A 72,089-nucleotide genomic window follows, 5' to 3' on the forward strand; every position below is an offset into this window, starting at 1 on the left:
AACAAAAGTTGAATAAAGAAACTATAGAACTCAATACAATAAATAACTTAGACTTAATTGATATATATATATATATATATATATATATATATATATATATATATATATATATATATAAAATATATTAACCAACATCAAGCAGATACCCTTTCTTCTCAGAAGCACATGGATCCTTCTTAAAAAATACAGCATATATTTTGCCCTAGGTCAACTATTAGCAAATACAGAGGAGTAGAGATACTACCATGCATTTTATCTGATCATAATGCAATAAAATTGGAAATCAATGATAAAATAAAGAAGAAAAATTCTTACATCACATGGAGAATGAAGAATATGCTACTGAATGAACAATGGGTTACAGAAGACATCAAGGAGGAAATTTAAAAATTTTTAGAGGTAAATGAGAATACAGACATAAAATATCGAAATATCTGGGACACTATGAAAACAGTTCTAAGAGGAAAATTCATTGCATGGAGTTAATTCTTTAAGAGAAGAAAAAGCCAACAAATAAATGGCATCACACTACATCTCAAAGCCTTAAAAAAAAAAAGAAACAAGCGAGCAGCAAAAACAGTAGAAGGCAAGAAATAATTAAAATAAGAGCTGAAATCAATGAAATCCAAACAAAAGAAACAATTGAAAAAATTGACAAAAATAAAAGTTGGTTCTTTGAAAAAATAAATAAGATTGACAGACCCTTAGCCATGCTAAGGAAGAGAAGAAGAGGACCCAAATTAGTAGCATATGTGATGAAACCGGCAATATCAAAACAGACACTACAGAAATACAGAATATAATTAGAAGTTATTTTGAAAACTTATACTCTAATAAAGTAGAAAATAGTGAAGGCATTGATAAATTCCTAAAGTCATATGACCTTCCCAGACTGAGTCAGGAAGATATACAAAACTTAAACAGACCAATATCAAGTGAGAAAACAGAAGAAACCATCAAAAGATTACCAGCCAAGAAAAATCCCAGGACCGGATGGATATACCGCCGAGTTTTACAAGACCTTTAAAGAAGAACTAATACTAATACTCTTCAATCTATTTTAGGAAATAGAAAAAGAGGGAGTACTTCCAAATTCATTCTACGAGGCCAATATCACCCCGATTCCAAAATCAGACAAAGACACGTCAAAGAAAAAACTTCAGGCCGATATCGCTAATAAATATAGATGCAAAAATCCTCAATAAAATTCTGGAAAATAGGATACAAAAACATATAAAAAAGATGGTGCACCATGATCAAGTGGGATTCATCCCCAGGATGCAAGGTTGGTTCAACATACAGACATCAATAAATGTAATTCATCACATCGATAGACTTAAAGATAAGAACGATATATATGATCATCTCAATAGTTGTAGAAAAATCATTTGACAAAATAGAGCACTCTTTTATGTTCAAAACACTAGAAAAACTAGGAATAACAGGAACTTATCTCAACATTATAAAGGCTATCTATGCTAAGCCTCAGATCAACATCATTCTAAACAGGAAAACTGAAAGCATTCCCTCTAAATCTGGAACAAGGCAGGGATGCCCTCTCTCACCACTTCTATTCAAAATAGTTCTTGAAACACTGGCCAGAGCAATAAGAGAGAGAAGAGAAATTAAAGGAATAACTATAGGAAAAGTAGAACTTAAACTAGAATGATTTGCCTACGATATGATTCTATACTTAGAAGAGCCAAAAAAGTCCACCAGGAAACTTCTAGAAATAGTAAATAAATTCAGCAAAGTGGCAGGATATAAAATCAAAACCCATAAATCAAAGGCATTTCTGTATATCAATGACAAATCCTCTGAAAAGGAAATGAGAAAAACTAGACCAATTAATAATATCCTCAAAATAAATAAATAAATAAATTAAATACTTGGGAATCAACAAAAGAGGTGAAAGATCTATACAATGAAAACTACAGAACCTTAAAGAGAGAAATAGAAGAAGACCTTAGAAGATGGAAAGTTCTACCTTGCTCATGGATAGGCAGAATTGGTATTATTAAAATGATCTTACTACCAAAAGTACTATACAAGTTCAATGCAATTCCAATCAAAATCCCAATGGCATTCTTATAGTAATAGAAAAAGCAATCATGAAAGTCATCTGGAAAAATAAGAGACTCAGAATAGCTAAAGCAATTCTAAGCAGGAAGAGTGAAACAGGTGGTATTACTATACCAGACCTTAAACTATATTACAGAGCAATAGTAACAAAAACAGCATGGTATTGCCACCAAAACAGATTGGTAGATCAATTGTACAGAATAGAGGACACAGAGACTAACCCACGAAATTACAACTATCTTATATTAGACAAAGGTTCCAAAAGGATGCACTGGAGAAAGGATAGCATCTTCAACACATGGTGATGGGAGAACTGGAAATCCATATGCAAAAAAATGAAATTGAATCCCTATCTCTCACCATGCACAAAAGTTAACTCAAAATGGATCAAGGATCTAGGAATTAAACCAGAGACTCTGCATCTAATAGAAGAAAGAGTAAGTCCTATTCTTCATCACATGGGGCTAGGCCCCAACTTTCTTAATAAGACACTTATAGCACAAGAATTAAAACCACGTATCAACAAATAGGATGGATTCAAACTGAAAAGTTTTTTCCTCAGCAAAAGAAATAATCTGTGAGGTGATCACAGCGTCTACATCCTGGGAACAAATATTTACCCCTCACACATCAGATGCAGCTCTAATCTCTAGGGTATATAAAGAGCTCAATGAGATGAGCACCAAAGAAACCCAAATAATCCAATCAATACATGGGCCAAGGACGTGAACAGACACTTCTCAGAAGAGGATATACAATCAATCAACAAATATACGAAAAAATGTTCATCATCTCTAGCAACCAGAGAAATGCAAATCAAAACTACTCTAAGATACCATCTCACTCCAGTAAGGATGACAGCCATTATGAAGACAAAGAATAACAAGTGTTGGCGAGGATGTGGGGAAAAAGGTACACTCATATACTGCTGGTGGGACTGAAAATTAGTACAGCCAGTTTGGAAAGTAGTATGAAGATTCCTCGGAAACCTGGGAATGGAACCACCATTTGATGCAGCTATTCCTCTTCTTGGACTATACCCAAAGGACCTAAAAGCAGCATACGACAGGGACACAGCCACATCAATGTTTATAGCAGCACAATTCACAATAGCTTAACTGTGGAGCCAACCTAGATATCCTTCAGTGGATGAATGGATAAAAACTGTGGCATTATACATAATGGAACTCACCACTAAAAAGAATAAGATCATGGCATTTGCAGAAAAATGGATGGCATTAGAGAAGATTATGCTAAGTGAAGTTAGCCAATAACCAAAAAACAAATGCTGAATGTTTTTTTTTTTTCTGATACAAGGGGGATGACTCAAAGTGGGGTAGGGAGGGAGAAATGGGAGGAAGATTACCTCTAGATAAGGAATAGGGGTGGGAGGGAAAGAGAGGGAGAAGGGGAAAAGCAAGGATGGTGAAAGGAAATGGTCATCATTATACAAAGTACATGTATGAAGATGTGAATTTGGTGTCAACATACTTTACATACAGAGATGATAAATTGTGGTATAAAGGTGTATTAAGAATTGTAATCCAAAAAAAGAGGAGAGTTCATTTATAATGGCATAATTTGGTGTGAACACACTTTATATACAGTTATGAAAAATTGTGCTCTGAATGGATAATTATAAATGTAATGCATTCCACTATTGTCATGTAAGAAAAAAATCTAAGATTCCATCTCACTCCAGTCAGAATGACAATTAACAAGAATACAAGCAACAATTAGTGCTGAGGAGGATGTAGGGGGATAGGTACTCTCATAAGTTGCTGGTGGCATTGCAAATTGGTGCAACCACTCTGGAAAGCAGTATGGGGTTTCCTTTAAAAACGTGGAATGGAACCACCATTTCACCCAGCTATCCCACTCCTCAGTCTATACCCAAAGTACTTAAAATCAGCATACTATAGTGATGCAGCCACATCAATGTTTATAGGAGCTCAATTCACAATAGCTAAATTGTGGAATTAACCAGATGCCTTTCAGTACATGGATGAAGAAACTGTAGTATATGTAAACAATGGAATATTAGTCAGCTTTAAAAGAGAATAAAATTATGGCACTTGCATGTAAATGTATGGAGCTGGAGAATGATAAGCAAAGTCAGCCTATTCCAAAAAAACAACAGGCTGTTTTCCCTGATAAGTGGATGCTGATCCATAATGGAGAGAGGCATAGGAAGAATGGAGGAACTTTTGGCAAAGGGGAAGAAGGGGAGGGAGGGGACATGGGATAGAAAAGAGGGTGGAATGAGACAATATCATTACCCTAGGTACATGTATGACTGCACTTATGGTGCAACTCTGAATCCTACACTACCAGAGGAATGAAAAGCTGTGCTCCATTTGTGTACGATGAACCAACTGCAAAGTGTTATGTATAGCTAATTAGAGCGAATTAACTAATTTTTTAAAAGCAACATTTCTGCGACTGAGGGCGGCAGAAGACCAAGACCAAGGGTGCCACGTCTTAGGGTTTCCTCTGCCACCTATGATCCCACCCTTGTCCTGCCCCATGGATGCTCTTTGAGGGTGAGGATTTGTGGCCCCACTGCCACCGCCTGTGTTCTCTGCTGCCACAGCCCAGGGGAGATGCTGCTTGGGAGGGTGGGTGACCTCTCCAAAGGCTGCCCCAGCTGGCAGTGGGCCTACTTCCCCTGCAGAGGCCACAACTCAGGGAGGGGCAGGGCCAACCCAGGGTGGGGCAAGCAGCTGCCCAATGGGCTCATGGCCTGTGCCAGGCGCCGCCTGCATGGGCAGCATAAGGTCCTCAGAGGCTGTCTGGGTACCGCCACCTGCTTCGTCCTGCTTCCTGAGCAGGCAGGCTCTGCCAGGAGTAAGACAAGTGGCCTGGAGCAGCCATTGAACAGGCCACCTCAGCCTCCAGTTGACCTCTGACTCTGAGGCTCGCTGCCCCATGCTGTTGCTGTCACCGCAGCCAGAGCTCCACGCTGCAGCCACTGTAGTCCCAACCTGGCCACCATCAATGTCACCACCACGTCCACTGCACTGGAGCCAGACTCCCGCCACTGCCAATGGATGAGGATGCTCCTACCTGAACGCCTTGCCTGCCGCTGTCGCCTCCAGACTCCTAAGTTGCCTTTGCCACTGCTGCCATAACCGAACTCCCGACACCGGTGCCTCCACAGGTGCCCAACGCCAAGGCTGGACTGCCCCATAGCTGCGGCCCGTGGCTGTCCTCCCAGCTGAGGCCAATTTCCATGCAGCTACCAGTACAACTGGACTCCCCAAACTGCCTTAGGGCTGATGAATGCCCTGCCCGCAGATGGATGCCCCTGCTTTCGGATCCTGACACAGTCCCTGGTTGCTGGGAACCTCCAATGTGGAACCATAATGTGGAACATTGAGGATGGCTACTGTTCACTTCCGACCCTGCCACTGGACATCTTTCACAGCCACTGGACTCCTCCACAAGTGCGGCCTACACCTCCAGGCTTGGAGAGGGTGTGGGCATCCCCTTTTATGTGTGACACCTGTTCATCCTGCTGGGGCGGATTAATTCACTGATTGGGTTTTAAGGCTCTCCTAACAGGACCATTTCCCCTCTAAACCTTATTGCATTGTCTCGCCCATGAGCTTTGGGGGGACACCTAGAAACTCAAACTTATCACATCTTCATCAGATAGCTTAGCAAGATCTTCTTCATGACTTGCTGTGGCTTCTGCATCAGCACTTGCTGCTTTACCTTGCACTTGTCTTATATGGAGATGGGACTCTTGCCTTAAACCTTCAAACTACTTCTTCGTCTTTTTTTTTTTTACTTTTTTTTTAAATTTATTTTTTAGTTTTAGGTGGACACAACATCTTTATTTTTATGTGGTGCTAAGGATAGAACCCAGTGCCTCACACGTGTGAGGCGAGCACTCTACCAATGAGCTACAGCTCCAGCCCGCACCTTCAAACTTCTGGAGTTTCCTCACTTCTCTTGGCATTAGAACAATCTAATGTTATGGCCTTATCTGAATTTGGCTTTGGCTTAAGGGAACGTGGCTTGTTTCATCTGTTCTCCAGACTATGAAAAACTTTATAATTATTAGCTCTTTTGCTTTCTTATCATTCACATAGGCCCTGGAACAGCAATTTTATTTCATTCATGAACATTTCCTTTGCATTCTCTTTGGGACTAACTAGTTCAAGAGGCACAGTTTTTTTTTTTTAATAGTTGTCGATGGACAGCATGCCTTTACTTGTTTTTCTTTTTAATGCAATGCTAAGGATTGAATTCAGTGCCTCACACATGCTAGGCAAGCACTCTGCCACTGAGCTACAGCCCCAGCCTAAGGCACTGCCTTCTATTTAGATCGCAAAACATGGGACTCTTCCTTTTATTTTGACAGTCCAGCCCATTACAGAATTATTAACTGGTTGGACTTCAATACTGTATCTTAGGGAATAAGAGGACGGCGAGACATGATCTGTGGAGCAATAAGAACACACATATTAAATTTGCTGTCTTATATGAACAGGGTTTGTAGTATCACATGACATCAAATATAGTTAACATCACAGATCACAGTAAGAGATATAATATCCTGAAATCCTCACTACCCTTTAGGCAGTCATCTCTGCTCCATGCACAGCAGACTCTATCTCACCTCCTCTAAGATGGCCTTGGTGTGTCCTCCCCAACAGGACCCATGTGATCTAAGGGGGCTCCATCTTCAGCTACACAGTGCTGGGGGTGGCACAGCCTGGTGAATGGACCCAACACTTTTGAGTCAATATAAATGTTTTTTACTTAAAATACTTACAATGCCATTCCAAACATTAAAAGAAAACTACCATCACAAAAAAAGAAAATAGTTTCAGGGGGAGGAGGAGGATCACTGTGGTGGGGGATCTGGCACAATGCTCAGGTACTCACATGTGGAGGTGCCCTCAAGGACTTTGGAACTAGGGCAATGGGAAAACACTTTCTAGGAGAAGTGGAGGGCTTCTGGTCTCATAGTTTCTTGACCCCCTGCCTCTGGCATCTGGGTGCCTGAATTTTATGCAGCTACCAGGGAAGGTGGCTCTCTTTGAAAGAATGGGAAGATAATGTTGTAAAGGGCCTCTCTCCTTTAGCTGGAACCTCCCATGGCCTCCTGCATGGTGGGCTTCCCAAAGAGTGTCCAAGCAGGACACATGTAGCAGAGCAAAGGGGGCAAAACTGTGAAACACATGTGTGGGTAGGGGTCTCATCTCACTTGCTGTCCAGTCTCTATACAAAAAAGTGTTGGCAATCCAGGCTGGGATTGGCTGTGCTGGAGAGGGATCCTCACAGGGCCTGGCTCTGAGGCTCCAGCCATGCCTCTCTTCCTTGGGTACCCAGAATCCCACCACAGCTTGCTTTGTTTCTTCTACAGAATACACCCCAGACCTCAGTCCTCTGCTGAGAATCAACAGAGTAGAACCTGGGGTTTTCCCCAGCCATCCTCTTCAACAGCCCCCCAAGTGACCACCCTTGAGACAGGAGCCCTCCCTCTTGGCCCAAAGACCACTCACTTCTTGCCTTGAAGGTACTCCTCCTCAACATCTGGCTGGAGGCGTCCATACCTAGAGAAGACCAGGAGGCTGTGACCTCTAATATCCTGTGCCCCTCATCTGTGGAGATGCCTGGTGGGCTTGACTAACTTCCTGACAATAAAGGGAGCTCAGGAGGGCTGGGAGGTTTGTCTTCACTGCTTCCTGAATGATAGGCCAAGTGCCTGCCAATGGTAGGTGCTTCACATACATTTGAGCAATGAATGAACCCAAGCACCTGCTGCCTGGCTATCTCAGGGCCAGGGCCCTCTCAGTTGACCCCAGGGGTCCCTGTTCTGTCTACATGCAGGTTGGAACCCTCCCAGATGCAACTCACAGATTCTTTCTCAAGTGTGGAAACTGCTTTTCCTGAGGCCTCAGAGTAGTGAGGTCTAAGGCAGAGAACTTCCTCACAGCGAGGGGACAGGCCCCCAGGGGAAGGCCAGAGCCATTGCCAGCCTGTTATCCAGGACCAGGCCTGAGGCAAACACTTGTAGGCCTGATCTTACTTGGAATTCTACACACCCAGGCAGGGTTCTCCTCCGAAAAACCCTACTTTCCACAGAGCTGACTGAGGTTCAGAGTGATGCCCAGCATTCCCATCACCAGGCCAGGAGATGGCCATGGGACAGGGCTTGGAGGTGATACACACCTTTTACACAGCAGCTCCAGAGCCTTGTGAGTACTGGCCAAATCTTGGTATAAACACAAAAATGTCTGGACTTAGCAGATGTTTGGCTTCAATGGGGCAGGCCCCAGTCCATCCTCGAGCTCCTGGAGAAGTACTGTGAGGGTTTCCACGAGACAGGACACATCCACTGATGAACCTGGGTCATCTTCTCCCTAGGATGGGGGATCAAAGAGGGACATTTTAACAGGGAAACAGTAGTCATCTGCAAAGTGAATCACTGCCATACAGTCAAGGGAAAACAAAACAAAAGATTTTCCCTCCATATTCTCAGGAGATCTCTCTCTCTCTCTCTCTCTCTCTCTCTCTCTCTCTCTCTCTCTCTCTCTCTTACACACACACACACACACACACACACACACACACACACACAGACATCTGGTGAGGCCTGGCACTATTGAGAGGGGAGTCTGAGTGGTGGGTTAGACTATGGTCACCTGCAGTGGCCTGTCCTGTCTCACCTCTGATCTCCTTGGGAAGAATTTTCAGTGTTGTTGGGACCCAGCACTGACCCAGCACCTACACACTCAGGAAAAGCCTTGAGACTTGAGCATTCTCAGATGGGTAGACAACAAGAGCTCATGGCTCTGGGCTTACTGTCTCAACACCAGTGAGCAGACTGGGACTGTTTGTGGACTATGGGTGCCTAGCTACCAGGGTTCCAAGTTCTGCATGTTCTAAGGCCAAGGAAGTGAGGTCACTATTTCGGAAACTCCTTTCCTGAGTCCATTTCTCATACAAGATGGTTCCAACGGCCCACTGGGCGGCAGTCCACCCATGACATATGCACATATGGACCCAGTTATACCAACACACACTGGATAAGGTCCTCAGACAGGCCCAAGTGTAGCCAGCTCCCTTGGTTTGGGGAGACAGAGCTTGGTTCAGACCCATCCTCTTCTTGTGGTTATGTGTGTGGACGTGAGGAAGTCATTGTATCTTGCAGGGCCTCCATAGCTTCTCCAAAAGTTCCCCAGGGGTCATTCTAGCATCTGCTTTAGAGGTTGTCATCAGGCACATGTGACCATACATACATGGACTTCCTGAGAAACCCTAATGTTGGAGTCATGCAACTGTAATGCACAAACATACAGAGGACATGACATAGTCATGACCTGAGTCCCCCAGTGACAGAGGGAAAGTTAGCTCCTCCCTTGGCCATGGTTCCCACTCTGTACCACTGGAGGGTTGTAGTCACTTGTTTTCAGCCATGGCCTCTCCTTTACCATAGAATGGCCAAAGGCTTCCTGTGAGAATAAGAATTGTCCCAATATCTCTTCTGATTGTATGATGGGGGTACACTCCAGGGAATTTCAAACACAGCATCCTGGTGCCCAGCGCCTGTAACTCCCTCCCTTCTAAATGGATCCACATCATCATCAGGTTTCTAAGAAACAGAAATCCACCAAGGGTCATGGGGCATCAATTCCAAGTTTGAGTCATGGGAAATCTAATTTAGTCTGGCTCCACAGACAAACAGCAGAGGGCACTGCTGAAATCCCAGAGGTTTGTAGGAAAAGTTAGTGTGGCAGCAGGCAGAGACCTGAGGACCCCATGAAATGGCAAGCAGCTGGCATTTCTGTGCTTCCATTTCTAAGTGCCTCCCATAGGAAAAATGCTTGGGTTAAAAAATTCACTGATGCACAAAATATATAAGAAGCAAGGATGGTGTGAAGTGGCTAAGAATTTGTTCAATGCCATGATCATAATCACAGGAATGAACTTCACTTTCTCCATGTTTTTAGAGAAAGGCAAGTCACTTTCTTTTGTTTCATGTGTAGTTTAAAGCAAAAATTTCCTCCTATTTTTCAATTAAAATTTGGAGACAAGATCCCAGTAGTATGAACAAAGAAGCATCTCAGGAGGCAACATGGACTCAATAGCTGAGGCTGCTGGAGCAGAGAGAAGAACAGACAATTCAGGTTTGAGGTCTGGAGTGGACACTCACTAACCTAATGCAAGTTCACTGAGCACCCTGTGCTCACTGTTGAATGGAACACAAGGAGCTGATGTCTTTCCATTTCCTAAGGAACTTCAAGATTTAGCTAACCATCCCAGGAGACTCAGGACCATCATCCTTGTGCACATAGAGCTAAATAGCTGCTCATTACCTTCCCACCAAAGGCGAGAGACAGATGATGCTAAGTTCTTTGAACTGATACAGAATTTAAATATATTTAATTGTTTATGCTCTCCTGAAAATACCAGTAAATTTATCAGCTTCAAATTACCATAAGAAAGAATTAAAGGGGAGAAAGATAAGTTAAGCAAAGTAAAGACATAACAAGAATTCAACTTCCAAATGACCTAAATGCACTTGGAGCTTCTGAGCATTTTCCAGAATCTGGATTGGGCCTGGGAATGCTCAGTGACTCTCAAAGAGGGGAGCGGGCACACTGGGGAAACCAATCCTGGGTTTTGGCATCAAAAAGAAAGGAAAGGAAGAATGCTAAGACGGGTGAGTGAGAAATGAAGGACAGAGACCAGGCAGTGATCCATCCACACAAAGGTTTATTTGTCAAAGCTTCCTTAGAATGGAGAGAGAGCAATGTTCATTGCTTCCAAGGAACAGCAGATTTCATATGCACTGATTGTGCTAACAGGCTACTGGCCTAATAGGAAAGGCTTTCCTTACACCCCAGCATCTAGATTTACACAGCCACAAATTTTGAAAAGTAGCTCTAGGGTCTTGATTTAACATTTGAACAGTCATCTTAAATGTTAACCACCATCTTATGAGATAAGTTTTGCTTTCTTATATTTTCTCTTACCCGAAATCCCACCACCCCCTTTAGTGACCTACCCCATGGTACCATGATCTAAGCCAATCCCATGCTCTTCCCTATCCACCTGGCTCTGATGCAAGCACCCCTGAGCTATTCCAAAGTGACACAGCTAATATTCCAAACCCCTACCCCACAAAAGCTGAACACCCACACATCTCAGGGCCTCTCTCTCCATTCTATAGGAAGATAGCCTTTATTTGTCAGCTTTGAAAAATAAACCTTTGTGTGGTTCTCTGCCTGATCTCTGTCCTTTATTTCTCACTCATCCCTCTCTAGCTTTCTCACTTTCCTTCCTTTTTGGTGCCAAAACCCAGGATCAGTTTCCCCAGTGCATCCACTCCCCTCTTTGAGAGTCACTGAGCATCCCCAGGCCCCAATCCATATTCCATTGTGGGACCCGTCCCTGCATTCTGCTGAACGTCCTCTCTACCACTGAACATTTCAGGTAAGACCCCTATCTCCCGTGGAATTAAAAAACCTATGGGTCCTGGGAAGTGACCATTGATTGTCCGGCACTCCCAGGGTTACTGTGTAGTTGGGGGCACCCTATAGTCGACTGGGTCTATAGGTGGTTTTTTATCTTGGTCTTGGGTTTTGAGAAAAGAACACCAAGGATGATTGGGAGTTGTTCCTCTCAGCCTTGGGTTAATCTCTATGAGCTTCTGCCCCTACTATGTGGTCCTTGCTGGGCACCCAAGGGCCTCTACGGGCTCCTGCCCAGATGCTTACGCAGTGGTGGTGATGACACCTGAGCATAACCGTCCTCTCAACTAAGTGATATTAGAGACTGGGGGACACGCCACCTCCAAACTCATCTCCTACCTCTCACCATAGGTGGCTCTTTGTCCATTCCCTCCCAAAGCCCCTTAGGCTGCCTCCTGGCTAACTTGGGTCTCTCTCTCTCTCTCACCCTGGACCTAAATCCCCAAAGCTTATCAGCTTGTGCAATCAGATCTGGCCTCAATATCCCTTGGATAATGACTCTAAATGGCTGCTTAATGGCACTCCAGATCCCAAAATTATCAGGGATATTTTCAACTATTGTGAGTATTTGGGAAAGTGATCCCTCTATCCTTCTGTCCATCCTTCCATATTGTCCTTGTGTTCTTCCTGTTGCCGGGTCATAGTTCTGCTGGCTCTTAAACCTTCTCTTCTTGACCTCAGGACCCACCCGAAGCCCCAGACTTCAACCCCGCTGATGAACCCCCTCTCTACCATTCTCCACCTTCTGCTTCAACTCTTCTGGGACCTCCCTCACCTACTTTCAGTCCACCTGCGACTCTCTTTCTCTCTCACATGGCCCCTTCTACCCAACCCGCACCTCTGCTTCCCTTTTGTGAAGTAGCAAGGTTGGAGGGAGTTGTGTGGGTACACATGTCCCTTTCTCCCTTAGTGACATCTTCCAAATTGAAAGAAGGCTAGGATTCTTCACCTCTAATCCTTTGGGGTACATTAAGGAATTCCAATACCTAACCCAATAATATGATTCAGCCTCCCATGATCCTATCCAACACTCTCCTACCTGAGGAACACAGGCAAGTTTGGGAGCAGGGTTAGGGAACAGCAGTTTTCCCCAGCTCCTTCCAGACCTGTGTCAGGACTTACACTGAACGGTAAATGGAAGAAGCCTCATATCATACTAAACCAAAAAGTAAATTGTATGGTTTTACTAGTTATCAGTTGGTCATTTTTTCTAGGACTCTTGTTTTTGTTTCTTAAATTCCATATATTTTTTTTTGAGCTCATGATTTTGGTCCTAGGTTAATGTTTTTTCTGATCTGTTCTGTTTTTTATTTTTTATTCAACTTTGGAGTTTTTAAACATCTGTAACTTTGCAATGGAGATTCACCTCTGAAATGCTACAAGGCCTTTACTCTTGTATGTGTCTACAATGTGTGTTGTGTTGTCTGTCCATATGTGTGTGCGTGTGTCCATTTGTCATCTACATGATATCAAGATTGGCAGAATTAAAATGAGTGCTCATAATGGGTTGTTAATAAAAGTCTAAGACTATGGGACAGTGAAAAACTTTCCTAGTTTCTTGGAAAATTAGGTCAAATAAGAATGTTTGGAGATAAGATTAGAGATAGATTGACACCAAGTAATAGTAGGCCTTGTATGCCAGGGTAAAGAATAAGTTTTGAAGGAAGAGGTTCATCTTTTTAATTTGGAAAGATTTCAAAAAACAAAATGTCTGAAAAGACTTGTTATTCATTATAGTTACAGTTAGGAGATTTCCCCAAAGCCTAAACATCAAGGAAGCTGATTTTGACCTGATATATACATACATAGATACACATATGTATAACACCCACTCCATCAAAAAAAATTTCTCATTAAAATAACAACATTAAGACCAGGAGGAACCATATCCTGTGTTACATCTGTAAGGAATTTAGGCATGAGCAATATGGAAACTTTGCTAACAATTCTGGGTTTGGGGTTTTGTGTGTTTGGTTTTTTGGGTACCAGGGGTTGAACTCAGTGGCACTTAACCCCTGAACCATATCCCTAGCCCTCTTTTGAAACAGAGGTCTCACTGAGTAGCTTAGGGCCTCAGTAAATTGCTGAGGAAGGCTTTGAACTGGCGATTCTCCTGCCTCAGCCTCCAAAAGCGCTGGGATTATAGGTGTGCACTACCATGCACAGCTTTTTCTAGAAGTTTCTAAACTTATCTGTTCTATATATCTTTCTAGTCATCATTCATTTATTTCCAATTGAAAAGTTAATCAGAATGGGTGATAGCAATAGGAAAACACTAAAGTAGTAAGAGTAGTTTGATGGCATGACTCTTGGACAGCCATATTATATGAGACACTTCATAATATGGAACAGAAAACCTTCCTTATCTCCCAATTATACCAATTAGAAAACAAACCTACATAAATTTGTCTCCTACAAAATTTCTAACATTGATCTATCAGATTGGCATAACCAGGAAGTAAATATTGCTGTTCTTTTGTTTTAAACTACATTATTTTGTTAACAAATGAGTCACCTCCATTGGCACACAACATTTGTAGTGCTGGAAGTCATGATACACCTACTTCAAGACATTAAATATTCAACTTAATAGGGAGATAGTGACAACTAGAAAAGGTTTCACCTTAAACTCTTAGTTCTCTAAACTCTCAAAAAAGAATTTATAAAACTGCATAGTTTTTGCAAGGATCCAAACTCAAGTGTGATTTGGGACACAGAGAGTTAAAAATATTTTGGAGGTTAAGTTGGTATAAGAGTCTAAAAAGCCTCTGTTGCTCTAGTTCTAAGGAATTGCTCTCCTTTTTTCTAATAAAGCTTTCCACAGAAGACAAACTGTACACAATAAACAAGGTAAGTATAAGGAAGAATTACAGCAGTTCATTAACTTTCAAATAAGTTATTCACTTGGACAAGTAACAGAAACTTTATGAATGTGAAGTGTGCTTCAAAATGCTGATCTGTTAAAATTCCATAAAACAAGCCTCAAAATGCAAGACATTTGTGCCAGCTAAAGTAAATAACTAAAGTAGCATTTCCAGAGGGACTAGGGCAAAGGACAGAACAAATTACAAATCAGCAAGGAAAGAAAAACAAAACATAGCAGTGTTAATAATTTACCATAGTTACTGCTCTTGAAACCAAAGTATGGTTACAGTTATTATCTCTTTACATTTACGTGTGTTTTCATCATCTCTACAATGAGGTGTTTGGCGTACACTCATGTGTGCAGAAAATCAAAGGCTGCAGGGATTTGTCTTAGAACAGTAATTTTAACTTGTAAATTTATATTTCCTTATTTTGCATTATCTCTGCATTATGGTTTCTTAAAGGAAAAACATGGAAATTGGTTTATTAAATATCATGAAGCATTCATATTTCACATTTCTATCTTCTATCTTATTAGTAAGCTTGTTTGTTTCCTGAGCACACTGTAGTGCTTGTTCATGTGAATTATGAAAGAAAAAAGTAGAACTTCAGAGGAAACCAAAAATAACAAAGAGGCACACTGTTGCCCTTTGAAAAAACACTGGACTTAAGTCAAACACATAGGCCCCAGGCCTAGTTTTCTCTGATGTAGCTGTGGAAACTTATTCGGGTGGTTTAACCTTTGTTGTATGCGGGCAATGGGGATGTCAATAGCTACCCTGTCCTATCTTACAAAGAGGATATATGAACAAATTGAACTAATGTATTTGGAAGAATATGATAAATTTAAGTACTCTGCAATTGTAATGAATTATTCTTGTACTCCTATGAAACACCTTGGTATTACTAATACAGAGAATTTTCATACTAAACATATTTGACATTCTGGGTGATTGAACATGAAATCAAATCAGATCTGACTCAGAGTAATTTCTCCAAAGGCAGGTAATCATCTTGGTATTCTGGGTAATTTCCTCTAATATGACCCTCCCAGTAGTTTATGGTGTTGGGAAACCATGTAGTTCAGCACAAACACCCCTCTTGGCTTAAACCAATGAGTTCAAATAAATCCCCCTCTTGTAGTAACCAATCACCCCTTTCCAACTTGTTCCCACCAGTGAATTTGCTAATCATGTTTTATAGTTGTTATTTGATTTTCCAGCTGTGTGTGATGATTTGCTAAGAGATGCTATGATGTATGTGGGGGTCCCTGCCTTCTCCAAAGAATGTATAAAACTGCTGCAAACTTTGGGCTCGGGGCCTCTCAGCATCACCAGTTGCTGTGTGTCGCATGGAGGACTGAGCTAGCTCGCAATAAACATCTCTTTGCTATTTACATCGATCCTGGTTTCTGGTGGTCTTTGGGGGTCCCGAATTCGAGCATAACAACGGGAAAGGGGTCCTGGGAAGTTGGACAGTGGACTGCAGCCAGGGAACCTGGAGTCTGGGGCTAGGCAGGAGGGCAGATGCTGACCTGGGACCTTCCTCCACTGCAAGCCCACTCTGGTGGTGAGCCTGGCAGGACCCAGGCAGGTGCTTCAAGACTCCAGGTCAAAACTTACATGGGGAACCACTCTTTCTAAGCCTGTTTTGTTGCTCAAATTTGCCTTAAAAGGGATCTTTTGACCCTGACTCTTAACAGTCTATTGCTTCCCCTCTGAGGAGGGATCAGATCAGACCAAAGCACAGAACAAGTCCATCCCAGTGACATGGGCCCAGCCACTTGATGGACAATCAGTGATGTCTTCAGAAAAAGTTACTCAGGTATGGGGGAATTGTCAGAATGAAGATGGCCACATGCCAACCCTACCCAAAACAGGCCTTGCCTAGGCTTTAGAGCAGGGTTCCCACATTCTCCACTAGGTGGAGCGAGCGGGAATCTTTGCCAGTTGGCTTTGCCCTCACCAGCTCTGGGTATCTTTGAGGGGATCTCAGCTCCACAATAAAGGGCCAGATGACTGCGAGCCCCACATCCCTCAAGACTGCAGGATGGACAAGACAGGGGGACTGTGACAGGGCTCAATTAAACTTAGAAAATTTTAAAGAAGTTCCAAATTGCTTTTTTCTCAGTCTCAGCCATTTCCTGTCAAGGTCCCAGCTCCCTGCAGGCACCCATCCCATGCCCAGGATGGAAGCTTTGACTAGGCCAAAGCCCTGGCCCAGGAAGAAATGCAGGGCTTGAGGGAAGTGACCATGATCCCAGCTTCGTTCCTGTGGATGGCAGTACTTCTGTGGGAGAGCAGAGGCAGATCAGCTTCTTCCTCTATTTTGGCCAATTTGTGATTAAATTCATTTTTCCTTGCTATATTGTGTCCTCTTATTTCTGATGCTGGAGAACCCCCCCACACCCATACACACACACACACACACACACACACACACACACACACACAATGCAGTCAGCAAGGACTCCAGATTCTTGGTCCCAGAAATACAAAGCTCCTCACCTGTGCCTGCTCACCTGCTGGTACTCCAAAGGGTTTCAATCCCACTGACCATGAGCTCCTCACTGAAGTGCTAACCATGTCCCCAGCGAAACCGGTGGCCATGAGCAGCCTGGGCCTGTGGTGTCTCAGCTTTCAGGGTCTCCTTAATCCCCTCCTGGACTTCTCACCTTTCTTCCCCTCTCCTCTGTATCAGATTGCTACTGCAAGTCCTCCTAAGGGCATGGATCCCCCCACCTGCGTGGACTACCCCAAGCTGCTCCTGGGCTTTGGGGTGGGTTGCTGGGGCACAGTCAGGGCTGGAAGGAGAGTTCAGAGAGGATGGCCTCTGAGCCCCACCCTGGAGGCCTTCCCCATGGTCAATATCCCCTTCTTCAGTTCTGCATTGAGGCAACATCTGGAGTCCAGTCCACTGGAGAAATGTAAAGGACATGCGACAAAATTCTTGGGAGGGAAAACCCTGGCATCTGGGTGGGCAGATGGAAAGGCCTTTGGGGGAAGGGGTGAAGAGAGCCCATAGCTCTAGGGCATGGGGATGCTGAGTTGTGCAGTATGCCTGCTCTCTTGTGGGCAACCAGGTGTACCCTGCATGACAGGCAGAACAAGAGCTGGGATCCTGATCCCTTGGTGAATCACCAGAGGGAGCTGGGGCAGGAGGGTCTCAACAGGGCCCAGGAGGATGAGACCCAGGGCAGCATGAGCCCCTCCTCCAGGACCCAAGGCCCCCCATGGCCATCCCACACAGCACAGGTACCATGATTGACAGCCACAGGACACAGAGACACATGTGCACAGAACTTTCCATATACTGACCATATAATGAGCCACAAAAAGCTTCAATAACATTCAAAGTATGGTGTGGGTATGTAGTATAATGTGTATGTACGTGGTATGTGTGAAGTATGTGTGTGATATGTGCATGTCGTGTGTGTGCTGTGTTTGTGGATAGTTGGGTGCTGTGCATGCTGTGTGTTGTTTCTACAGCACATTTTGGACAGGATGGTGGGTTTCTCGTCATGTGAGTTGTAGTACTTGGTATTGAGTGGGTGCATGTGACGTGTATGTCTTGGGTTGTGTCATGTGTAAGGAGGTGTGTGTGCACATGGTATGTGCATGTGTGTTTTGTTCCTCAATTTCAATTCCAGGGTGACTGTGCCTTTGCAGAGCCAGACCCTCAGGATCAAGGCCAGCAGAGCTGGTGCCACCCTTCCCTCTGGTGGCGAATGGCAGTTATGGTGATAACAGTGATCCCTATGTCCACAGGACAGCCTGTGGCAGACAAGGAACCCCTGAAAATGACATATAAGTCAAGGCCCAAGTGTCCACCCCAGAATTCTAGTGTCAAGATAGCAGTTGGCTGCTGGGGACAGTGCCCAGCAAGAGCGTAACTTCCAGTGGCCTCATGGAGGAGAAATTCAAAGCCCTACTGCCTTCCCTGTGGCCATCCGGGGAAAGCCTCCCACAGCTCTGCTCATGCTCATGCTCACAGACCCCAGGAGCAGACTCATGTGTTTCTGGAAAGGCCACAGGGATGAAAAGCCACTGAAACCAAGACGTGTTCAGTGGCCATGTTTATAATAACTGGGATTCTGTAGCTGCAGCCTCCAGTGCTCACACCTAGTAGAGACGGGTGAAGTAGGAAGCCAGGGCGTGCTCGCCTCTGGACAGTGACTCTGACAAAGGCTCTGGGGAGACAAGAGGTCACTCTCCATACCTTCCCCACTCTTATTCCACTGCTCAAAGCTTCAAAGTCTGAGATGGGGGAGGGGCGGCCCCAGTTGAGATCACAGGAGAGTAAAACATGGGGTCCCTTTCCAGCCTGGGAGCTTCCTCCTCTGCATCTGGGGTGACACCTACTAAAGGGAAGGGTCTTGATCAGGATGGGTCCCTATTCGGAGGCTCCTGTACCAGGGTGCTGTCTATGAAAGGAATGCCATCTTTCTTGATGGATATTTTTGGTGTCCCCCTGCACACCCTCCCAAAACACCTACAGTGCTATGATTGCCCATGTGGATTTGTAAAACATACATGGGGTCATGAGTCACAAACAGCCCCAACAGCACCCCATCTGCTATGAATCCTTCTCTGTCCCCTTTCCTGCTGTTTCCAAGGATTCGAGTCATCATGTGGCCTTGGCAGGGGTGGGTATGGTGTGGCTGAGGAAAGGAGGCCATGCAACTGCCAGGAGAAGATAAGCCCCCTCCAGGTGGCAGGGCAGGCTCTGCTGAGACAGCAGGGTCCCAGCCACCAGGGCAGCCATGGGATGGCAGATGAAGCAGGAGAAGTCAAAGGCTTGGGCCACTTCCCAGATACCTCTTTCCTGCCTATTAGGTCCAACTGACCCCTGAAGAGTCATGCTTTCCCTACAGGATGAAGACAGGGCAGTCCCTGGGTCTTCCCTGGCAGACAGATTGCTGGTCAGATCTGGGTTTCAGAGAAACAGAAATAATTGTTTAGTGTAGGTGTGTCTCATGCAGCATGAGGAGTGAATCCCTGCAGGACTGCCTGGAGGACAGAGTGCCCCACAGGCCCCATGTTAAAGGCCAGTCCCCTGATGGTGTTCCTGGGAGGTGGTGGAACGAAGGAGGTGAGGCCTAGTGGGAGGTTTCATTCAGGTCACTGAGCTATGTACTTGAAGGGACCCTGTTTCTTCTTATTGCCCTCTTGCATCCCAGACATGAGTTGTGAGGATTGCTCTGCCACAGGCTCCTCCATGATGTGCTGGCTCATCACAGGCCCCAAAGCAACCCTTGATGGAAACCTTTAAAACTGTGAGACAAAATAAACCCTTCCTCTTCCTAGGTCTCAGGCATGGTGTCACAGCAATGGAAAGCTGACTCTCACATCCACATCAGCCTCCCTGTGCCCCAGCACTTGCTTTCCCAGCCACACGGCCAGGAGGCATGAAAGTCAACATCCCCAGGGACTTGTGTGTGTTCATTCCCAGTCTGTCCATCAACAGAAGAAAGATGGACCCAGTGTGACACACTCGTCAACAGCACATCAGTCAGCAGCACAGAGCAGAGGGGAATAGACTATGGCGCAAAGGCACAGCATCGAGCAGCCTCACCACCGCATTCTACTTGAGGATATTTCCAAAATAGAAAAAACTGTGAGCTGGCAACAGAAATCAGAGCAGTGGTTATGGGGCAGGGGTAGCACAGGGATTTCAGGAGAGTGGTTGCAGGTGTGTATCCCTGTGTAAAAGTTCATGAAAGAGCTTTTGTGTGTTTTTCTGTTCGTGTTTATTCTTTATTTTCAGTGGTGAGAAACACAACAACAACAGCAAAGCACACAGGGTAAAAAATCCCTGTATGAGTGCAGGGCATTGACCAGTAGAGCTGCACTGCAGCCAGGACAGGAGGACAGAGGGCAGGACAGAGGGGCAATGGCAGGGCCTTGTCCAGGCAGCTGGGATGGAGGGCTGGACAGGTGGGAGGCAGTAGGGTGCTGTTGGACCAGCCCACCAGTGGCAGCTTGTGGGGCTGGGGCACCAGAAGGCTGCTGCAGATGCCAGGTGCATAGTTAAGTGACTGGGAGGATGAGAAGGAGCAGGCTTGGAACAGGAAAAATTCACAACCGTTTGGTAGAGGTGATTGGGCAACATCCAGGAGGGGATGATCCCAGGACAGAGCTTGGGAGGGACAGTGGAGGAAAAGAGGGCACAGGAAGGGGCAAGATGGAGTGGGGAGAGAGGAGAGACTCTGTAGGGCCAAGTCTAGCAGGGACAGTGGTAAGAGAGAGGGAGAGGTGGTGAGGAGGGAAGAGCTAGAGGAGGAGGTGGGAGAAGTGAAGACCGGGAGAGCCCACGTGGGCAGCTCTTGGCATCTGGGAAATAACCACAGCAAGGACAGCACACATGTCCAGGGCTCGAGCCAGCCACACTCCACACGTTACTCCATGCTTCTCAAGGCTTCCTGGCCTCGTAGGTGTTGCTGTTACCTCCAATTTGCAGATGAGAAGACAGGTATCGAGCACACAGAAAGCAGGTGTGTGGCCAGGAAGGGGACATGGATTGGCTCCACACTGTGCTCCCAGGCTCTGAGCTGTCCTCCTACCTCCAGGTGGTGGGGCTGGGCTGTGAGGGGCAGGCAGAGGGCTGCGGTGGGTACCTGAGGGGCCTTCAGTTTTGGTGGGAATTGAGGTGTGGGCTGTGCAGTTGCAGCTTCAGGGTCTTTTGTAGTCAGGTGGCTGCTTCTCAGGCCTTATGCCTCATCCACAGGGAGAGGGCAGATTCCCCCAGGCACAGGGAAAGCCCCACTGCCTGACGTTCCTAGGCAGACACAGGTGTCCTGAGTATCCTATAGCCATTGCCAGGGATTAGAGTCCCCTGGTTGTGTGCTCACACAGTGGGGGTGGGAGGAATGGCCAGGAGCCAGAGAAATGGAGAGGGTGCCTGCGGGCTGCTGACCTGGAGTCCTGCCTCTGGAGCTATGGAGAGGCCAAGACTCACTGGAACATCAGAGGGACTCAGGGGACCAAAGCTGCACGTGGCCATCACTGCCATGGAACTCTGATGCTGCTTGGCATGCAGTTGGCTGGCTATGGTGTAGCATGCTGCAGGTGCTCCCTCCAGCCCTGGAGAGGGCTGGCTGGGCCTGAGCCTGATGTGGCCCTGGAGCCTCAGGTGGGCCAGTGCAACACCTGTGTTCATCACAGTGCTCTAAGCTAATTGTCAGGGCCACAGCAGAGCCCCTGGTCTTCACAGCCTGGAAAGTAAGTGGTCTAGGAAGACACTCCCATCCCTATCTAGAGGGTCAGTCTGGAGAGAGAGATCCAAAATGACAGAAAAGAGGTCACTTTCCTGTTATAAAATCAACACCAATATATAAAAGGATATAAAATCAACACCAATATATAAAAGGAATTTCTGCATATAAGCCTCTGAGACTGAAATGTATGAAACTGCCCCATTCACAATAACCTGAAAAAAATAAGACACTTGGAAATGAATTTAAAGAAAGAGGTGACAGATCTATAAAACAAAACCTACAAAACCCTAATAAGAGTCATAGAAGAAGACCTTAGAAGGTAGAAATGTCTACCTTGCTCTTTGCTAGGCAGAATTAATTTTATCAAATTGGCCATACTACCAAAAACACTAAAAGATTTAATGCAGTTACGATCAAAATCAATGAGGATCAATGGTATTCCTCTTAGAAAGTGAAAACCAGATGAGATTTTCAGGGAGAGAACTAAGATGTCAGAGTAGAGGAGATACTGTGTCTGGGGGCTCTGCACATGGACCCGAGAAAACAGTCAAAATGCTTCTCCACCAGGTCCTGCCATGATGGAAAAACTACATTTCAGAGCATGTGACAGGACACCATACAGTGAACCTCTCACAGATTCTACCAGAGTGAGAAGCACAACGCAGAACCCAGAGGCTTTGCTTGCCAGTAAGATTCCAGACACCAGCCCCAAACCCGCAATCTGCAGGATTCACCCCTTCCTGCTGCTACAATTCCCTTTGAAGAGTGGGGTGTTGTGTGAAAAAATAAGTAATACATTTACCAACACATGTTCTGGGAAACTGGGATCAGTGTTTGATGATACAACATCAGGATCCCTGCAGGCTGGTGTGGTGTGTGGATGCAAATTTGCCCATGACATGATCCTATACCTAGCAGACCCAAAAAATTCAACCAAGAAACTTCTAGAACTAGTAAATTAATCCAGCAAAGTGCAGGATATAAAATCAATACCAATAAATCAAAGGCATTCCTGTATATCAGTGACAAATTCTCTGAAATGGAAATGAGGACAACTACTCCATTCACAATATCCTCAAAAAAAAAAAAAACCTGGGAATCAACTTAACAAAAGAGGTGAAAGAGCTATACAATGAAAACTACAGAACCCTGAAGAAAGAAATAGAAGAAGACCTTAGAAGATGGAAGGATTTACCTTGCTCATGAATTGGTAGAATTAATATTATTAAGAAGGCCATATTACCAAAAGCACTTTACAGATTCAATGCAATTCCCATCAAAATCCCAATGACATTCTTGCAGAAATGGGAAAAGCAATCATGAAATTCATCTGGAAAAACAAGAGACCCAGATTAGCTAAAGTAATTCTAAGCAGGAAGAGTGAAATTGGCGGTATCACGATTCCAGATTTTAAACTATACTATAGAGCAATAGTAACAAAAACTGCACGGTACTGGCACCAAACCAGGCTGGTAGACCAAGGGTACAAAATAGAGGACACAGAGACAAATCCACAAAATTACAACTACCTTATATTAGACAAAGGTGCTAATACCATGCAATGGAGAAAGAATAGCATTTTCAACAATGGTGCTGGGAGAACTGGAAATCCATATGCAACAAAATGAAATTGAATCCCTTTCTCTCACCATGCACAAAAGTCAACTCAAAATGGATCAAGGAGCTAGGAATCAGACCAGAGACTCTGCATGTAAAAGAAGATAAAGTTGGCCCTAATCTTCATCATGTGGGGGCAGGCCCCAAACTTCTTAATAAGACACCTATAGCACAAGAGTTAAAACCAAGAATCAACAAATGGGACAAATTCAAACTAAAAAGTTTTTTCTCAGCAAGAGAAATAATATCTGAGGTGAAGAGGGAGCCTACATCCTGGGAACAATTTTTTACCCCTCAAACATCAGATAGAGCTCAATCTCTAGAGTATACAAAGAATTCAATAAGTTAAACAACAACAACAAAATAACCCAATGAACAAATGGGCCAAGGACTTGGGCAGAAACTTCTCAGAAGAGGATATACAATCAATCAACAAATATATGAAAAAATGCTCACCATCTCTAGCAATCAGAGAAATTCAAATTAAAACTACTCTAAGATACCATCTCACTCCAATAAGAATGGCAGCCATTATGAAGTCAAACAACAATAAGTGCTGGTGAGGTTTCGGGGAAAAAAGTACACTCATACTTTGCTGGTGGGACTGAAAATTGGTGCAGCCAATTTGGAAAGCAGTATGGAGATTCCTTAGAAAGCTGGGAATGGAACCACCGTTTGACCCAGCTATTCCCCTTCTCAGGCTAGAGCAAAAAGACCTAAAAAGAGCATACTACAGGACACAGCCACATCAATGTTTATAGCAGCACAATTCACAATAGCTAGAATGTGGAACCAACCTTGATGCCCTTCAATAGACGAATGGATTAAACAAATATGGCATTTATACACAATGGAATATTACTCAGCACTAAAAAATAACAAGATCATGGCATTTGCAGGCAAATGGATGGCATTAGAGCAGACTATGCTAAGTGAAGTGAGCCAATCCCTGAAAAACAAATGCCAAATGTCTTCTCTGATATAAGGGGGTGACTCAAAATGGGATAGGGAGGAAGAGCATGAGAAGAAGACTACCACTAAATAGGAAAGAAAGGTGGGAGGGAAAAAGAGGGAGAAGGAAAGTTGCACAGAATATGGAAGGAGAAGCACATTGTTATACAGAATTCATATATGATGTTCTAATGAGAAAAAAAGTGTGTCACATTAGATTGGATAGATAGAAAGGATGGGAGAGGAGGGGAGGAGTAAGGAGGATAGGAAGGGCAGCAGAATAGAATAGACAATATGATTGATGTATGTACAATCCATGTATGTATTATGTGTAAAAATACATTCTGCTGTCATGTGTGACTAAAAAAATTTTAAAATAAAGTAAAAACAAAAAGACAGTACAATGATCAAAATAACAGTTCTTATTTAACCAGTTGTTTAATTTTTATGGTTGCTTGCTCTATAAAAAATAAAATTTAATAAAAACAATGTTATGGGTAAACTTAAAAAAAAAAGTCATTAACCCAGCTTTAAAAAGAAAGAAAGAACGAAAGAAAGTAGTGTATTAAGAGAGTTTTCTCCTTTAGAAATAATTCAAATGACCTTCCTAGAAAGAGTCAGCAGGTCTGGGGATAGAGCTGAGTGGTAGTGGGCTGGCCTAGCATGCAGAAGGCCTTGGAGTTTAAAGCCCAATACTGCAAGAAAAGAAAAGGGAGGGAAGGGAGAAAAAAGAAGGAAGGGAGGGAGGAAGGGAGGAAGTAAAGAAGGAAGAAAAAAAGGAAAAAATGAAGAAAGGGAGGGAGAAAAAAAGGAAGGAAGAAAAAAGGGAGAGAACAAAAGTGGGGAAAGCAATGGGTCATTAAAGCAAAAGGGCAAGCAGTACAAATATAAATATATGACATAAAATCTGTTGAGACAGTTTAGAAAGCTTTAGAATTTGTATGACATCAAACTGAGTGGCATTATGACTGTATAGAAACTTAAGAGGCTCCACCTTCCTTGGCCTGGCCTAAACCAAACTCAGGGGTGGGAGGCATAGAGAGGACTCCTGTCTGGCTGGAGTGGAAGGGACTTGAACCCGTGACACTTCAGGATGCACTGGTTAGGGAAGGAGGGAGCCAAGACTCCCCTGATGGGCACTTGAGCACCACAAGGCTCCTGGGAGTCCTTCACCCCAGCTCCCCACCATCACAACCCACCCCTTGCAGGGGTTCTCAGTGGTCTGTTCCGTTGCCTGGTGCAGGTTTGAGTTCCTCACCAAACACCTGAGTGTTCACAGCCTACGTTGGCCTGCCTGGGCAGGCTGTGGTTGTGGTGGCAAGAGCCAAAGCCAACTTAGCTTGATGGAGGCACCAAGGACTGCCCTACAGCCATATTAGCGGGTGGTCCTGGAAGAAGTAGGCAGGGTTGTGGTAGCATTGTCTGAAGACATGAAGCCAGGCCCTAATCCTTATGGTGTTCCTTGGGAGTTGGTGATGTGTAGAGCTATTGGATGTTTTGCTCTTCTCTTGTTTTTGTGGAGAAGTTTTCATTGTGTTAGAAGCAGGCTTTATGTGGGAAGAGAAAAACAGCTGGCTTTAAAACTTTCTAGAAGAATTGAAGAAAAATGTGAACTACTTGAAAAAGTCAGCCTTGTTCAAAAAGAGCTTGAAGGCTTAGAGTCAACTTTAAAGGGCAGCAGTTCTGAGAAGGGTCCAAGAGACGTCCCAAATTTGGAGGCAACCTATGAAAAGCTGCATAGGTCCAAACCTAGCCATGGGGATGAAAGACTCTTCCTAGAAAAAGAGCTAGAAGAACAAAAGGCCAAACATTGTAAACAGGATGAAATCATGGCAGATATATCGAGAAGGATAAAGTCCCTTGAAGGTGAATCAGAATCAATCAGCTCACAAATAGCTGAAACTAAAACAAACTTGAGACTGCTTCAAATGAGTGAGGAAGGACTTCAGCTGGCAATGAAGGAAGCCTTGGATGAATGTTCCCAGCTTCAGCAAAGTCAGAAACCGATCTTACAAGGAGACGCTGAAGCATGGAGGGAACAAGGACGTGTCCAATGTAAAGAGAGCACCACATTGGAAGACTTTCAATTCCATGCAAAACAAGCTCAAACTGATAAAGATAATCACATGGAGTCTCTGACTGAAGGCTTGCTGAAGATGAAAGATAGGTCTTCTCCAACCAAGGGAGCCGAAACAGACATTGGGAACTTGGAATGGGGAATGACGAGTGAATCAGGAATTGGTGCTCACTTGGATGATGAGCCCAAAGGAGCTTTGAAGAAACTGGTTGATGGCGCTAAGCTAAAGGCCTCCTTAGAAACCTTAGAAGGACAAAGATATCAAACTTGTGCTTCCTTATCTGAAGCAGAGAAAACAAAGGAAGACCTTAGAGAACAGATTAGAAGGCTGAAGACCGAACAGGCAACTTTGCTGTCAGAAAATACACAGCTTGAAGGTGAGAATGAGAACCTTCAGCAGAAATTTAAAGTCATGATGGAATGCTATCAAGAAAATATGATGAAACTCCATAGGAAACTCAGAGTAGAGGAAAATTACCAGGTGGAGCAAGAGGAGAAACTTTCCAAGGTCAAAGAAGAGATGGGCCATACAAGAGAAGAGCTGGAGACCTACAGAAAGCGAGCCAAATATCTTAAAGAAGAATTGGAGAGAACCATTCAGTCCTGTCAGGGGAAGATTATTTACTCTGAGAAAAAAGCACATGAGAGTGAGTTGGCGGTTTGGATTGCTGAAAGAAACCTCCGTTATTTCATGAAACAAAACGCTCGCAATAGACAAAAGTTAACTGAAAGGGAGCTTCAATTTGAACTTGTAGAGGAAGATCCCTGTGCACTTGGTGTTTCAAATGTAGCATTGGGCAGAAAGCATTCCCCCAATGGTCCCTCACCATTGGGTCCTCCTTGGCAAGGTGGATGTTATTCGAATTATGGTAGACCATCGCGACCAGCAGAACTCAGAGGTTCTAATCTGCCTTCTTTGGATAAAAAGGATGGGCCTATGTCTTCAGAAAGTCAATCCAGTAGAAAGAAGACCAAAATCAATCTTGATGATTCCAATGTGCCCGATTCATCTCTCCCTGCTGAAAACCAAGCAACTGGCTCCGGCTCATTTTTGGCACCTTTCCCTCCAGTCAGAGGTGAATTGTTTCCTGTGGACCCAAGGAGTCAGTTCATGAGAAGAGGACCATTTTTCCCTCCGCTTCCTCCAGGAAACAGGTATGGGGCACCTCGAGATTATTTTCCACCGGGCCCACCACCCCCCTCCATTTTTTCCAATGCCAGATGTCTATGAATGGAGGTATTTTCCTCATGACCTTCTTCCAAGTGCTGGATTTCCTCCCCCCCACCCCTGCATTCTGAAAGTAGAAGTGAGTGCCCTTCAGGCTTCATTCCGCCTTCAAGTGAGCCTGCTACTGAACATCAACAAGAAACCTGATGTTTTTGATCTCTCTTCAAAAGTAATTTGACTTACCTCTCATTTTTAGTTTTTAAGTAGTTGCTTTTACTTAAATAAGTGATTATACTTTTGCTCCGATTGAAGCTAAATAAAACTATAATTCTTAGGATAGTATTTTGGAAATAAAGATGGTTTAAGTATGATACTGTGAGTAAATTATTTCCATTCTATTTTACTCTAAAGATTCCAGCATTGAATTTGATTAATCCACTATTCTATAAACAACAATGGGATTTTCATGTATGTCATCTAGCCTTTGGGGATATTTTAAATGCCCAACAAAGGCAGTCCCTTTATAGAAAGAAGTGTATTTACTATGATTGTAGCAAATGTGAAAGGAACTTTATGCTTAATGAAAGATTTTCATTGATTTTCAGTCTTGTGGGGTATGTCAAGTAGTTTTCCCATAAAACAATAACTAGAGCATATTAAGAGTAAACCAGAAAACACTACTAAACATGTCATGGAAGTAGGAGATCTCAAAGACAAAGAAAGTTGCAGTTCTCAGGAAACATTTTGGAATTGGAAACCACAATTTAAACTTACTCTGTTCCCATTTTCCCTGAGTCATCTTGATGACTTCTTCTTCTTCTTCCTCCCTCCTCCTCCTCCTCCTCCTCCTCCTTCTTCTTCTTCCTATTTTTCTTTGTGTTCTTCATATTTGAGTTTTTCTTCTACTTTTAATTAATTATTCACTCAATCAATCAATTAATTAATTTTTATGTGGTTCTAAGAATCCTACTCAGTACCTTGCATGTGCTAAGTGAGGGCTGACCCACAACCCCAGTTCCTGTCTTTTATATTTTATGCCCATTTTCCTGAAATTTAGAATTGCATTCTGCTATGGTTCACTGATAAAGGTTTACCTAGTCTTTGGTTTTTGGGGAGATATTTGTAAAATACACATGAATTATTAGGACACTGAAAAAAGAATCAGACACATAATTCTCAGCTTTTGGTGCTCCGGGTGGCCCTGAGTGTGGAGGGGAGCCAGGGGAGCCGGCCTGGCCCTGGGGGGCGGGCTCAGGCTTCCTTAGTTCCTGGGGGTGAGCACCCCTCCTGTCTGCAGTGCTGGGCCTGGCCTGCTGGCTGTGGGTGAGCGCCCCAGGCGGCCTGTAGTCCCCAGGGCGCTCTGGGCCCTGCTGGTGAGCGCTCCTCGCCCTGTCTTGCTCAGTGTGCTCTGGGGTGCTGCTGGTGCGCGCGTGGAGGCCTCCGCCCCAGCTCCCCGGGGTCCCAGCCCTGTTCCCTTTCCCCAGGTTTCTGCTTGGGAGGGCCCCTGGGTCCCTGGCTGAGCGCCCCTGGCTCAGTCCCCTCTGGGTCCTGAGGGGTGAGCACCCCTCGCCCAGAAGTGCCCAGTGGGTCTCCTCTGGGGCCCGTGGGTGCTGCCCCTCCCTCGCCGTGGTCAGTCTGCCCTGGGCCCTGTGAGTGAGCGCCCCTTGCCTGCCAGGACTCAGTGTCCTCTGGGCCTGTGGGGGAGTTCCCCTTGCCTGCCAGGGCCCAGTCTCCTCTGAGCGCTCCTAGCCTGCTGGTTTCCAGTGTCCTCTGTGTCTGGAGTCCTAGCTCTCCTGGGTCAATCTTTTCAGGGTCCTGTGGGGGTGAGTGCCCTTCACCCAGCAGTTTCCTTGGGTCTTGTTTTAGGCCTGTGGGTGATGCCCTGGGCCCTGTGGGTAAGTGGTGCTTGCCTGCCACTGTCCTCCTCTGTCCTCATCCCGGATCCTCTTTTTTACTGGGCTCTCATTCACTTGGTCTCTCTGCTCAGTCATCTGGACATTCTTACTACAGCCACTGTTAGCTTCATGGTCTGCCTACTCAGCCATCTGGACTCTTTTGAGTATTTCCTTTTTTGCTTGTTTTTTTAGAGCTTGTTATATGGTTTCTTTTGGGTTCTTGAGATACTGGGAGTTTGAATTTCTTGGCTGCCCATGGTGGGGTGTATGGCTGCTCTAAATGTGTAGCTGACCTTCATGTCCCCAGCTTGTGATGCTTGCTGGAGACATTTGGCTGTCTTGGCTGTTGTTTTCTGGAGGAAGTGTTGGGGTTTGAGAGTGGGTTCTCCTTTCCCATCTTGAGTCCAGCATTTTGGGGACATACTTGCCATTTTCTGCTCTGTACCCAGTGAGAGGAGAGGAGCAGCACTGAGGGGAGGAACAAGAGCTCCAGGCCTAGCAGGTGAGTGGGGAAAGGATCTGAGTGGGGTGGGCCTGGGCCCTGCTTTGTCCTGGGCCTGACCCAATGATGTGCCATGCCCCTTAGCCCTCCTGGGACTTCAGAGGTCATCAGTGGGCCCCTCCCTGCACCCTACCTGTGGTTCCATTGGATGTGGATCAGCAGGCTTTCTGAAGAGCACTTGTGGACTCATTATTATCTTCACTGGTATATGCACTTCACAAGTCATCTTAAAATAAACCTCTCTTGATTTTAAATTCCACAGATCAAGGGATTTTCACCAAATGCTTCAGTTCTGGCTGGACTTCTGTATCTGTAGCCAGCTGATGGTTGCCACAGAACCACCATTGATGAGATCAATCTCATAGCAAATGCTTCACTGCTATCTGATTCAAGAGAGAATTTGCTTGAGGTGTTCACTGGCTAATTTTGAGTGTAGTTCTGACAAGAATGTTGGTTGATAATTTCATTTATACATAAGACAAAAACAAAGCAAGCAGAACATTCATGTGCATTGCACTACTTTGTGTAGGGCAAAGGGGTGTTCTGGTTGAATGGATGCTAGTGTTGAGTACTGGAAGTGTAGTTCCACACACTTTTGTAGCTATTCACAATGGAATAACTACAGACATAAACATTCCTGCATTATTACCCTTTTCTCCATCTCATCATTAAATTGAGACAATTATCAAAACAGCAAACCAGCCTGCAACAGGTGGTGATTGCCGATTTTCCTTTTGTAGATGCCTCATGCGACCCATACTCTGCATGGCTAGGAAGGGACCTGGAGTAGAGCACGCCATGTTTGCAACTGAAAAAGACTCAGGTGATAGCAAGACTGGGTGGAGACATCCCCAGGTCGGAAGCCAAGAGAATAGCAGGGAACAGGAGGCCCGGAGTCTGGTCCTAGCAGCCTAGGCTGGGCTGAAATGTCCAAGCATGAGCCCTGCCATGGCCGAGCATGGCTTCTACACACATGTTCCCATGCACAAGGAAATATGCACATGGCATTGAGGGAGGATGCAGCAGAACTGGCAGGGTTTGGGGCCACAGGGCCAGCTCTGTCCTGCAGCCCAGCTGTGAAGGCTAATAACCTTTTTCTGTCTCCCCTGCTTCCATCCAGCTTCCAGGGCTGCTCTCCCTCCCCAGGCTTCTCCTGGCCCTCTGGTCCCTCCAAATGACTCTTCTCCTGGAGCCTCCACCACTGCTTCCCTCTAGAAGAACCCAAACCAAAGATCACAGCTTGGCTTGGGCTCTGCATGGATCCTCTGAAGCTGAAGTTAGAATTTAAGAAAACCATATAAACCTTCATTCAGAGCAACCAACAGGGACTTTCAGGAGAAAAAGAAATCGCTGAAAACTGAGAGATTGGGCAAACGCATCCACCTTAGTAGGGCTTAAGGATCTGGCACTGAGAAACATAAATAAAAGCAAAGCCACCCTCTAATCAGCAAAGTCATTTCTTAAAATGAAAATATCAAGTGTCACTGAGGATGAGTTGAAATGGATATTTCCAAATAAACTACAGGCCAAGAAGCTAGTAGGAAGTATATGGAAAGTAAGTTCATAACTGGACCAGCACACAACCCAGCCTCAGCACACATGCCTTGGGCTCAATAATGCAGATGGAACAATCAGAAGGAACTCTGGCTCACTTGTCCACTTCTAGAAATTGTAAAGCACTTGAAAGGGGCAGGAGGAAGTGTTTATCCAGTAAGGCAGGATGAGCCCGTGAAATGGGCAGTGCAGTGTGATAAGAAAATTCTATTTCAGACCCAGGGAGGAAACTCCATGTGATGAAGAGTGAAGGTGAAGGAGCTGAGAAGCTGGACAGAGTGGGCAGAACATGGTGCAAGCTGCACAGAAGGCCACAGGGAGCAGGAACAGACCCAGCTGTCAGATGGTCTCAGAACAAGGCACCCCCTCTCTGCACAGTTCTGGTTCTGAAGTTTTGCCCTTGGAGTTGTGTCCCTTGGTCCACAGTCCACTGGTACGTGTCTGTGGAATATGATGCATGCATTCATTAGCTGGTTTGGGGGAAGGTGTATTTGTCTAGTAGATGGTATATAGCAGCCTTTCCCACACAGGCCTCTGCCCTGGCTGCTTGCCCTGTGCCTCCAGAGCCCTGCACTGCTGCCTGCCACTCTCTGAAGCTCTCTCCCAGTAGCCCTGGAGCATTCTTTTTTTTTTTTTTTTGAGAGAGAGAGAGAGAGAGAGAGAGAGAGAGAGAGAGAGAGAGAAGCAATTTTTTAATATTTATTTATTTTAGTTTTTGGTGGACACAACATCTTTATTATATTTTTATGTGGTGCTGAGGATCGAACCCAGTGCCCCGCACATGCCAGGCGAGCACGCTACGGCTTGAGCCACATTCCCAGCCCACCCCCCTGGAGCATTCTTGTGCAAGCTCCATCCCTCAGCCAGACCTGCAGGCCACCCTCAAGAAGGGCAAAGCCACAGAGCTGGCACCATCACCCTCCAGAACAAGCAGGGCGCTCTCTTGAGCTGCAGGACTAGCCTGTGCCCCAGCACCCAGCTCAAGGAGTGGGACTGAGCCTCCTTTTGCAGGAGGAGAGAGGCAGTAGGATTGGAGGGGAACAGGGAGAGGATGTGAGCATAGAGCAAGTCGGCCGTGTGGGAGCAGGAACTGAGGGGCACTGGGAAGGGACTTCATAGGTCTGGTCCGACATGAAAAGGCACAAGGGTAGGAAGAGCTTCTGGCTCCATCCTGGGGTAAAACTAGGGAGTAAAGAGCTTTCCTAAGTTGAGAGGTTTTTTCCTGCCCCGAGTCAGCAGGATGCTTGACACACCTGATGTCATGGACCACCTGCCTCAAGTCTGTAAGGGAGCAGGGATCCCCTCAGTTTCCAAATGGCAAAGGTGCTCAGGGGATTGATGTGACTTTCTCAGTGGAACTCAAGCAACGAGGGGCAGAGCAGGTACCAGAATCCAGGCCCATCTGCGCCCGGGCCCATGCTCTGTGTGGTACTAGCAGCACCCTCCAGGGAAGGATGCAGACAGGGGCTGGTTAAGGAGAGGCCGAGTCCTGTCCTGTGGCCTAGGAGGCTGTTCTGCCTGACTGTTCTAGTGAGATGACAGGCGCTTTACCAAGCAGCTGTCCCCAAGGGAGCTCCATGGGTTGGGGGGCTCATTCAGAGACTTGGACATTCAGACTTTAGACTGAAGTTAAATCTAGGAGCACACAGAAGCCTGTGTAAACAGAGTAGGATAAGTCACAAGGCCAAGGGTCCATACAAGACTAAAAGCCCAGAGCAAGTCCAGGCTGAGCTGAGCCAGGTCGAGACAAAACAAATGCCAAGATAAAGACCAGGCAACCCCATCCTAGACACACCTGAGCCAAGCTCAGCTGACAGCGGACAGGCAGCAGGACCAGGCGTGCTGAGGCAGAGACAGGCGTGGTGTGCTGGGTACTCGCTTCCTCCACAGGCAGGTCTGGGATCATCCTGGATCCTAATGCTGGCTCTTGGCACATCAGTGTGTGGCTGCAAATTGTGCTGCTGACCAGGCCTGAGATGATGGGTCTAGTCCATAGATGAAAGGGATAGACTGATGGGGGGACTATAACTAGAGAAAAGATCTGATCCACATGGCTTGAGGGATGACACTGACCTGAGAGGTTCTTATTTCTGCCCTTCCAGGGAAAAAGTGGCTGTAGTGACAGGTAACACAAGCCATCTTCACATGGAAAGGCAGCCTTGGCTCTTTTGGAAAATCCAGACTGTAGATGTCCCCTGTCCTAAGACAATGGCCTTGCTCAGCCCTGCCATGTGGAAAGGAGGCGAAGGCCAATGCAGCCCTGCTCAGAGGTGGAGTGGAGGCGTCTACCAAGTGCCTCCTGATCAGCTTCAGCAGCGGAGTGCTCAAGGTTTGGCTGCTCTGCTGGCCTCCATCTCCCTGCTCACAGACCGCAGAGATGCCCACCTGGCTCTGGGGCTGAGGTCTCCTGTGCGTCTCCATGCAGCCCACCGCTTCCTCCTGCTCTCACCTTCTCCACCTTCCCCAATGACGTGTGCTGTTTTGTAACACAATAAAGATAGAATTTAATTGCAGATAAAATGTTTTCCCAAAGACCCTGAGTGTGAGTTTGTAGCCACCGTCACTGGGTCACTCTGCTGATGCCTCATTGACCCCACATCTGGGGCCTCCAGGAGCCTGTTCCTGATCACAGATGGACTCCCAGCTAGAGCCGCTGGATCCACACTTTTAAGGGGGAGGATGAGGCACAGGAGGTGCAGGAGCTCAAGGCGTGGAACTGAGCCTTCTTTTGCAGGGGGAGAGAGGCAGTAGGATTGGAGGGGAAGAGGGAGAGGATGTGAGTATAGAGCATCTACCATTAGAGAAAGTGTCTAGGTTTTGGCATTGCATTCAGGTGCAGGTAGCCCAAGGGTGAATGAGGAGAGTGTGGGGGCTCAGATGGCAAAGTTCTCCATGCACCCAGGGTTTGGAGGATGGGGAATGAGATGAGAGGTGGGTCTGAGCACCTGCCATGAGCCCCATGTCCTCACAGACTTCCTCAGTGACCTTCTTGGTGGATACCCACAGAGCCCTGGAGAGAAGTAGAGTCCCATTCTGTGAAAGCGGGTCCTGGGAACTTGCAGAGAACAGTGACTGCAGCCAGGGATCCTGGAGCCTGGGGCTGGGCATGAGGGCAGATGCTGACCAGGGCCACTCCTTCTCTGCAAGCCCTCCTGGTGCTGCACCTGGCAGACCCCAGGCATTTAGCCCTTGGCCAGCACAGGCTTCATAAATGAAGGTTCGGCTATGAGGCAAATCCAAAAGGGAGTTTGAATTAAACAGACAGGCTCTAGTTACCTTTAAACCAGCTCCAGGACGGCTTCTTCCCACCTCCAGCCTCAAGCTATCTATTAGAGTAGCGAGGTTTACTGAAGAGGCCAGCGAGAGAGAAAGAACACACCAGGGAGTGGACTTTTATTGGGGAACAAAAAATTCTGGGGAAAATCCCATCCAATGAAGATTAAGGGGGGCAGTGTCCCAAGGTCACGTGCGACAATTGGGTCTTCAGGGGTTGTGGACAGACACATGTCCACACAGACAAGCCCTCGACCTGAGAAGGGTGGGGAAAGCTCTGGACACAAAGATGTGTCTAAGTGCCTCTCACCCAGCCAGGGAGGTAACTCAAATCACATGTGAGGATGGCCTCTCACACAGGCAGGTGCTTAAGACTCAGGTAAAATCTTAGCCTGGGAACTGCTCTAAGCCTGTTTTGTTGTTCAAATTTGGCTAAAATTTGATCTTTTGACACTGACTCTTAGCAGTCTGTCACTTCCCCTTTAAAAAGATCATTTAGATCAGTCTAAATGACGGGACAAGTCCATCCTGGTGACATGGGCTCAGACCACTTGGTGGACTATCAGTAATGTCTTCAGAAAAAATTATTCAGAGACGCGGGGATTGTCAGAATGAAGATGGCCCAAACCAGGTGTTGTCAAGGCTTGGAGCAGGGTTCCCATGTCCTCCACTAGGTGGAGCCAGTGGACGTCTTTGCAGGTTGGCTTTTTCACTCACAAGGTTTGGGTGCCCTTGAGGGGATCTCAGCATCAACCCCTCAATAAAGGGCCAGATGACATGGAGCCCGGCATCCCTCAGGACTGTGGGATGGACAAGACGGAGGACAGTGACACCACCCAATTAAAATCAGAAAATTTCAAAGAAAAGCTCCTAGTTACTTTTTCCTCCGTCCCTGCCATTTCCTGCAGTGTCGCAGCTCCCTGCAGGCTAGCCTTCCTTGTCCAGGATGGAAGCCTTTGCCAGGCCATAGCCCTGGCTCAGGAAGAAAAGTAGGGCTGGAGGGAACTGACCATGCTCCTTAGCAGGGTCCCCAGGGCCCGCCCATCTGTGTCCCCTGGCTTCCTTTTTGTAGGTGGCAGTGTTTGTGGGACAGGCAGATGCAGGTCAGCTTCTTCCACTGTTTTGGCCAAATTGTGATTAAATTCATTTTTCCTTTTTACTTTGTCTTCTCCTAGTTCTGATGTTGGCCAATACCCCAGTCAATCAGCAGGGACTGCAGATTCTTGGGCCCCAGGAAGACAAAAGTTCTTCTCCTGTGCCTATGACCCTGCTGGGACTCCCAAGTGTCCCCAGGCTACTGACCTTGGGCCCCTCACTGAGGTGCTGTCCATGTTCCCTGCACATCCAGTGGCCACAAGCAGCCTGGACCTGCAGTGTCTGAGCTTCCAGGGTCTCTTCAGTCCCCTCCTGGACCCCCACATTTCTTCCTTCTCCTCCTCTGCCAGACTCCCACAGCAAGTCCTCCTGAGGGCAGAGCCCCACCTTCCCAGGCCACCCCAAGCTGCTCCTGGGCTTTGGGGCAGGTCACTGGGGCACAGTCACTGGGGGCACAGTTGGAGGGAGATTCCAGAGAGGAGGGCCACCCTTCTGCCCCCCATCTACTCTGAGAGCTCTGTGCCTTTCCTGCTGTTTCCAAGGCCTGGAGTCACTATGGCCTAGACCAGATGGGTGAAGAGGCTGAGGGAGGCCATGCCATCCAGGAGGCAGGGAAGGCTCTGGCTGAGACAGACACTGGGGTAGCCATGGGGATGGCAAGTGAAACAGGAAATGTCAGTGGCTCTGTCCTGCCCTTTACATTCAACTCACCCCTGAAATGGCAGCCCTCATGCTTTCCCCACAGGGTAAAGATCGGCAACCCCATAGGCCCTGGGCCTGCCTCAGCAGAAAGGGCACTGGTGGGATCTGGGTTTCACAGGAACAAGAATAATTGTTTAGTGTAGGTGTGTCTCATGCAGCAAGAGGAATGGATCCCAGCAGGACTGCCTGGAGGACAGAGTGCCCCACAGGCCCACGTGTTAAAGGCCAGTCCGCAGATGGTGCTTCTGCCAGGTGGTGGAACTTAGGAGGTCGAGCCTAATGGGAGGTTTCATTCAGGTCATCGAGGTGTATATATAACTTGAAGGGACCTGTTTCTTCCCTTTTCTCTCTTGCATCCCAGACATGAGTTGTGAAGTTTGCTCTGCCACAGGCTCCTCCATGATATGTTGCCTCACCACAGGCCCCAAAGCAACCTTGGATGGAAACCCTTTTTAACTGTCAGACAATATAAACCCTTCCTCAGGTGTGATGAGCCGTTCCTGCGGACTGTGGTCGCCATTACATGATGGTGCTGGCTCCACTGTGGTTTGTGAAGGACAACTCCTTATCAGAGAGAGTTGGCGTGTTGTCAACTCCTATTAGAGAGAGTTGGCGTGTTGTTTTCTAACACCCTGTGAGAAAGGTCCATGTGGCAGCTTCGCATTGGGGTTCGCGGTGCTTTATTAAGTCTGGGAGGGGCATCCAAGAAGAATTAGAAGAATTATTAGAAGAATATCAAGGGCCTGAATAAACTGCTGAAAGAAGATTCCTGAGTCGCATCTTCCTTGCGGGCAAGGGGGTCGCGACAAGTGGTGCCGAAACCCGGGAGAAAAGAAAAAAAAAAGAAAAAACCAGGAACCAGAACTTTCAGCGGTCAGGGAGGCACGCCGGTAAGTCCCAGGTAACGTGGGACCCGCTGTTAAAAAGCGGGAAGCTCCTCTGTAAAGAGAGGGTGTTACATCTCATAGCAATTGCACTCTGTATTTGCGTTTTGTTTTCTGTGTATTTTTGTTTTGTTTTTGTGTATTTTTCTGTGTTTTCTTGTGTTGCGTCATGGGTGCCGTGATTTCAAGTCCACTTCTTATGGCCCTAGATGGCCTTTTACGTTCCAGGGACTAGAGGTGAAACATTGCACTTTAGAGAAATTTTTACAGAGGGTAGATACCGCTGCACCGTGGTTCGCATTTTCGGGCAGCCTCACTACACCCAGCTGGGATAAATTAGGCAAAGACCTTGATTTTGCTCGTGAGCAGGGCATGTTAGAGGGCGGGGTGATACCCCTCTGGAAGATGGTCCGTAGTTGCCTTACAGATGGCAGATGCCAAGAAGCGCTTGTTAAAGGGCAGGAGGTTTTAGAACAATTACATGAGGAAAAATCAGAAACAACAGAGAGCGAAGTGTCTCAGGAAGAGGGGAGTGTGCGGAGCGTGGAGAACGGGAGGAGACTGTATCCAGATCTCAGTGTGCTGCGCACGCCCCCATGCGAAAGTGGGTCAGAGGTAGAAGACAATGAGGAGGAGGGGCTAGAGCTGCTGTCTCCGCAGCTAGGGAGTCTAGCTAAAGGGAACAGAGATAAGCAAGTGTTCAAGACAAGACAACCTCCCGATCCGCCTCCGTATGGCGGGGGTGTTTCGGGTCGAAGTTTCCACGCCCAAACATGGAGGGCTGTTAACGCTGAGATGGGTCTTGCTTATCCAGTTTTTCAGGATGATAATAGGGGAAGATTTCATGAGCCTTTGGATTTCAAAATGGTAAAGACCCTGGCGGAGTCTGTGCGCACTTATGGGGTCGATGCCGCTTTTACACTAACTCAGGTAGAGAATCTGTCTAGATACTGCATGACTCCCTCTGATTGGGCTAGCCTCGTTCGGGCTTGCGTCTCCCCAGGCAAATATTTGGACTGGAGAGCATTTGTGCTAGAGGGCGCAGCAGAGCAGGCCGCCCAAAATCATGCAGCAGGGTTTGGGTGCCTCAGTGGCCCCTTCCCTCGGCTAAACTGGCAGCAGTCCATGACCTAGTTAAAGAACAACTTGACTTGGGCCACATTCAACATTCTACTTCTCCATGGAATACTCCCATATTTGTCATTAAGAAAAAATCAGGGAAGTGGCGCCTACTGCATGATTTACGAGCAGTTAATGCTCAAATGCAACTTATGGGGCCTATTCAACGAGGGCTGCCGCTGCTTTCCTCTGTTCCTCAGGGCTGGCATATCATTGCTATTGACATTAAAGACTGTTTCTTTTCTATTCCTTTGCATCCTAAAGACTCACAGCGTTTTGCCTTCACCCTTCCCTCGTGTAATCACGAGGAACCAGATCAAAGGTTTGAGTGGGTTGTTTTACCACAGGGAATGTCTAACAGTCCTACGATTTGTCAGATGTATGTAGGGAAGGCACTCGCACCTCTCAGACAACAATATCCTTCCATCAAGATTATTCATTATATGGATGATGTATTATTGGCAGCCAAATTAGAGCAGTCAGTTAATGAGGCCTATAAAGACCTGGTGAAGTTGTTAGCTCAGTATGGATTACATATTGCACCTGAAAAGGTTCAAACAGGGGATTCTATTAAATATTTGGGAGCGACGATTGGATATGACATACTAAAACCACAAAAAGTTACTATAAGAACTCAAGATCTTCAAACTCTAAATGATTTTCAAAAACTGTTGGGAGATATTAATTGGATAAGAGGTTATTTACATATTCCCAATATCGTGCTCCAGCCTTTGTATGCTATTCTTAAGGGTGATCCAGATCTTACTTCCCCTCGTACCCTCACTAAAGAGGCCAGAGCGGCCCTTAAAAAAGTAGAAGAAGCTATACAACATGCTACTCTATGCAGGCTCCAGAGTGATAAACCTTTCCAGTTATGTGTGCTTGCCACTATGCGGCAGCCTACTGGAGTACTGTGGCAAGATGGGCCTTTACTATGGATCCACCCACATATATCCCCAGGAAAATCTTTAGAATACTATCCTGATGCTGTTGCAGCATTAGCACTTAGAAGGATTCAACAGAGCATTCAATTATTCGGACAAGCACCTTCTTCTCTTATCATACCCTATTCTAAAGTTCAAATTAATGTTTTGTGTGCTACTCTAGACAACTGGGCCATTCTATGTTGCTCGTTTCAAGGGGATATTGATAATCATTACCCTTCTCATCCATTACTCCATTTTGTTAAAGAACATCCCATCATTTCCCCTAAAGTAACTTCACCCGCTCCAATTCTGGGGGCTGTTAACATTTTTACTGATGGCTCTAAGTCTGGAATGGGAGCTTATGTGATTAATGACTCTCCCCCTGTCCAGCATCAATTTGCTCCTGGAAATCCACAGTGGGTAGAACTACAAATTGTCATTGAAGTTTTTAAACAGTGTTCTTTTCCTTTCAATCTCATTTCGGACTCCATCTATGTGGTGCAGGCGCTCAAAATTCTGGAGGCTGTAGGAGCTATTAGTGACACCCATAATGTATCTGCTTACTTTAATCAGCTTCAACAGCTTATCCGTAGCCGTACTGCCCCTTTCTATGCAATGCACATTCGGGCTCACACCTCTCTTCCTGGCCCGTTATCACAGGGTAATGCCTGTGCTGACTCGGCAACTAGAAGCCAGTTGGTATGCTTGGCCTCCTCCTTAGAAGAAGCTAAATTGTTTCATCACAACTTTCATGTCAATGCTATGACACTGCGCAGCCTTTTTTCCATCTCAAGAGCAGATGCTCGTCAGATAGTATTACAATGTCCCCATTGTGTCACATTTCTTCATCCTCCTACTTATGGTGTAAACCCACGAGGATTGAAGCCATTGGTTGTCTGGCAGATGGACGTAACTCACATGCCTGACTTTGGTAACCTCAAATATGTACATGTTTCTATTGACACATACTCTGGAATTATTCATGCTTCTGCTTTATCGGGAGAGAAGGCACGTAATGTCATTACTCATTGCTTGGAGGCATGGGCAGCATGGGGTGCACCTGCATCCCTTAAGACTGATAATGGACCTGCTTATACTGGCAGACAGTTTACATCTTTTTGTTCTACTATGGGAGTACACCTTGCTCATGGGTTGCCTTACAATCCTCAAGGGCAAGGCATTGTTGAACGTGCCCACCGCACCTTAAAAGAAACCTTAGAAAAACAAAAAGGGGGAATAGGAGTTGACCACACTCCTAAAGAACGCCTGTCCTTAGCTCTTTTTACCATTAATTTTTTGAATTTGGATATTCATGGCCGCTCTGCGGCCGATAGACATGTGTCCCCTCAGCCCTCTGTGACTGGCTATGTTAAGTGGAAGGATGTTCTTACGGGCAGATGGAACGGCTCTGACCCCGTGCTGACATGGGCACGAGGATCTGTATGTGTTTTTCCCCAGGATCGCACGGAGCCGCTGTGGATCCCTGAACGCCTGACAAGAAGAGTCTCGAGATCTACTAACCAGCAGCAGGAGGTGCCACAACAGTCCCATGATGAGGAGCTTCATTCTGATGAGTGCTCTGTCTCTGATGCTGGTACCAACAGTACAGATGACACCAATGCAGTAGTGGGCAGTGGCACGGGCATGGCCAATGCCAATGCCAGTTCATAGTAATTCTAGTGTCCTCCCCACTCTTTTTTCTACCTCATGTGAGATGTCTGCTCCTTGTACCTCTCCTAGAGGGGACATGGAAAATATTTTTAATCAGTCTCAAGTTAATCTCACAGGAGTTTTTTGTTTCAGCCTTGGGAACACTAATTGTATTAGCCTTAAGACCAAAAATTTGACTAACTGGGAGGACCCATTGTGGTCCAGTCGAGTCTCAGGGAGTATTCTCAGTGCTGTATTGAGCCAAGTAGTTTCAGGGAAGCAATCAGGCTCAGGGACCCCCGCAAATAGCTCTGTTTTAAACATAACTACTTTAGCTATTATCTCCGAGGTACTAATCCCAATGCCTCCTTCTTCTAATAGTACTTGCAATGCCACTCATTTCAAGGCCTCTCCTTACTGTACCCCTAATTTTGGTTTTCCTCCAACATTTACGCCTTGTCAGGATCATTCTTGGGAGAAACATCAAGTTGCTAAAGGTTTCTCCTTTTCCCCCCCTCTTAAGAGATATGTTTATAACTTTAACAACAATGCCAACTCCTCTACAGGAACAGGTTGGTCCTGGTTTCAATGGCTCATTTCCAATGAGAAGGGGGCTTCAGCCGATATTTCTGCATTGGCTCAATTACTAGGAGCCAAAAGTTGGCTGGCTAATGTTTCTGGCACTACTAAGGAGAGTAAACAAGGTAATAGGCTTACATCTGTTTCGTTCAACTCTCTGTTACATTATGCCACATTGCCTCCTGCAATGGTCTGTATCCAATCCCCGTTCTTGTTCCTTTTAGCTAATAACACCTCATTGGGGATACTGGATTGTTCTAATATTACCTGTTTCTTATCTGAGTGTTGGAACGGTTCTTGGACTGTAGCAGTGATTATGAAAATTCCAACTTTTGTCCCAATCCCAGTCACTGCGGATCCAGATAAATTTCCTATTGTAGAGCTACTTAGAGTCTGCAGAGATTTTGGAATCACAGCAGCTATAGTGACAACCGTGGCGGCATCTGCTGCTGCAGCAGTTACGGCCGGAGTAGCCATGGCCAGTCAAGTACAAACTGCTGCCATCATTAATCAAGTTGTTCAACAAACGTCCACTATACTTGAATCGCAAAATGTGATTAATCAACATATTTTGTCAGGGATTTTAGCTGCCAACCAAAGAATGGATTTTCTTCAAGCTCAGGTAGAGGAATTGGCTGACCTAGTACTTTTAGGCTGCATTGACCAACGTGCACATTTATGTATAATCTCTGTCAGATTTAATGATTCCAGGAATGCTTCCCACATCATTGGTGGATATTTGGCCAGGAATTGGTCCATGGAAGTGGAAGACATGATCCAGTCTCAACTAACCCAGATAGCTGTCTTGAATAGTACCTGTGTTGATCCCGTGACTCTGGGTCAATTCACCAATTGGATATCTTCTGCTTTTTCCTTTTTAAAAGAGTGGGTGGGAGTAGGCATTTTTGGTGCACTGTGTTGTTTTGGTATGTTCCTCTGTTTGTGGTTTCTCTGTCGCCTTAAAGCTCGTAGTGCTCAAGATAAGGCTATGATCATACAAGCTCTTGCAGCTTTAGAATATGGTAACTCGCCACAGGTCTGGCTTGCGCATCTTAAGCAATAAACTTTTGCCATGTCTTTCCTCGTTATTCTCTTAGTGTTGGAAAGCCCTTGCACTCTGCAGGCCTTGCTGCCATTGCACGCAGATGGGTTTCCACACTGGTGCCTTTGACATGGTCGTTGCACCCCAAGTTATTATAACATTGCACTGGGTTCGACATGTCCTTCTTTTGTCATCCTTCTAGTGTTGGAAAGCCTTTGCACTCTGCCGGTCTTGCTGCCATTGCACGCAGATGGGTTTCCACGCTAGTGCTTCTCTATCGCCTTAAAGTCCGTGCCTTTCTTTCAGGGTGCTGCCAACTTGTTTGTAGTTGTACTTCTAGACAGCCACAGTTCAACCTCAGCTATTCCCTCTTACTCACCATCGTCACGATACAGGATGCGAGGCAAGGCACTGCACTTGAGTGATCCATTGAGAAGAGGGACCTCAAGGGGAGCATGTCCTATTGCATGCGGGTTTGACGTGTCTCCGCTCCCCCCATGAAAAAAGGCGTCGGCTGATATGGTGTCAGATCTGGGGAAGGCGCCCCCTAGGGCTGGACCATACTATGCACCCACTTCTGCACAGTGGGATAGGACCTCTACTCTCGCCTGTACTGACTTAGTGAAACAAAAAGGGGGAGCTGTGGTGAGCCGTTCCTGCGGACTGTGGTCGCCATTACATGATGGTGTTGGCTCCGCTGTGGTCTGTGAAGGACAACTCCGTATCAGAGAGAGTTGGCGTGTTGTCAACTCCTATTAGAGAGAGTTGGCGTGTTGTTTTCTAACACCCTGTGAGAAAGGTGCACGTGGCAGCTTCGCATTGGGGTTCGCGGTGCTTTATTAAGGCTGGGCGGGGCATCCGAGAAGAATTAGAAGAATTATTAGAAGAATATCAAGGGCCTGAATAAACTGCTGAAAGAAGATTCCTGAGTCGCGTATTCCTTGCGGGAAAGGGGGTCGCGACACTCAGGCATTGTGTTACAGCAATGGAGGGCTGACTCTCACATTCCACATCACATTCCACATCAGCTTCCCTGTGCCCCAGCACTTGCTTTTCCAGCCACACAGTCAGAAGGCATGAAAGTCAGCATCCCCAGGGACTTGTTTGTGTTTATTTCCAGTCTGTCCATCAACAGAAGAAAGATGGACCCAGTGTGACACACTCGTCAACAGCACATCAGTCAGCAGCACAGAGCAGAGGGGACAGGACCATGGTGCACAGGGACAGCATTGAGTCCACACCGAGTTCAGAGCAGCCTCACTCCTACATTCTACTTGAGGATGTTTCCAAAATAGAAAAGACTGTGAGCTGGTGACAGAAATCAGAACAGTGGTTATGGGGCAGGGGTAGCATAGGAACTTCAGGAGAGTGTTTGCAGGGGTGTATCCCTGTGTAAAAGTTCATGTAAGAGCTTTTGTGTGTTTTTCTGTTCATGTTTATAATTTGTTTTCAGTGGTGAGAAACACAACAGCGACAGCAAAGCATTCAGAAAAAGGTCCAAAGATAGAGTGAAGTGGGTCACGGGTCTCAGAGGGCCTCTTAGCTTCAATGGGGACCCAGGAGTTTGGTCTCATTCTGGTGGGAGAGAGGACCACTCCTTGGGTAAAAGTCCCTGTAGGAGAGCAGGGCAGTGACCAGGTCAGAGGTGCGCTGCAGCCAGGATGGGAGGTCGGAGGGCAGGACAGAGGGGAAATGGCAGGGCCTTGTCCAGGCAGCTGGGATGGAGGGCTGGACAGGTGGGAGGCAGTAGGGTGCTGTTGGACCAGCCCACCAGTGGCAGTTTGTGGGGCTGGGGCACCAGAAGGCTGCTGCAGATGCCAGGTGCATTGTTAAGTGACTGGGAGGATGAGAAGGAGTAGGCTTGGAACAGGAGAAACTCAATCGTTTGGTAGAAGGTGACTGGGCAACATCCAGGAGGGGATGATCCCAGGACACAGCTTGGGAGGGACAGTGGAGGACAAGAGGGCACAGAAGGGGCAAGATGGGGTGGGGAGAGAGGAGGGACTTTGTAGGACCAAGTCCAGCAGGGACAGTGGGAAGAGAGAGCGAGAAGTGGTGAGGAGGGAAGAGCCAGAGCAGGAGGTGGGAGAAGTGAAGACGGGGAGAGCCCACGTGGGCAGCTCTTGGCATCTGGGAAATAACCACAGCAAGGACAGCACACATGTCCAGGGCTCGAGCCAGCCACACTCCACACGTTACCCCATGCTTCTCAAAGCTCCCTGGCCTCATAGGGGTTGCTGTTCCCTCCAATTTGCAAATGAGAAGACAGGCATCGAGCACACAGGAAGCAGGTGTGTGGCCAGGATGGGGACATGGGTTGGCTCCACAGTGTGTTCCCAGGCTCTGAACTGTCCTCCTACCTCCAGGTGGTGGGGCTGGGCTGTGAGGTGTGGGCAGAGGGTCTGGGTGGGGAACCTTAGGTTCTCTTCAGTTGGGGCAGGAGGTGTGGTATAGGCTGTGAGTTGCAGCTTCAGGGCCTTTTGTAGTGAGGTGGCTGCTTCTCAGGCCTTATGCCTCATCCAGAGGGAGAGGGCAGATTCCCCCAATCTCGGGGATAGCCCCAATGCCTGACGTTTCCTGGGCAGACACAGGTGTCCTGAGTATCCTATGGCATTGGCAGGGATTAGAGTCCCCTGGTTGTGTGCTCACACAGTGGGGGTGGGAGGAATGGCCAGGAGCCAGAGAAATGGAGAGGGTGCCTGCGGGCTGCTGACCTGGAGTCCTGCCTCTGGAGCTATGGAGAGGCCAAGACTCACTTGAACATCAGAGGGACTCAGGGGACCAAGGCTGCACATGGCCATCACTGCCATGGAACTCTGATGCTGCTTGGCATGCAGTTGGCTGGCTATGGTGTAGCATGCTGTAGGCGCTCTCTCCGACCCTGGAGAGGGCTGGCTGGGCCTGGAGCCTCAGGTGGGCCTGGAGCCTCAGGTGGGCCAGTGCTGCACCTGTGTTCATCACAGTGCTCTAAGCTAATTGTCAGGGCCACAGCAGAGCCCCTGGTCTGCACATCCTGGACAGTAAGTGGTCCAGGAAGACCCTCCCATCCCTATCTAGAGGGTCAGTCTGGAGAGAGAGATCCAAAATGACAGAAAAGAGGTCACTTTCCTGACTGCTCCATGGTGTGAAACCAAGTAAGTGGACAGGCAGCTTCTCCATGAGATGGGAGAACAACAACAACAACAAGGCAGGGGGGCTTTACTGGAACCTAAAACTGGACATTCAAAGCAGATCAGGGACACAGAGAGGTCCCCCTTTGAGCACAGTAGAGAGATGAGGGAATTAAAGGAACACGCATGTTCTGGAGGCCCGAGGTGTGTCTGCGTAGGGAGCGTTTAGAGAGCAAGGACATTGCCCAGCAAACCTGAAGGACATGCTGATGATATCCACATGTGGGGAGAGAAGCCACCATCTCTCCAGGCAGCGTGGAGAGGACAAAGACAAGAGCCATTCTGCAGCTGTGTCACGGGGGCCAGTGGTCAGGAATTCAATTCCAGGAAAACCCGAGTTTGGCCCGAAATACAGGCCCAGTAAAACACGCTGCATGACATAAAGTGTGGTTAAGTGACACGAGAAGACCAAAGGTGGAGAGAGTTTCACACAGGAGACACGTGGTCAGGGAAACCCACCCAGCTTTACCCCTCCCCCTCCAATCTGACTGCTTGCAGGACCAGCTAGGAGAGACACACCTGGCCCAGGACTTGGAAGGGCTGGGACTGGAGAAACTGAAGACTGAACCCGAAACTAGGAAATGTGGGGTCTGCAGGTGACATAGGGGCCTAAGAATTGGCTCCTCCACCACATAACTGTTTCATGCATCAAGGAGCAAATACACTTTCTTCTCAGCACATGGATCCTTGTCTGAAAGAGACCATATCCTATGCATAAATCAACTCTTAGGAAACACACACACAAAAACAGAGATAGTACTCTATATCAGAACATAATGGAATGAAATATAAAATCAACAATAGATGGCGGTAAGAAGAGGGTTATTATTGTGGCAGTGAAGCCTGCCAATGCCAGGAACACAAGGTTTGGTGGTCTTCTGAGTCACGATGATTCAGGGTGTTCAGTGGCTCATTCAAGGACACATACGTAGCAAAATGTAGCTGGAACTCAATCCTCCCAGTTTCTATCCCTGTCCCTTCCCAATACCTCCCTCCTGTATGCAGGGGAAAGTTCATGCCTGGTGTTTGAACTGAAGTTTCTGAAGGAAGACACTCGTCCTAGTCCTCGATATCTCCACCATGAAGCCAGGCTTGATGCACCCAGCTGGTCACCGGGCTGCCCTGCCCTGATTTTCACAAGGAGGGTCTGGATTTATAGCTTGCTTCCCACCTTCTGAGGTCCCAAGACCATCTGATCTCTCTTGGAGCCATATAATGTACAACAGCTCCAGGAGGAGGACGAATCTAGGTCAATACTCCTGCCTAACAGGAAGAGGCTGGGGAAAATGGTCAACACCCCTTCTGGTCTTTGAATTATTTCTCCAGGTGAGCCTGGCCACTCCTGGGTTTACTCATGTAGACAAGGGCCATTGGCCAAGAAAGTGATGCAGGATGTAAACCTCAGTAACTTGGTGGGGCCAAGTGTTCATTCCCCCCTCTGTCTAGCTGTTTCTCTCTGTGTCCCCCACTTCATAAACACACACACACACACACACACACACAGACACACACACACACACACACACAGACACACACACACACACACACACAGACACACACACACACACACACACACACACACATTTTCTTCTCTCTGGGACCTAAGAGAGTCTCTAACCAACTTTCCATCTGGACCTCTGTGTTCTGAACAGTGAGACCTCTGTGTTCTGAACAGTGATCTTCAGCCATTCCTCTGAAGCCTGGGTCTTTTCAGCAATCTGGTCACATTGCTTTCAGCCAGAATTAATGGTAGACAGTGGGGCACATTTTGGCACTTCCAGCTCAGCCAGGATCTTAGAGGATTCAAGCTAAATATCTACGGTGGGAAGAACTTTCCCTGAATTGGCATTCATGAGATAAGTAAATTACATATTACTGAAAATGCTGTAAACTTGAACAGCTTAGTGACAAAAGACTTTTGAATGTCAGAGTGCTGTTTCCCTCCTCAACGGGACCATTTGCCTTGCCAGCTTCTTCTAATAAATGTGCAGAGAAGGTACAGGCACATAGTACTTGTCACTATTTAAACTCATGATCACATGTGAAATGAAAGAGGTCAAAAAACATCAGATGAACCACCTAATTTGATGATTGGTTAAGGATGAACTCTTGACAGGGAGGGACTAAAATGCTGAAATATAGAAATGCCATTCAGGCCGTCTGGTTCTCCAGGAGAAGCTGGGTGGTAAGAGGTACTTCCCCTGTGAGGGAGACTCACCAAGTGGGCAGTGTCTGCAATTGCTATTTTTAGATCAATCCCGGGATTTCTTTTTCCTTGTAGCTGCCAAAGCTATAGTACGATTGAGGAATTTTCACAATACCTCATTTTAAAGTTGTCAGCTGTTCAGGTTTTCCTATGGAACCTCTTTCATTCAGGGAGGGAAATGCTGGCTAGTGTGTGGCCTTCCTGCAGCCATGACAGCAGGGAGACAGATGCCCAGGAAGGCTGTCCGTCCACCTGCTGGCATCCTCAGCACCAGCAGCTGTTAACTTTGAAAATCTAAATTCCTGCCTGATCTCTTGACTTAGAAATGGTTTGCTTTAAATGCAAGAAATAAACATCATCAAATATTCCTACTTAGCAGGTGCTTGCTTCACAAGAAGGTCCAAAGTGGATGGAGATAATTGTGATGCATTTACTGGTTTTCACTTCAGCTGGTTTTCAAGAGAACTCTCACTGGGCAGCAGGTTTAGTCAGATAGTAATTTATGGGCTTTTGTGGATATGCCTCTGATACCACTTTGATTGGTTGGGAGCTGGGTTCATTTCCTAAATAGTTTGGGTACCATTCCAGCCATTAGTTGAATTCATTCTTCTAACTGAAATTCAATTTGGTGTTGAGTGTGGGGATACATGATGGTGGCTTCATCCACTTCAGTGTTTGTTTTGACCAAAAGTTTATTTTTTCTATTGCATTTTCCTAAGTCAAAGTGGTAAAAAAATGTGGTAATTTTAGTATGCATGACTGGATCCTCATAAAAATATCTGTAAGGAAAAAAAAGAGAAAAAAATCAATGATAGAATTAAAAATAGAAGCCACTCTAACATTGGAGACTAAATAATACACTATTGAATGATGAATGGACAACAGAAGAAATCAGGGATGAAATAAAAAAATACTTAGAGGTAAATGAGAATAGTGATACAACATATCAAAATCTCTGGGATACCATGAAGGCAGTGCTAAGAGGATAGTTCATTGCATTGAGCTAATTCATTAAAAGAATAGAAAGTCAACAAATAAAGACCTAACATTACATCTCAAAGCCCTAGAAAAAGAAGAACAAATCCACACCTAAAAAAATAGAAGACAGGGAATATTTAAAATCCTAGCTGAAATCAATGAAATTGAAAGAAAATAAAGAGTTTTTGAAAAATTGACAAAACAAAAAGTTGGTTCTTTGAATAAATAAATAAAATTGATGAACCCTTAATCATGCTAATAAAGAGAGAGAAAAAACAAATTACTAAAGTTTATGATGAAAAAGAAAATAACAAAATGAACACTATTTAAGTACAGAAGATAATTAGAAATTATTTTGAAAATTTATAATATTGATGACATCAACAAATTTCTAGAGACATATGACCTACCAAACTGAAACAGGAGGACAGACACAATTTGAGGAAATCAATCTCAAGCAATGAAATAGAAGAAGGTATCAAAAGCCTACCAACTAAGAAAAGCCCAGGACCACATAGTTTCTCAGCCAAGCTCTACAGGATTTTCAAAGAAGAATTAACACCAATACTTTCCAAATTATTACATGAAATAGAAAAGGAGGAAAACCTTTCAAACTCATTCTATGAAACTAATATCATTCTGATACCAAAACCAAACAAAGACACATAAATGAAAGAAAACTTCAGACCAATATCCCAGATGAACATAGATGAAAAACTTTCAATAAAATTCTGGCAAATTTCAGACAAAAACATATAAAAAAGATAGTTCACCACGATCAAATAAGGTTCATCCAAGGGATGCAAGGTTGGTTCGATGTGCAGAAATCAATAAACATAATCCATCACATCAGTAGACTTAAAGACAAGAATCATATGATCATTTCATTAGTTGCAGAGAAAGCATTTGACGAAATACAGCACCCCTTCCTGTTCAAAACACTAGGAAAACTAGGGATAGTAGGAACATACCTCAACATTGTAAAACCTGTCTATCCTAAACCCAAGGTCAACATCATTCTAAATGGAGAAAAATTGAAAGCATTCTCTTTAAAAACTGGAACAAGACTGAGATGGCCTCTTTTACCAATTTCATTCAACATTGTCCTCAAAACTCTAGCCAGAGCAATTAAAGGGATACAAATAAAGAAAGAAGAACTCAAACTATTAGTATTTCCCAAATGACATGATTCTATATTTCGAAGATAAAAAATTCCACCAGAAACATTCTAGAACTAATAAATAAATTCAGCAAAGTAATAGTATGTAAAATTAATATCTATAAATCAAATATCTTCCTATACATCAATGATGAATCTTCTGAAAGAGAAATTAAGAAAACTAACCCATTCACAATAGCCTAAAATTTTTTTGGAAATCAATATAACAAAATGTGAAAGACCCCTACAATGAAAACTACAGAACACTAAAGAAAGCAATTGAAAAAGCCCTGAGGAGTGGGAAAATCTCCCATGTTCCTCATAGGCAGTATTAACATTGCCACAATGGCCATACTACCAAAAGTGTTGTTCAGATTTAATGCAATTTCTATTAAAATCTCAATGACATTCCACATAGAAACAGAAAAGGTTGTCATAATATTTTTCTGGAAAAATAAGAGATCAAGAATAGTTAAACCGCTCCTTAGCAAGAAAAATGAAACAGGAGGCATCACAATACCAGAACTTAAATTACACCACAGTGCCATAGTAACAAAAATGCCATGGTATTGGCATTGAACTAGAGTTATAGACCAATAGACTAGAAGACAAAGAGACAAACCCATATAAATACAGTTTTCTTATACTAGATAAAGGGACCAAAAACATTCATTGGAGAAAAGATAGGCTTTTCTACAAAAGATGCTGAGAAAACTGGAAATCCATATGTAGGCAATAGGGATTATATCTCACTCTGCACAAAAATCAACTCAAAATGGATCACAGACTTAGATATTAGAACAAAAATCCTGAGCCTAATGGGAAGTAGGCCCAAATCTTCACCATGTTGGCTTAGGGATTGTCTTCCTTAACAAGACTCTTTTTAAAATTTTTTTTAATATTTATTTTTTAGTTTTCGGTGGACACAACATCTTTGTATGTGGTGCTGAGGATCAAACCCAGGCCTCATGCATGCCAGGCGAGCACTCTACTGCTTGAAACACATCCCCAGCCCTTAACAATACTCTTAAAGTGTAAGAAGTAAAATCAAGAATCAATAAATGAGATGGAATCAAACTAAAAAGCTTCTTCACAGCAATAGAAGTAATTGCATAAAGAGGGAGCCTACAGAATGGGAAAAAATCTTGACCACGCACATCTCAGATAGAGCATTAATCTCTAGAATATACAAAAAATTTAAAAAAAAAACCTTGAGGGGCTAGGGCTATGGTTCAGTGGTAGAGCACTTGCCTGGCACATGTGAGGCACTGGATTCCATCTTCAGCACCACACAAAAGTAAAATAAAGGTATTTGTCTACCTACAACTAATATATATATTTGACACCCAATCCACAAATAACCCAATCACTAAATGGTCAAAGGAACTGAACAGACATGTCACAGAAGAAATACAATCGATCAATAAATATATGAAAAAATGTTCAATATCTCAAGCAATTAGAGGAATGCAAAACTACATTGAGATTCTATCTCACTCCAGTCAGAATGGCAATCATGAAGAATACAAGAATAAATGTTGGCAAGGATGTGGGGAGAAAGGTACACTCATACATCGCTGGTGGGACTGAAAATTGGTGCAACCACCCTTGAAAGCAACATTGAGATTCCTGAGAAAATTTAAAATGGAATAATCATTTGATCCTGTCATCCTACTCCCAGGTTTATACCCAAAGTATTTAAAATCAGCATATTACACTGATGCAGCCACATCAATGAACACAATAGCTAAACTATGGAACCAACCTAGGTGCCCTTCAACAAATGAATGGATAAAGAAACTGTGGTATATACACACAATAGAATATTACTCAGCCTTAAAGAAGAATGAAGTTATGGCATTTTCTGGTAAATGAATGGAACTGGAGAATATTATGCTAAGTGAAAGAAGCTGACCCCAAAGAACAAAGCCCTAATATTTTCTCTGATATGCAGGTGCTAATTCAGAACAAGGGGTGGGGTTGGGAAGAATAGAGGTAACTTTTGACTAGATACAGGGTATTGAAGAGATAGTAGGGGTTATGGGGTAGGAACCATAGTAGAATGGATCAGACATATTACCTTATGTGCATAAATGATTCCATGACCTGTGTGACTCTATATCCTGTACAACCACATGATTGAGAAGTTATACTCCATTCATGTATGATGTGTCAAAATACTTTCTACTGCCATGTATAACTAATTAGAACAAATAAAATAAGTATATTTTTAAAAAACAGTAAAAAAAAAAAGAAGTGGGGGGAGAAAAATTTTTGAGAAGTTGAGAAGTCCAACAGCATTTGGGGTTAGATGTGTCAACCTATATAATTTTTAAAAAATCACATTCTCCAAAGAATATTGACATTTATTTGGGGATAATAGAGCTTTGCAAGGGGAATGTGCATGTCATAGTAAACTGTGGGCACTGTGGTGCACCTCTGTAATCCAGCTATGTGGGAGGCTGAGGCAAGAGGATTACCAATTTGACACCATCCTGGGCAACTTAGCAACCCTGTCTCAAATAAAATAAAATGTAGCTCACTGGTTGAGTACCTTTGGGTTCTGCCTGTGTGTCTCTCCTACACACAAATTGAGTCAAGAGGAAGATTTTAATGAGAATTATGTCTGATATTTTGAAGCAAATAATCCTTGGCCACAGTGATTAACAATAAGCATGGTATCTGTCCAAGGCTGAACTGATTCTGGGCAGATGTCCTTAAACCAGTACTTTTTGTATAAGGTTGTGGCAGCCCCTATTCAAGCTAGTGATTCGAGCAGAGTGTTTTATTTATTTAATTATTTATTTTTAAAGAGAAAGTGAGAGAGGGAAAGAGAGAATTTTAATATTTATTTTTTAGTTATTGGCGGACACTACATCTTTGTTTGTATGTAGTGCTGAGGATCGAACGCGGGCCACACGCATGCCAGGCGAATGTGCTCCCACTTGAGCCACATCCCCAGCCCTGGCAGAGTGTTTTATGATGGTAACTATCAAGCAATCAAGTGAATCATGTTTGTAACCTCCTGGCTTTGTTTACTCTTTTTTTTGTTAGTTTTGACATAAGTGATTCTGTTTTGATTACCTCAACATTCAACATTTCTTTCACAAATGCTCTGGGAAAAAAAAAAGAAAGAAAGAAAAAGAAAAGAGTTGAAATGTATAGTTTAGATCTGGTGACCTCACCCACTTCAGTGCACAGTTGTGTTATTTCCACACATTTTTAGAGCTGTGAACCACCACCATGACCAAGACAGGCCACCAGCAGCTCCACCAGACCAAAACATAGCCCAGATACAGAAGCAAAAGTCATTCTGCAAGGAGGTAGTCTATACTTTAAAAAGTCACACACATCATCGGTGTGCATTCCACCATGCGGCCAGCACAATGGTTTCATTAATGAGGTTCTTGGCATAGAAGTTAGGTAGCAGAGATCAAAATAAAACTCGCAGACTCAGTTACCTTTTCCTATGACCAGGTGGGAGAAGGCTCCCCTCTCTGGTTCCCACCTCTAACAGCCCAGCAGGGCAGCAAGGATTACTCAGGGCTAGCAGGAGAGAGCGAGCGAGCACGCCAGGGAGTAGCCTTTTATTGGGGAACAAGAAATTCAGGGGAGAATTCCATCAAATGAAGGTTAAGGGGGGCCACACTCCAAGGTCAGGGTCAGTGATTGGGCCCCGGGGTCAGTGGTCAGTCACACCCCCACACAGACGGGTTCTCTCATCAGGAGAGGGCTGGGAAAGTTCCCACACAGCCAGAAAGCCTCAGACCCAAACGGGGAGTCGCCCAGTCACATGTGAGAATGGCTCTCCACAGTGCATTGACAGGCCCTGGGGAACAATCAAGGCATATTGTACACAATACCTTAAATGAAGGAGGATTAAACCACGGCTTGATCTGGCCATAATCACTGATGCTCCGCTGGGATACAGTGTGTTGTCTTGGGAGTGTTAACATCTTTCTAGATTTGGCTAACTGAGGCCTGGACTCAGGCTTGGACTGCATAATTAATATATTTGAAAGCCCTAATTTCCTTGGCACTTGGTAGAGTCTCACTACTCAAAATGTAACCTGTGGACCAGAAGCATCTTCATCACTGGGAGATACATTTAATTGCAGAATTTCAAGGCCAAACACAGATCTTCTATTTTATTTTGGTTTTTTAGTTGTCAGTGGATCTTTTATCTATTTGTTTGTTTGTTTAAATATTTATTTATTTATATTCAGTGCTGAGGATAAAACCAGGACTTCATACATGCCAGGCAACCTCTCTTCCACTAAGCCACAACTCCAGCCCAACAACCCAGACCTTGTGAATCAGAATTTTAGCAAGATTGCAATACAATTCATGTGCACATTACACATTAGAATTTGAAAAGCATTATTTCAGAAGAAGGAACCCAAAACCTCAGTGAGAATGCTGAAATGGGGCTCCTATGTGCTACTTGCTTCGAGAGTACCCACTAACCACGATCCCTGAGCTATCCCAGAGAAAGCACCTACTCCTGAAGAATTAAGGTATGTATTAGTGAGGAGGCCACTAGCTGGGCTGGGGAGGCTAGTGAGAGCCAGATTCTAAGTTTCCTCTGCATGCTCATTAGCATTTTTATCCTAGTTACCTTAAAATGTATACCACCACATGTAGGTTGGGCTTTCCTGGTGGGTTCTGTTACCTCCTTGATCCAAGTGATTAGGGCTAGGTTTCTAAGGGGCAATCGTGTTAGGAGTAATAAAGTTCATAATTGACTGCTGCCTAGGATGACGAAGATCCATAAGAAGTGCCTCTGCAGAGCCCTGTTTTAATCCCAGCTTCATGCTACACTGCTCAGCTTTCTTTGCCACCATAGTCGATTGGAGTACCCCAAAGAAAGTAAACCCATCTGAAAGAACCTAAAATATGGGAAATCCTTTTCTGTGTGTATCCTCACTGTTGCTACATGAGACCTGGAGGGAGGACTATTCTTTACCTCCCTCTGGTCACCCTGCCTAGCTTGAGGATCTGCAAGTTAAAAAAGAAAAGAAAACAAACAAAAAAACTCTTTTGATATTTCACATTGTGATTTTGTCATTGAAACTATGCCTGCAAGCCAACCCCTGATGGTGGGGCTGCCCTAAAAGGACCCCTGCAGGTTAGTCCCCAGATAGTGCCCTTAGGTCTGGGCCTCTGATAGTTGCTGGGAAAGGAGCTATCACCTAAATTAATGGAGAACATTGAAGAGTTTCATTCAAAACAGGTATCAATCTTTTAAAAATTAGAGGCAGAAAGATTCTACAAAGAATAATGATTTTGGAGGGAAAGTCCCAGCACAGTGGTGTTTGCCTGTAATCCCAGCAGCTCGGGAGGCTGAGGCAAGTGGATCACAAGTTCAATGCCAGCCTCAGCAAAAGCAAGGCATAAGAAACTCAGTGAAACTTTGTCTAAGGAAAATACAAAATAGGGCTGGGGATGTGGCTCAGTGGTCAAGTATCCCTGAGTTCAATCCCTGGTACCCACACATTAAAGAATAATGATATTTGGGAATAGAAAAGCATAGTAATGTGGATATGTGTGCCATGGTAAACTATAAGCATATTCAAAGAGATTGAAGGAAGGGGAAATTTTTAAATACAAAACGAGGATGACATCAAGTATTTAAAGATAATAATTCTTGATGACAAATGATTAATAAGAAGAATAGCTCCAGTCTGAAGGTGAACACATGATTGCTGAGCAGATGTCCTGGCAGGAGTACTTTTTGTATGAGGTTGTGGTGGCCTCTTGCAGGTCTCAGGTTCTGGCAGAATCTTTTGTGATGGTTACTACCAGGCAAACCTACATAAGAACGCTTCCTTTGAAATCTCCCAGCTGCATTTACTTTTTTGGTTTTGTTGTAAGAATTGACACAAGTGATGCCATTTTGACCTAGCCAGCCTTTCTTAAGAGTGCATTATCAGTCCCCTGAGAGATCTTGTTGCGATGCAGATTCTGAGTCTGTAGATTTGGGATCCAACCATTTTTAGGGGAAAGGAACTGTTCTAGACCCTTTCTCCTCACAGTAGGGTCTGCAGACCAGCAGCTGCTGCATTACCTGAAATAATTGCCCACACCTATAATAGAGAGAAGAACTGATTTTCAAACAGTCTTGGGTCAACCAACGGGGGACCAAACTGCAGGAGGTCTAGTTCAGGTATGTTGGAGCACACAGGGCGGAGGGGGTTAGCCACGGGTGCTTTCTCTGTGTTCCAAGCTGTCACTGAGGGCAGTCTAAAGTTCCAAGCCAAGGGTGTATGCATCATTACGTGGAGCACAGCTCTGCTTGTACTTGTACTTGTACTTGTACTTGTACTTGAGACAACTCCGAGTCCTAACACTGACCTTGCAGCCGTGTCCACAGCCAGTCCTATGTACTGAAAGCCTTCATGTCTCTGAATTAGGGGGAATACTATTAGGTTTGGGAAAAAACTAGGCTGTACCTGTGGGTGATCTTAGGAGAAAGGACGGAAATATGAGGGTCCTCAGAACTCAGTGCAGGATTGGTATTTGGGTGGGAATTCCCCAGAAGGAGACTGGTCAAAGAGGCCTGCTTGTTCTGCCCCTCAAGAGTACCTTTGAATATGGCTATATCTGGGGACTCATCCATTTTCTTTTCTCAGAAGTTGAGTTCAGTTGTCTTCTCTGACTCCTACAATTAAAGTACACATCACAGTGTCCAATCCTCCTGCAGGAATCCAAGAGCCCACAGCTACAAGGAACCTGTGAGGACTTAGGTCATGAGTCCTGACAGAACAACCCCTGGCCTCAGGACTTCCCTAAGCAGAATTTTGGACATCTCCTGTCTTGGACTCCCCTGAAAATGCCTAGCTCTGGATCCTGGTTCTTTTTGGCCAATTCTGGACCATGCAGGTAAATCATCTGTCCCAAATCCCTTGCCAAACTTCGTAATCCTCTCTGCCCCAGTTGTTCCTCAGGCGCTCACAGCCAGGAGATTAAGTGGAAGCTACCGTTGTACACACAGCTAATACATCCAGATTCCTGGGCTGGAGAGAAAAGCTCTGGAAGCTACAGACACGATGGAAGACATTTTCCTCTTGTCCCATACTCCCACTGCCTGGAAAATTCAGAACCAGACTAGACCCTGGTGGATGGGGAGAAGCTGGGGCTCTGAGGAGGGCCAAAGAGCTGGGACAATCTCCTGAGCACTTAATCTTCTTTGTCCTGAATCCAACACACCCAACCATTAAAATCTTGAGAGCAAAGAGGTAATATTATCCCTGGGGCATTATAGGGTGCTTCTAATGATACTGGTAAAAGTTCACTACCTAGGCACATAGAAGTCAATACTATGGCATAGGTTTTTGCAAAATGAGTGAGGTTTATTGTAAAGCCAGCTAGCAAGAATTCAGAGCACTAAGCTCAGATCTGCCTCTGAGTCATACATTTTTTTTTTCCAGGTAGTGATCAAGTTCCGTGGGGTGGCAGAAAGGTTAAACTTTAAATGTCAAAAAAGTTATTGAGGGGCTGGGGTTGTAGCTCAGTGTTACAGCACTTGCCTGGCATCTGTGGTTCTATCCTCAGCACCATATATAAATAAATAAATAAAGTAAAAATAATCCATTGACAATTAAAAAATATTTTTTAAAAAAATGTCATTGACCTGTTGGGCTGGCTTTTCTGCATTAGTCCATTTTTGAAAAGCTGGTTTTAAATAATCTTTAAGTGGATTCTGGAAACGCAACTTTAGCACTTTGTTACTTAAGAAATATATGTTAGAGTTTGTTCTGGCCTTAGAAAACTTTACTTCCATCCTATGCCTCTAGTGACATCCTGGGGAGGATTCTGTGCAGTGCAGGCCACACTGAGCCAACAGTCTCATAGGTCCCAATATGACAGCAAGAGATTTTTCTCTTTTTTCAGGAAATAAATCAATTCATTAATATAGGGTTAAGATAAATTGAGCAAGAATTATGTTTAAAGAGCTTCACAGGGGCCCTGCTCCTCTCTGGGACTCATGGCCCTGCAGGGACATGAGTCTTTCCTTGGGTGACAACGTGGACACTGCTGCCTGGCAGGAAGTGGTGTTGATGGGTATTCCAGGAGGGCAGGATTCGTGCTGCTGCCCAGCTTGCAGCAACCCCCACCCAATGAAGAGAGTTGATTCCAGTGGCTTCAAGGGAGAGACAGGATTCAATTAAAATCTGGTCAGGAGAAGCCGGAAAGGGCACAAGGGAAGGGGGCTGGGATTTGGGTTTACCTGGGTTCAATCCTCAGTACTACCAAAGAAATAGAGGTGTTATTAACATTTGGAGCAGCAGATAATACTGTCACAGGTGCTGACATCACTCACATGACCCCAGTTGTGACAGAGAAGAACAACTTTATAAGTAAATAGGAAGAAGATCCCTGTTCTCCAAAGGAGCTATGGCTCAAAGACCCACTCTCCTGGGCCATCTACATCCAGACTGTCTTCTTCTCCCAGCTCAGAGCCATCCCCTGCTCCCTATCAGATTAAGAGGAGGTTTAAGGATCAGCATGTCCAGAATGGGAACATTTCAAGACAACCAGGAAAGCAAGAGAGGCTAAAGGCAGGAGCTAGATCTACTCGTCCCCTGGGAGGAGCAGCTGTGGAAAAGCCTTCTATGCTGCCTCCCCTCTTGATAAATGGCCTTGGCTTCTTTGGCCATTGCCTCTGCCAAAACCAGCCTTGCTCTGGGTTATACATTTTCCCCTGAGAAATTACCTAAGCACAGCCTTTCTAGGGATTCAGAGTGACCACTGGGAGAACTGACAGCCCAGAAGGCACTGCCTCCTCCTAGTTATGCCCTCCAGTGGGGAAGAAGACTCAATCCCCTCTAGGGGATGAGAGGACTGTGAGGGCTCAGGGACCCATGAGCCCTCCCAAATGCTGATGATCCACTGTCTGGGTGCCTCCAGGTTGGAGCCCCCAAAGCTTACACCAGCATTCACTGGTGCTCAGTGAGGCCAAAGCACTATTCTGTACTGCAGGGTACAGGGAGGAAGGTAATGGAGCAGGGAGGGGCATGTCTGCCTGAAGGGCTGAGCAGACAAGGACACAAGTAGCCATGAGCCAGGCTGAGGAATATGAAGTGACCCATCGCTTCTAATTGGAGAGATCCCAGAAGGTCTCATATAGATACAGGATTTGGGCTGGGCAGAATTGAGATGTGCTGAGATGAAACAGGCACTCTCCAAATTGCAGGAGCAGGAGCAGGGGTGTGCTGGGGAGCAGGGCGTGGGCCAGTGTAGCTGGAGCACAGGTGCCTGAGGGAGCTTGTGGGAAATGGTACTTGTGAATGGAATTTTCCATTGCTAGGGTTCTTTATGAGCTGATGAGGAGAGCCTGTAATGTTTGGGGCTGCCCTGGATTGAGAGAGTATAGGCCATCTGTTGGATCCTGAATTCCAGTACTCTTCCTCGTGTCTTAGTGACAGGCCTGGGTCATTGGCTGCTTAACAGGTGATATGAGCAGAGCACATTGATTATGAAGGGGACAACAGGCCTGCAGGACCCCCAGGGTATGTATACTCTCCTCCATCCCATCCCCAAATCTTCCTTCTAGTGTGAGCAGCCCTGCCTACCCCAGACCTGGCCCAAGGATTAGGACAGCTATGCCTGGTGATGTCCCTAGAATGGGCCCTAAACTGCCTCTTTCCTTCTACATTCAAGGGAACTGTGAGCTATGTTTTTGATAATTGGTTTAAGCAGCTCTCTCTGGCAGACAGTAGCCTTGTCAGCTCTCTGATCACAATGCCTATTCCCTGATGGCTCTGATTTGCAGCAGGGCCTCAGGTGCCTCCCTGGCCTCTCTGGAACTCTGGTCCTCTGTCTGATCCTGCAGTGGTGAGGAGAAGCATTAGCCAGTCAAGGTCAGGAGAGCTGCTCAGATCAGAAACTGCTCTAATGCCTGGGTAAGCAAAGCTTTTTCTCCAGATGTCATCTTTTGGTCAAGAGCAGCATCAGGATAATGCTGTCTGCTCCAGTCCCTGCCCTTGATTCCACCTGTAGCACCCCTAGCAATTACAGATGTCAGCCCACAGCTGATGCCTGAGGCTGAAGACCCCACTTGAGGGTCATATGTGGCATGATAGTGGCATTCAGGATGGTGGCATAATGCCCTGTGCCTAAGCCCAGGAAGGCAGGGGAGGCGGCTCTAGGGAGGGCAGTGCTCTGATTAAGGGGTAGGTATTCAGTTTAATTGACTGAAACTCATTTAAGGTTTACTGAGTGCCCATAAGAACTAGGCTCTGGGCCGGGTTTAGTCATAACCAGAAGTGGATCTGTCCTCAAAGGGTCACAGTGAACAGTTCAAGGATAAGACAGGAACAGAGGTGACGATGACATGAGGCTTCTGCACACCCCACACCCTCTGTCTAGAACACCCTTCCCTTGCCCCTTCACCTACTTCACTTTCCCTGCTCCTCCCTCAGCTTTTAGCTCAATGTCATTTCCTTGGAGAAGTGTTCCCTGCCTTTGGTGACTCAGGCAATTCTCCTGTGATATGCCCTCTTGGCCCCATGTTCCACTCTAGCATCTCCTGCCACTGGTGAAAATGTACAGTCATCTGCTTGATTACTTTATTATTGTGTGTTGTGCACTGTTACAGTTCAAACGTGAGATGTTCCCCAAAAGCTCACGTGTAAAACAGTGCAAGAGTTTTTAGAGGAAAAATGATTAGCTTATGAGAGCCTCAACCCAATCAGTGAATTAACTAAGTGGTAACTGAAGACAGATAGGCTGAGGCTGGAGGAGGCGGGCATCAGGGTCATGCCTATAGGGTAGATATTTTGTATCTGGCAAGTGGGGTCTCTCTCTCTGCTTTCTGATCATCATGTGAGCTGCTTCCCTCCTCCACACTCTTCTGCCATGATGTTCTGCCTTACCTTGAGCCTCATGGAATGGAGCCTGCTATCTATGGATTGAGATCTCTGAAACCATGAGCCCCTAATAAACTTTCCTTCCTCTACAACTGTTCTTTTAGTCAAAGCAGAGAAAAGCTGACTACAACACCCAGCAAGGCTGGTGGGAAGCCCCACGAGGGGAGGACAAGGGCCTCTCTGCTCTCTGTTGAGTGCCTGGCATAGCGAGGACCCCACAGACAAATGCTGGGAGAATACATTAAAAGAAATGGAAACAAAGGCAAGGTCACTGTTAAAGCTTCGCAGATGGAAAGCTGAGAGCATCTAAAGGGCTGGGGCCTAGTAGAGGTTGAGAGGTAGAAAGGGTTTCCTGGAGGAGCAGGCAGGTGAGATGGGGGAAGTGTTCCTGAGGAGGGTAAGTAGTCAGCAAAGTCTCAGTGGGAAGGAAGCATCACAGAATGTGGATGTGGTGGGAGCTGGATTTATCTGGAGCACCAGAATTGAGCACAATGGGAAATGAGAAGATGGGAGGACAGGCTTTAGATGACAGTCTAGGCTGGGGCTGTGGGGTACCCCTGCTGGCCTGAGAGGCTGGCCTTAGGAGGAATAGTTATAAGGCAGTGGCCGCAGCCCAGCCAGGAACTGAGGGGATGGGGGCTGCAATGTTGGGGGTGAGAACCAAGAGGGAAAGAGGCCATGGGCATCCAGCCAAGGAAAAGGCTCTGCTCCATCTCTCAGCCAGGATAAGAGGGGCTGTAGGGGGAAGGAGGTGACTCAGGCCCCTGCCTCAACCTATTTTTTGACCCTGCAAAGTTTGGACCAGGCAAGGGGTCCACTGCCCCCACTAATGTACCAGGTCTGTGAATTTTCTCCTCTCTACCCTGGCCTGTGGGAAGACTGAGGTGTCAGATCCCTGGGACAGCAGATGTATGTGGTACAGAATGGACTGGGTGTCCTCTACTCTGCCACTCCTGACCTACTCTCAGCCCTTCTCCACCCTGCCCTGTGCCTTGGGAGGAGACTCCATGGACAGTCAGCCTGGTTGACTCACCTTTGGGTTCTACTGGGTTCCCTCTGTGTGGATAATAAAAAACTAAATTGGGTCTTTGTCCCCAGGTTGCTGGCAGGAATCTCCTGTGGCCCTTGGAATTTCCTGAGTGATAAGAAATGTTTTGTTATTCATAATGAGTCCATTTTACCTCACTGGAGTTTATGCTAATGAGGTGACTCTCATGCTGGGGCCTCCATGTGGCTTTTGGATAAAGATTGATCATCAGAACAGACCAAACATGTCATTAAAAGGTGGGAACCTTCAGCCCTGTTCTGACCTCCACCAAGGGGAGTGGAGCTGGAGACTGGGTTATAAATGAGATCTAGGAGCTGGGAAGATGACCTGTCCAGGGGAAGCATGGAAGCCATGGAAGTTTCTGTACCAGGCCCCCATAGTTCCTATAGCCCACAGTGCCTCCCCAGCCTTTTTCTTCCATTTGATTGTTCCTGGGTTTTAATCCTTTATCATAAACTGAAAAACAAAGTATTTTTCTGAGTTCTGTAAATCATTTTAGTGGATTATTGAACCTAAGCAAGGTTTAGGGGACCTCCTGGATTGGTTGCCAAGTTGGACAGAAGAGTGGAAGCCCTGGGACCCGGAACTCATACTGACATCTGAAATAGGGGCAGGCTTGTAGGATTAAGACTTTAAAGGGTGTATGTGTGTATGTGTGTGTGTGTGTGTGTGTGTGTGTGTGTGTGTGTGTGAGATCTGTGCTACTTCAGAGTTGGTATCAGAATTGAATTGCCCAGTTGATATTGGAGAATCAGAGAATGGCAGAATTGATGTGGAAAACCATACAAGCTACTGGAAGGATCAGCATTAGACATGTGGCAGAAGAGGAGAGAGTTCAGGGTACTAACACCCTCAGCTTCCTCCTGCAGGGTCACTGCAGGCTAACTGAATCTCCCACAAAGATGCAGCTCCTACTCAGTAGCCACAGCCAGCTTGAGTTCTTGATACTCCCTTCCTTACTTGTCCATAGGGGCCCAGGGGTCTTTTCCATCCCACATTGGTTTTCTTTAATCCTGTCCAGAATAAGAGATTGTTGGTTTTATCTCCAGATTATGGCGCAGTAAATGTAGGACAGGATCCAGATCTCCCTGGAGACTGTCAGGGCTGTGAGGAGGAGGGGGAAGTCTCCTGGGCCCTAGGACTGGCACAGGGACCATACTTTCACTTCTTGAGCCCCAAACAAGGCTGGGGAGGGTATGTGAGGAACAGTCCTGGTCTGACAGCATGGGGAGGATCTGTTCTGAGGCCTGAGGAAGGTCTCTCCCATGCACTCTCTTTCCTCTCTCCCACTTTCTAGAAATTCTCACTGATTGATTTTCTCACAATTTGGTTTTCTACTCCTTCCCTCATCCATCACCTATTCTACTTATTTCAACTCCATCTAAAACCTTTATTTATCCCATTTTTTCTCTTGACATCCATCTCTGTATGTCCATGGTGTTGAAAACCAATGGATAACAAATAGCTCTATTTCAGAGCAGAGGCATTCTGCTGAGTTCCTTCTTGGCCTCAGAGGCCACCTCCAAGAGTACCTGTATTATATCTATGTATATTGTCTCCCTTACTCTCCCAGTGGTGTTCAATTTTTCATGACAAATTTATCTTATATTCCCAGTTTCCCTGTGAGTGTCTTAAGGAATGGGCCCCAGAAGCTATTCTCCTCAAGGACACCTCATCTTTAGTCCTCCCTGATGGGCCAGAAGGCAGTGCTCAGGAAATGGATGTGTTGAGTTGGCTTTTCCTCTTACCCACCACCCAGGCATCCATCCTTCCCTGCCTGGTGGAACTCCTCCAACTGGAGGTAGTGACACAATCAAGGGCTCCTGGAACAGGTTTTACTCCCTAGTAATCTCCAGTATCAGCCCCAAATAAGAACACTGTAGGTAAAAAGAACACCCATCTAGCAACTATCAGCTCAAGAAAAATCAATAAATACCCATATCCCCCACCACCAGTGTTCTTTTCAAGTCTTTCTTTCCTACATATAAATTCAGGACTGACCCCTAGTCTCAAAAGCTCTTTCCTACTATTCTCAAACTATTTATGTATTCACCAATAAGGGAGGAGAGGGAGAGAGAGAGAGAGAGAGAGAGAGAGAGAGAGAGAGAGAGAGAGAGAGAGAGAGAGAGAGAAAATGATTGTCAGGCATTCAGCTAGGAGTTAGTGACAAGGCAGGATGACCATATAGGCTTTGTCCTTGAGGAAGTTATAAACTGGCAAAGGAGAATGGCAAGTATGCAACTATACTTAAATAGACATTCATTGAAAATGTATGTTAGGGAACACATACTATGCATCAAGCACCATTTGCAGATGCTGGGACCACAGCAGAGAACAGCAAACAAGTACAATACTAGAAAAGAAACTTAACAGAAGTTCTTATGAATGTAGCCATTGCTGAAGGATAGGTTCTCCCAGGAAGCTGCCTCTGAGATGGAGTTTAGTGTGCAGGATGTCTCTTGGGAAGTGTCTCTGGGATTAACACCTGTGGGAAAGAGGGGGACAGTTGTAATAAGTCATTGAATGTGGACTACCCCAGGAGGGACTTGACCTTGGGCGAGGTGGCTCTTTGCACCTGAGATGATTCTTGAAAAGGCTAAGAGTTGAAAGCTGTCAGTATACAGCCCTTCTTACAGCTGGGGCAACAATTGCTTCATTAAAGGGAGTATTGAGTGACCTACTTCTGTGTCCACAACACTTGTAGCATGGGAGACCGCAGGGGTACCCAGGAGTACGCAGGGAATGCATCCACACACTGCTATGTGTGTCTCATTTCCTTCCTGGGAGATGAGTAAACTGAATTTCCAAGTGGGGCCAGGAAAATAACTCTTGCCAATGGATAGGCCATTTCAGGCTTGCCCTAAATGTAATGAGCTTCTTTTTAAAGCTACAGATGGACACAATATCTTTACTTATTCATTTATTTTTTATGTGGTGCTAAGGATCGAACCCAGTGCCTCCTAGGTGTAAGGCAAGTGCCCTACCACTGAGCCCCAGCCCCAGCCCCTCTAATGAGCTTCTTTGTGATCGCTCTTTCCTCACCTGCAACCAGATATCAGAATTCACAAAGGGATCCAGTGTTCTAAGAGATACTCAAGTGGAGCAATGGGAAGAGCCTGAATCCCTGAGTGACAGCATGGAGCAGAGCTCTTGCTTCTCCCACTTCCACCCTGAGTCAATCAACATTGTGCAGTTGACATGAGGAAGAACAAACTTGTATTTGTATCAGTTGTTATATTCACCGAGATTTGGTAGCTATTTGTTTCAGCAGTTAGCATTCTCTGATTGATAACAAGAATTTTCTTCTTGAAGAGAGGTACTTCCATTTTTAAAAAATGAAAATAGGAAGCTAGACAAAGAAAAGAGATACAGCAAATAGATAACCAGAGATCTCTGGTAGCCTCAGATAACACATTTGGTAAAAACTGTTGCCTGGGATATCCTGGAAGTCATACAGTCTCTGGGGGAAGAGGATGAAAACCAGTGCCATGCCATGTCTGTTGACTGCAATCAGCAAGATATTGCAAGAAAAAGATGAGCTCAATAAAGAACTGATCAGTTCCCAAGAAGAAAGCAAATGAAAAAGAAAGAATCAGAAACCAAGGGTCTGCAGCAATGGGGAAAAAAAGGTAACTCCTATGAAACTCTCCGGTTTGGGCTCTTTCTACCTCCCCAGATAAAATTAATCCCTGTATTATTGGGGATCTACTAACTTCTGTAACAATCCCCAAATCTCAGGGGTTTCATTCAATAAATTCTCAGATACTGTTCAATGTCTGAATTTTAACAGATTTTGAGCGATGAAGACCCAATAAATTTTTCCTTCTCTAGTAAACACAGAGAATTAGGCCTGAGGCAAAAATCAATTCTTGGATTCTACCTTTCTATCAAGCCTAATAGCCTCAAGCTAGCCACCATGAAGTTGAGAAAGAAGGCCTGAGGAAGCAAACCAAAATAAGGCAGGGTCCAGAATTCTGATTCTGGGGAAAACAAAACACACCAGGTAGGGGCAGTTACTAGCTGTGAGGATGGCCTTAGGCCTGAGCCTCAGCAACTCCACATAAAAAACTCTTTGAAAACTCCAGCCTCATTAGGCACATCTAACAGAGCCTCCAATATGGCCCTCAGACAAGTCACTTCTCCTCACCCTGATACACAGAGTGAAGCCCCTGGCAGGCTGTCCTCTCCTGATCAGAGGAAAAGTCCAGAAGATCAGGGTAGAGACCAACAGACCAGATGTTTCTGACCCCATGGTAAATGATGTCATGGAGAAATCCCATGATAGCTGATAAGGATTGAAAGGGGAGTCAAAAGCCCCCAAATTGAGTATAAATTTAGCAAATGATCAGAGATTCAGGCAGCCAAAACAAGGATGCACTCGAGCTAGAGAGCCTGATGAGGACCTGACATCCCATCACTTATCATCGTTTCCCTGATCCTCTGTGTGATCCTCACCACTCTCAAACTCTACCACCTTGTCTGGACCCTGATGAGAGCCACAACTTCTCCATAAGACCCTCTCCTCAACTGGTCGTCCACTCCACACCAGGAAAAGCCTACCTTGGTTCCCGACCTGATCACCGCGGTCTGAGTGAGTGTGCATCGCTTAAGACTTTTGAACGTAGCATGCAGAGGGAATGTCTGTCATTAGCCTGTCATGATGAAGTGTGTTTGCACTGCTTAAAATTAATCTAGAATTGTTTGCTGTGAATCAATTAATCTAGAATTGTTTGCTGTGAATTGATTTTTGTCTATTGCAGTGCCTAGCATTAAGGATTGTTTCCTTGATAAAGAACCTATAGAGTGAAATTGTATTGAGTAATTTGAGTAAATAAAGCATTGAACAGGGGCAGAAGCATGTGGACATTCTTTATTTGTCTCCCTCAACTACATACGTTGCAATTTTGCCCCCTCATGACACTAGCATAATTGACTAGAAGCAAAGTGACTGGAAGCCTCCTAAGTTTTTGAGAGAATTATATAGTTGAAGAAGCCAGGAGCCTGGGTTTAAAGGCCATTGACTCTTCCAACATACCTGAAAGTCCTACATGTTGAGCTAGATGCAGGGGCTGGCTGGGACTTTGCTTGTCCTTCCTAGGCAGAGGATGGAGAGGAATGGAGCAAGGGGGTGGACTGCTGCAGAGATAGCTGAGCTCTCCCACCTGGGGCTCGCTGCTAGAGTAGTGCATCAATAGTTTATCAATCAGGCTTCTCTAACAAAATTCCTCAGGCCCTGGCCCCCTTTTTTAAAATATCTATTTATTTATTCAGTTAGTTAGTTAGTTTTCGGTGGACCCAACATCATTGTTTGTATGTGGTGCTGAGGATCGAATCCGGGCCGCACGCATGCCAGGCGAGCATGCTACCACTTGAGCCACATCCCCAGCCCCAGGCCCTGGCCCCTTAAACAACAGACACTTACACCCTCATAGTTCTGCAGGCCGGAAGTGCAGGGTCAACGTGTCATCAAGTTAGGTGTCTCCTGAGACCTCCCTCCTTGGCTTGCTGATGGCCACCTTCTCACTGTGTCCTCACATAGCCCTTCCTCTGTGGGTGCCTGTCCTTGGAGTCTCTCTGTGTCCAACTGTCCCATTCTCAGGGACTGAGGCTGTAGCTCAGTGGTAAGGTGCTTGCCTAGCAAGCATGAGGTCCTGGGTTCAATCCCCCATACCTCAGAAAAATAAAATAAACAAAGAAAGAATCGTATGGGCTTAAGCAAAAATTTCCAAACACTGAGTGAGCAAATCTGGCAGCCACCCTCTCCAACTGCACACTCCAAGCAGCAATTAAAAAACAAAATAAGCATCATCCTTCCTGCTGGTTGTGGAGGAGTACGTGAGTCTGTGCATGGCCCTCTGTTCCAGTCAGAGGTACCATCATTTGTTAAGAGAAAAATCTCTTAAAATTGTAAAATATAATTTATAGAAGTTTTTAAATGCTTATGTAATGATGAGGACATTTGCTACAGTTGACTAGTTTGGCTTCCAAAGCAGCCCTCCTTGGTCCTCTATCTGGAACTGAGATGTCCGGTTTTGGCTGCAGAAGTCAAGGGCAAGCCTTTCTCCAGCAATTCTAGTCAGGTATGTTTTCTATAAATGGAAATCATTATTAGTTTAGTACCTGGATCTAAATAAACACATATTTCAAATATTTTCTCCCTTCCCCCTAAAAATCCCTCCACTTAATGAAAGACATAACATAGGGCCAGAAGGAAGGAAATTTGGGTGCTTCAATGTGGAACTAGAACCTTACAGAAGCAGTATCATGTGGTGATAAATCCCCTGGACTTTAGAGTCAGCCATCACGTTCCAAAACCTGCCTAGGGCTGGGCAGCTATACGTGACCCTGGTGAGTTATTTCAGCTTTCTGAGCATCAGCCTCTCATTTATAAATAGAAGAGGGGATAACAATCACATCACCCCTGAAAGGGTTGTGGAAGATGAAACAAGATAAGGCACAGGAACCACTCAGCAGTGTGCCTAGCACTTAGTAAATACTCAATTAATGTATTTAGTTATTATCACCTCTTCCTATAAATTTCACTTCCTTTCCTTCACCTCAAGAGCTTCCAACTCCCCATTGTTGAAGCCTCAGTGAGCTGGTTTGAGCACCCTGTGTCCCCATAAGACCAGGCATTCCTGCCTGTGTTCTTGTCTCTGTTGCCCACATGCCACCAACTGACTTGCCAACTCCAGAGTGACTGTGCTGTGTGCCTATACCAACCAGTTTCCATTCTGTGAATTTCCTCTCCTTCCTTAGCTTTCATTTCAGTCTACTAAAAACATTTACGAGGCATGTTATTTGTTTAAAAAAACATTTAGTACACATGTAATCAATTTTGCATTGCTAGACTAATTATTATTCTAAATCATCCCTTAACTTCCCTATGTAATGTTCACTGGCTTTGCATGAACTGTATATTTAACTAATCAATGTACTTTGGAGTACTGGTTATATATTTTTTTAATTGGTTCTTTCTAGAACAGAATCCATTTTGACAAAGTTATAAAAGAAAGGAATAGATCTTGTTCTAATTCCATCCCCAGTATTTCCCTTTCCCTTCCTTCCCCGACTCTCTGCCCTCTTCCACCTATTGATCTTTCTGCAACTTAACCACAGTTATTTTTTAAATTGATTTCTTGTGGATGTAAGCAATGGTGGGATTCACTGAGGTATATTCAGGTAGGTACTGGAGTGCTAGTTTTTAATAGGTTCTACAATTATTAGTCCTTGGGAATCTAAAGAACGAATTATTCTGTTTGACCTAATATGTGAATGATATGGAAATAGGGCCCATGGAAATAGCTGCAAGCTCCATGAGAAGTCCCTGCCCTCCTGTCGTGGTTCTGGGGCTCTCAGACTTAACTCCTGACAATTGTAGGTGATAGAAGCAGCAATAGTCCGGCAGGCCTCAATGCAGTGAGATCTGGGGAAGGACCCAGGCAGGCCCCTGGATGCAGGAGATGGCCCTGCCTTCCCTCTCTCATCTCCCTCCTGATGTTGCTATCCTCTACTGAGTCTAGACTTGGCAAAGGTTTAGATGCCAAACCTCCGCCCAGTTCCTACCAAAGACTCCAGACAAGGAATCTGGAAGTATTTTCTAAAGAGGAGGAAGTAGCCCCTACCCCCTCACTTTCTTATCAGCAACCCCAAGGACCTGAGCAGGTGTGTGCCTGAGAAAGACCTTTCAGCTGGCACAGGAGAAGGGGCTACTCAGATCTGATGGATCTGTGGTGCCTCTGTGCCAATGTGTCTTTGTGGAGGATTGGTTGGGGTCTCTGCAGCCTCTCTCTCTCTCTCTCTCTCTCTCTCTCTCTCTCTCTCTCTCTCTCTCTCTCTCTCTCAAAGCTTGGCTTAGCTTCTCACAACATTGTTACAACTCACATCCCAAAAGATTCTCAGTGCAGCTCAAAGAGCTGCCCAGGGAAGAAGCTTGGGAACTCCAGCACACCAGACCCAGGAGAGTCCCAAGCTATGTTCTGACCTCTCCTAGATGGAGAGACAGAACCCAGGTCCCAGCTCCCAGTGCAGCCTCTCCTCCAAGCCAAGCCTTCAGAGAGCTTTAGCCTGGTCCTCAACTGCTGTGCTTACCTCAGTGCTGTGTGCTTTGATGGGCGTGCACCTGACCTCTTTTCTCATTAGTTCATTTGTCACATCATTCATTCACCCAGGCAAAGGTCATCTTCTGAGCCCCTTGAGGGAGATGGAATGCATTGAAAGCCCAGAATACTGAGAACACTCAGAGCAGATCACTGTGGATGGTGGACTGGGGAGTGAGAGGGGTCCCAGAGAGGGATGTGGGCCTACTCTGGGGCAAGGAGCCCAGTTAGTAAGGTATTGCAAGTCCAGGGGAGAAAAGGTGAGGGCCTAGAACAAGGTGGTAGCAAAGTGGTCTGTGTGGCTGGGGATGTGCCATGGGCCAAAATAGCCAAATCCATGGTTTTCAGCCCTAGTTCTAGAAACCTGACTTACCTTTCCCAGTTACTCTTCTTCCCTCAGTGATGATTCTGGACTCTACACATGGCTGGCACATACCACCTTTTGCTAAGTCCTCACCCCTTTTAGTTATTAACTCCAATTCCCACCAATAACTTGCAGGCCCCTTTCTGGGGACCCCACTATTTTAGCAACACATTCTTGAAGCCTCTTGTGATGTTTGTGACTAATAAAAGGGTCTGATTGCAGGTGCATCTCTCAACAGTGCTCATCATCTTCTTGGGTCATTCATAAAGCTGCTCCAGAAATTTGGACATTAGTGGCCCATTTTGTAGAATTCTGGAAATGTATAACACTGGTGATGTCCACTGTAGCTCAGAGCTACAGAGACCCAGGGCACCCAGCATCCTGCTCTTCCCCAGGATTATCTTCCAGTCCCAAAAAATAGCCCATACTGTTGCTCCCTCACCTCCACCCCCATGGATCCTCAACCTTCTGCATGATCTGCCTCTCACCATCTGGAAGCCACCAGCATGCCATTGTCCCTGGTACTGGGTGATGCTTACTGCCTCACCTGCATGTCCCAAGAAGCTTCTTCCTCAGCTGGCCCACGTCTGATCAACCAAGACTACAAGCCTTCCTCAGCTATGCTGACCTTAACTCCAGTGCCCTGTCTGGCAGGCATCTTCCAGCCAGAGTGGAGAGAAAAGCCCAGTCATCTTAGTCTGCCCATGGCAATATTCAACATTGAAAGGGAACAAAAGTAGTGGAGAGCCACCAGACCCGCCTACAGAGCCACAGAAAGGCAGAGCTATAAAGCAGTGAAATGATGTTCAACAGGAACTCAGGACATCAGGGCTGTCATCTGGAAAGCCTTGCTCACCTCCTCTTGGTCACTGACCCTGAACTTCCCCCCCAGTTGGTCAGCACCTCTAGGTGTTCCTGTGCATAGAGGACCCTCCACTAGCACAGCTGGCCTGGCATGTCAGACCAGGCACACTGCTGATGAGAGTCGTGGGGCTTTTTCATTTCTGTGGCCCCAGGGTCTGTCACAGCACCTAGTCCATAACTGTACTCAGTAGCTATCTGGCCTCAAAAGAATAAGTAGAAGGAAGACTGCAGCTTGCCAAGGCTCTGTGGCCAGCAGACAGAAAACTCAAATCAAGAGCTTGAACAGTCCGCTCCTTCTCACAGACAGGGGTCAGCTCAAGTTCGGCTGAGTCTGCGGTGAGATGGTTCATCCAAGTGTAGGGCCTGGGCTACATTCACACAGGAGCCGGCACAGGGTACTGCCTTCCCTGTCTTTACTGGAGCCTCAATGTGTCATTTAGCTTTTGTGTGGGCAGATAATCAGTGTGCAAGGAGATGGTGAATTGAGGGTGGAGGACACAGCAGGGGGACATTTGACCTGTGTTAGCATTTTCATTCCTTTTCTCTTTTTTCTAGTAGAATCCTTCATGAAATAGAGGCATCTAGAAAAACTAGCTGTCCACCTCCCTGTACTGAAGTCAACGGTGCTCCTGTTCATTCAGG

At 45.6% G+C, this 72,089-nt stretch overlaps 1 protein-coding gene across 1 annotated transcript; it reads left to right on the forward strand.

Annotated features, from left to right (window-relative positions):
• The first annotated feature begins 25,637 nt into the window (after positions 1–25,637).
• On the forward strand, positions 25,638–27,705 carry LOC144375633 (melanoma inhibitory activity protein 2-like). The gene is made up of 2 exons (XM_078041085.1): positions 25,638–27,198; positions 27,521–27,705. Exons 1-2 carry the CDS (start codon positions 25,653–25,655, stop codon positions 27,703–27,705), a joined length of 1,731 nt encoding a protein of 576 aa, XP_077897211.1. The 5' UTR covers positions 25,638–25,652.
• Positions 27,706–72,089: the final 44,384 nt, after the last annotated feature.

Source organism: Ictidomys tridecemlineatus, chromosome 3 (assembly GCF_052094955.1).
Source record: "Ictidomys tridecemlineatus isolate mIctTri1 chromosome 3, mIctTri1.hap1, whole genome shotgun sequence".
Classification (NCBI taxonomy): domain Eukaryota; kingdom Metazoa; phylum Chordata; class Mammalia; order Rodentia; family Sciuridae; genus Ictidomys; species Ictidomys tridecemlineatus.

Coding starts and splice junctions, on each gene's coding strand:
- LOC144375633 (XM_078041085.1), top strand. CDS start 25,653: ATGAAGCCAGGCCCTAATCCTTATGGTGTTCCTTGGGAGTTGGTGATG. Junction 27,199..27,520: donor GCGACCAGCAGAACTCAGAG/GTTCTAATCTGC, acceptor TTCCAATGCCAG/ATGTCTATGAATGGAGGTAT.